This window comes from Oncorhynchus kisutch, linkage group LG13 (genome assembly GCF_002021735.2).
Source record: "Oncorhynchus kisutch isolate 150728-3 linkage group LG13, Okis_V2, whole genome shotgun sequence".
Lineage (NCBI taxonomy): Eukaryota > Metazoa > Chordata > Actinopteri > Salmoniformes > Salmonidae > Oncorhynchus > Oncorhynchus kisutch.
The window spans coordinates 51,265,793-51,334,995 of NC_034186.2; the positions used below are offsets into that span (position 1 = coordinate 51,265,793).

The 69,203-nt window shown below is 44.1% G+C and overlaps 1 protein-coding gene and 1 pseudogene across 2 annotated transcripts; one reads left to right on the forward strand and one right to left on the reverse strand.

The window, feature by feature from the left end:
* Positions 1 to 4,051: 4,051 nt before the first annotated feature.
* LOC109902921 (protein dopey-1) lies at positions 4,052 to 40,706 on the reverse strand. 2 transcript variants are annotated; one of them, XM_031786530.1, is made up of 39 exons: positions 40,312 to 40,706; positions 38,767 to 38,962; positions 38,376 to 38,557; positions 37,825 to 37,995; positions 37,454 to 37,643; positions 36,967 to 37,065; positions 36,571 to 36,670; positions 33,517 to 33,626; positions 32,613 to 32,727; positions 32,199 to 32,319; positions 31,980 to 32,099; positions 31,658 to 31,763; positions 31,092 to 31,121; positions 27,860 to 28,081; positions 25,587 to 26,085; positions 25,048 to 25,331; positions 23,049 to 23,201; positions 22,799 to 22,899; positions 19,725 to 19,999; positions 18,168 to 19,448; positions 17,177 to 18,080; positions 15,562 to 15,673; positions 14,296 to 14,478; positions 13,617 to 13,742; positions 13,356 to 13,490; positions 12,910 to 12,965; positions 12,440 to 12,544; positions 11,747 to 11,813; positions 11,221 to 11,365; positions 10,758 to 10,837; positions 10,320 to 10,429; positions 9,962 to 10,111; positions 9,780 to 9,841; positions 9,483 to 9,635; positions 9,169 to 9,305; positions 8,750 to 8,805; positions 8,201 to 8,365; positions 7,721 to 7,850; positions 4,052 to 4,698 (listed from the first exon to the last, which is right to left on the reverse strand). In XM_031786530.1, the coding sequence occupies exons 2-39, from the start codon at positions 38,902 to 38,904 to the stop codon at positions 4,390 to 4,392; spliced, it is 7,482 nt and encodes a 2,493-aa protein (XP_031642390.1). In that variant the 5' UTR covers positions 38,905 to 38,962; positions 40,312 to 40,706; the 3' UTR covers positions 4,052 to 4,389. The 2 variants fall into 2 exon arrangements, with proteins under 2 accessions (XP_031642390.1, XP_031642391.1); XM_031786531.1 differs by lacking the exon at positions 31,092 to 31,121 and having other exon boundaries at positions 40,312 to 40,705.
* A 21-nt stretch (positions 40,707 to 40,727) lies between these two features.
* Positions 40,728 to 53,225, forward strand: LOC109902213 (E3 ubiquitin-protein ligase E3D-like; annotated as a pseudogene).
* The last annotated feature ends 15,978 nt before the right edge of the window (positions 53,226 to 69,203 follow it).

Genomic DNA, 69,203 nt, shown 5'->3' on the forward strand with positions numbered 1-69,203 from the left:
AACTTCCCAATAAGAACAGAGAGCGGACAACCGTCAATGTGGATAACGTGAGAACAAATCTGAGATATCACAGAAACTAGTACTCGTGTTCCGGTAGGATAACTTTTCAGAATAAATCGGTAGGATAACTGGTCCCCTTGAGTACCAGTACCAATGCCAGCACAGTCAGTCCAGCCACAATTAGTAAGAAGGTTAGAGACCTCACAAGTCAAATTGCTATTGATAACAGTGACAGAGGAGTTAGTAGTCACTCAGATTGTGACAGATTGTAACACATGTAAGGGAATCTCCAGAACACTCTTTTGATGGTTAACACACATGCCACTAATACATACAACTGTCCATTCAGGAGGAAAGTTATTAGAAGTCATGAACCATGATCACACCACGTATGACTTGTTCAGTGCTTATAGAATACTAACGTCGTGAGGGTAGCTCCTCTGTGGATAACATAGATATGAAATAGACGCCGTCATACCTATCACCACTACAATGGTGTAAGACACATTAATGTGTAGTAAAACTACTACAGGTCCCCTTAACATATGTATTGAGGTCGACATCAATTCTTACTGACCTCCAGGCATTGACATGAAAATGATCTGATGACGTCAGACTCATTCTGAACAGGTTGCAGCCTGTCAGGATAATTGGTTTTCTTTCCCTTGGCATGTGTGCTTATGTAAGCATAAACGCACACGTACAACGGAACATTTAATGAGGATTTATGCTCGGATAACTTAAGGGTTCGAGCAAAATACCAGCCTCAGTAAAGTTGAAAATTTACTCGCAGGCCTTTGACTCTACAGCTACAGTACCCACCAGTTTCACCACAGAGGTCCATCCTGTAGACTGCCTGAAGCTGGTGCCTTACAGCTGTAGATGTATCATGTAGTTATCAACTTAGGATAGTGCCCGAAGCAACACACCGCTAATTAGGAACGCCCGAGATATGACATTAGAGACAATGCCATGGTCATTTTGCAAAGACCTTGGACGTATATAGAATACAGTCCAATTTCATGATTAAGGTATGATAACTATATTTTGTATATATTTTGTGCTTATATTCCTTTTAGCTTCATTTTCTGTAACACTTAGGAAGTGATAGTCATAAACAAGTCCCCCGTACAACTATCAGTTAGTGCCACAACGCCATTCATTTCTGTAGAAATCTGATTATATATTTTGTGAGTGTGTGTGCATTGTTAACATCTGCCCAGATCTACCAGCCTGAACGACCAGACGACGGGTCCGGAACGACGACCCCCATCCGGATATCCGCTGCTCATTCTGGTGGTGGACTGCTCCGTTGGCAGAAAGCCTACCAGGGTAAACCACAAGAGGGGGACCGCAACGGCAATCAACAAACAGGACATCCCCTGGTCATTCTTGTGGTGCTTTCAGAAAGCCTACCCGGGTCAACCACCAGAGTGGTACCGCAACAATTATCCACAACCATGACATCCAGTGGTCATTTTTATGTTGGTTTGCAACTTGCAGGACAATCACAATATTGAACCTACCAGAGGGGGGGTGTCATGGCTTTCCCTCCAGGGTGAGGATCAGAGAGAGTTCCCTCTCCCACCAGAGAGGAAGGGGGGAGTTGGCCAGTTTTATGACGTTCATAAATACCTTGCAGGAACTCTCTCCCACTCTGCAGAAATGGAAGTTAAAAATACCTTTGTTATACAACAGAGATATACTGTTACTGTAACATCAAAAGGTTGGACATAGAAATATTATTTCTAACGTAAATGATGTGGTAAATGGTTTGTGGGGCTCTAAACAATAATCATGTAAAATAAGTTGTTATTTTGTGATATCATTAAGGACAGTATAACCAAATAACGGTAACTCTACAAATGTATACGTCCCAGTTATCAGATTTACATCTAAATGCTGTGGAACTTAAATGATTAAATATGAAACTATTTGTGAGAAGATGAAATGTGATTTTAGCCTTCTAAATGAGCTGATACTGTAACATCAAAATACTTTTGCCAAGTCAGTAACCACGCTAACGTGAGCACAGACATTGTGGCAATGGGATGGAACCGCCCTCCAAGGCGAGTGCTTAAAAGGACTTGCTGAAGAATTAACATATTAGACCAGCGTGAATGACAGCGTGAGCTGAAAGGTACAACACAGAGAAAAAGAACATCTCTACCAGACCAGACAGCGTTAAGCGGTGACTACACGGCTGAGAAATGGTTAATCGCATTAATGGTACCAACGTCACAACACTGCCTTTCTAGGGAGTTTTTCCTTGCCACAGTGCTTCCACATCTGCATTGCTTGCTGTTTGGGGTTTTAGGCTGGGTTTCTGTATAGCACTTTGTGACATCGGCTGATGTAAAAAGGGCTTAATGAATACATTTGCTTGATTGATTGAAGCATGGTGGTTGTATCATCATGCTGCGGGTTTGTTTTTCAGCGGCAGGGACTGGGAGACTAGTCAGGATCGAGGCAAAGATGAATAGAGCAAAGTACAGAGATCCTTGATGAAAACCTCCTCCAGAGCACTCAGGACCTCAGACTGGGGTGAAGGTTCAGCTTCCAACAGGACAATGACCCTAAGCACACAGCCAAGACAACACAGGAGTGGCTTCAGGACAAGTCTCTGAATGTCCTGGAGTGGCCCAATCAGAGCCCGGACTTGAAGGAAGAATGGGAGAAACTCCCCGAATACAGGTGTGCCAAGCTTGTAGCGTCATTCCCAAGAAGACTCGATCCTGTAATCACTGCCAAATGTGATTTAACAAAGTACTGAGTAAAGGGTCTGAATAGTTAAGAAAATGTGATATTTCAGTTATCTTTAATAAATTAGCACAAAAAAAGATTAAAAGTTTTTGCTTTGTCATTATGGGGTATTGTGTGTAGATTGATGAGGGAAAAAACCTATTTAATCAATTTTAAAATAAGGCTGTAAGCTAACAAAATGTGGAAAAAGTGAAGGGGTCTGAATACCTTTCAAAGGCACTGTATATATATATATATATAAAGAACAGCCAGGCCTCAGAGGCAGCACAGGACCAGGCTAAGATTGTCCACGAGGATGACTATTGCGTTTGTAAGTCCATACATTAAAACCCTTTTAGTATATGGTTATGTTTAACTGTGTACATAAAATGAAACAAATATTTACAATATATTCTGCCAATCAAGAATGTTTCGGCCTTTAATGTACTTCCAATGCCTCAACATGGACAGTCATTACAGTAAATCTTAAAGTTGGGAGGAAAATTCATGTTCATGTCAACCCTCTCTCCTGCCTAGCACCGTTCGTACATATTGCCAGAAAATCCACCTCTCAACCACAGGAGAAACCATGCAAGCACTCCCTCTTTGTGAGGATGTTTTCATGCCTGAGGAAGACTTCCAAAAAAATCCTCCTGCTGCAAGACCTTGTAGAGGAATGTATTAGTCTTATTATACTAATGTTATTGTAGCTTGTCCTTTTTGAATCTATCTAATACCACAAATGTGGCAACATTCTAGTTATTCATTCTATCAGTCATGAAGCCAAAATAAGCACAAATTACAGCTTCTGTCCCCAACCCTATATATGAAATCACACATAAAAATGGCACAAATCAATCACACTATTTATGTACAATATAAAGAGAGAACATGTTAAAGGCCCAGTGCAGTAAAAAAATGATTTTCCTGTGTTTTATGTGTTTCCACACACTTTCAGCGTGACAGCGGTTTGAAAAGACTGAAATTTCAGCTGGTGGGATAGAGTTTTGGCCTGCCTGGTGAATAGACCAATAAGAAAGAGAGTTCCAAACCTCTGCAAATAACAGCTAGCTTTCAGTTTCTCTCTCCACTCAGATGACTTCCAGACAGTCCTAGCAAAAATCTTGCTTGAGAAATTGCTCTTTACCAAGAAGTTATTCTTTTTTGACAATTTTAATTGAAAACAATCACAGTAAGGTACTTAATTGCTAAACAGAAATGTGATATTGAGATAAAAACAGCTGCACTGGACCTTTAAGAGCTTTCCACTCTATGATGCTTGAAACATTTCAAATAACATGTCTGTCCATGGTGAGGGTGAGACCGAGACACACAGGGCATGTGGATCTCATGATGCCTTTAATTCAGTAAGTCACAACAATATAGAATTGCACAGCATCTTCACATTGTCCCAGAGGGCATACACAAACTGCCAAAGACAGTCTTCACAGCTGCCCTGTATATACAAATAATTAAAAGCCTTTGAAAAGTAAAATACAGTCATAAATACAAAAAGAGAAAAAAAATGTACAAACTTCATTCATTTTTAGTTCATGGTTTATGTCCCTAATATGTTCCATTATATACAAGATTAGTTTTATTAATATATATCGCTTGGGAAAATACATTTCCCTCTGTCCCTCATATTCACGTCTTGATAAGGCCCTCTAGAAAGTCTTTCTCCACCATCTCCTCAATGTTCTGCCGTGCCCGGCTCCAGAACACTTTCTGGCTCTCCAGCTTGCCCTCCTTGTTGGGGAAGGAGTTGCCAGAGTGGCTAGGGGCGGTGGTGTGGGTGGGGCCATTGCGGCTGCTGGCCTTAATGTTGAACACTTGACTGAGCAGGTTGAAGAAGGGGAGGAGCTGCTCCATGCTGCGGATCATGTAGAGTGTCAGGGTGAGGTGGCCCCGTTCCCAGGACAGAGTACGCAGGGAACAGTCCTCCTCTGGGTTCTTCTATGGACAAATGGATGGAAACAGATGACAGCAGAATGAGCAAAAAGTTGTGACTTTATACAGCTATGAATATACACTGCTCAAAAAATAAAGGGAACACTTAAACAACACAATGTAACTCCAAGTCAATTACACTTCTGTGAAATCAAACTGTTCACTTAGGAAGCAACACTGATTGACAATAAATTTCACATGCTGTTGTGCAAATGGAATAGACAACAGGTGGAAATTATAGGCAATTAGCAAGACACCCCCAATAAAGAAGTGGTTCTGCAGGTGGTGACCACAGACCACTTCTCAGTTCCTATGCTTCCTGGCTGATGTTTTGGTCACTTTTGAATGCATGCCCGTGCTTTCACTCTAGTGGTAGCATGAGACGCAGCTCATCCAGGATGGCACATCAATGCGAGCTGTGGCAAGAACCGTTTGCTGTGTCTGTCAGCGTAGTGTCCAGAGCATAGAGGCGCTACCAGGATACAGGCCAGTACATCGGGAGACCGTATGAGGGCAACAACTCAGCAGCAGGACCGCTACCTCTGCCTTTGTGCAAGGAGGAGCAGGAGGAGCACTGCCAGAGCCCTGCAAAATTACCTCCAGCAGGCCACAAATGTGCATGTGTCTGCTCAGAAACAGACTCCAAGAGGGTGGTATGAGGGCCCGAGGAGGACATTTGGCATTTGCCAGAGAACACCAAGATTGGCAAATTCGCCACTGGCGCCCTGTGCTCTTCACAGATGAAAGCAGGTTCCCACTGAGCACGTGACAGACGTGACAGTCTGGAGACGCCGTGGAGAACGTTCTGCTGCCTGCAACATCCTCCAGCATGACCGGTTTGGTGGTGGGTCAGTCATGGTGTGGGGTGGCATTTCTTTGGGAGGCCGCACAGCCCTCCATGTGCTCGCCAGAGGTAGCGTGACTGCCATTAGGTACCGAGATGAGATCCTCAGACCCCTTGTGAGACTATATGCTGGTGCGGTTGGCCCTGGGTTCCTCCTAATGCAAGACAATGCTAGACCTCATGTGGCTGGAGTGTGTCAGCAGTTCCTGCAAGAGGAAGGCATTGATGCTCTGGACTGACCTGCCCGTTCCCAGACATGAATCCAATTGAGCACATCTGGGACATCATGTCTCGCTCCCTCCACCAACGCCACATTGCACCACAGACTGTCCAAGAGTTGACGGATGCTTTAGTCCAGGTCTGGGAGGAGATCCCTCAGGAAACCATCCGCCACCTCATCAGGAGCATGCCCAGGCGTTGTAGGGAGGTCATACAGGCACGTGGAGGCCACACACACTACTGGAGCCTCATTTTGACTTGTTTTAAGGACATTACATCAAAGTTGGATCAGCCTGTAGTGTGGTTTTCCACTTTGATTTTGAGTGTGACTCCAAATCCAGACGTCCATGGGTTGATAAATTTGATTTCCATTAATAATTTTTGTGTGATTTTGTTGTCAGCACATTCAACTGTGTAAAGAAAAAGGTATTTAATAAGAATATTTCATTCATTCAGATCTAGGATGTGCTATTTTAGTGTTCCCTTAATTTTTTTGAGCAGTGTATTATATTTACACTACAGTTCAAAAGTTGGGGTCACTTAGAAATGTCCTTGATTTTGAAAGAAAAGCAAATATTTTTGGTCCATTAAAATACCAAATTGATCAGAAATACAGTGTAGACATTGTTAATGTTGTAAATCACTATTGTAGCTGGAAACTAAAAGGACAGCATCCCAGAGTCGCCTCTTCACTGTTGACGTTGAGAATAGTGTTTTGTGGGTACTATTTAATGAAGCTGCCAGTTAAGGACTTGTGAGGCGTCTGTTTCTCAAACTAGACACTAATGAACTTGTCCTCTTGCTCAGTTGTGCAGTGGGGCCTCCAACTCCTCTTTCTATTCTGGTTAAAGCCAGGTTGCGCTGTTCTGTGAAGGGAGTAGTACACAGCGTTGCGCGAGATCTTCAGTTCTTGCCAACTTCTCACATGGAATAGCCTTAATTTCTCAGAACAAGAATAGATTGATGAGTTTCAGAAGAAAGTTATATATTTCTTGCCATTTTGAGCCTGTAATTGAATCCACAAATGCTGATGCTCCAGATACTCAACTAGTCTAAAGAAGGACAGTTTTATTGCTTCTTTAAATCAGGACAACAGTTTTCAGCTGTGCTAACATAATTGCCAAAGGGTTTTCTTATGATCAATTAGATTTTTAAATTTAAAAAAACTTGGATTAGCTAACACAATGTGCCATTGGAACACAGGAGTGATGGTTGCTGATAATGGGCCTCTGTACGCCTTTGTACTGTAGATTTTCAATAATTTTTTATTTTAAATCTGCGGTTTCCAGCTACAATAGTCAAATACAAATCACTAACTATGTCTACACTGTATTTCTGATCAATTTGATGTTATTTTAATGGACAAAAAAAAAGTGCTTTTCTTTAAAAAACAAGGACATTTCTAAGTGACCCCAAACTTTTGAACGGTAGTGTATGTGCTTTGTTGGTATGCCATTATCTGACTGGATTGTCTGCCAGAATTTTTCTAACATATTCATTTTAAAAATATTTTTTTACACAAATTAAGTACAAAACCTGCTGGAACACACTGTTCAGGCTACAGCTGACATTTACATTTCTCAAGTTTCATTTTTGTTGTCACGTGGGGAAAGCGCCCTAGCGCTCTGATTGGCTCAAGGGTGTGAAGCTATTCCTGACGCTCCTCCAAGATTCTACATGTTGAATCGTGAAAGACTGCCATCACTCTCGACCACCTGGCAGGTGGCCCCTGGAACACACCGTGTGGGACTGCAGCTGATGTTCGCCCACTGATAGCCTTCAGAAAAGATTTTCAGCCTGCGGTGTCCAGGCTCTTACACTACTGGCCTGAGGGGTACAGTAAGTTGTCCCAAATGTCAGTAATAGCTCAAGTTAACATGGTCATTGGGATTGGTCACTTTTACTAATGTGGGTCTTTGTCCAGCCTTGCATTACGTTGCTCTGAAGGTAGACCAGAGCAGTTACCTTGGCTCGTTTCCTCAGCAGCTTGGCTAGTCGGACAACATAGGGTTTGAACTCTCGCTGGTGGGTCCCCTGTCGTCTCACCTCCAGGCCCGAGTCATCAGATGCCTCGGGGATAAAGGCCCAGCGGTACCTGGGAAAGAAAACAGCCAATGCCCAAACATTACACACACATAAACCTTTTCACACATCTGAGCAAAAAAACACACAATTTATGAGGGAAAGGACAAAGTGACAGGAAAATATATGAGCCATCACTGAATGATTTCGTTCAGTACGATAGTGCGAAAAGGCTTGAGGATCTCATTGGGTAAAAGTGTTGCAACATACTTTAATGCGTTGTGAAACACAATCTATGTGCTTGAGCCTTGTATACCTTCCAAAAAATATAAATGAAACAGTGCAGTGTGCACTACAGCCTTCAGATAAATGTACTGCATGGGAGTGTATGAACCCAGGCAGGAGTAGTGGGTTAGTACACACATCTGGAACTGGGGCAGGCTCTCTGAGGGCAGTGCCAGGGCCAGGTCCAGCAGTTTGCAGGCAGACAGGTAGAGGTTGAGCCAGCGCTGGCTGTTGTAGGAGGTGGAGAAACCGTTCCCTCCAGAGTAGGTGGTCTCCAGGCCAGCCACCGATGGACCTGACGTCCTACAGGTCAAACCCAGATGGAAACATGACCAATGCATACACACAGCATAGACTCAAGACAGTACGGAGCCGTTTCCTGGACACAGATGAAACCTAGCCCTGGACTCCATTGAACATGAGAATCTCCATTGAACATGATTTTACATTTCAGGTCTATTCTTAATCTGTGTCCAGGAAACCAGCCCTACAAAGTCACCCAGGTTGAAGATACACATTGGTAGTGGATGTTTCCCCCACCATACAATCTAAAGCACGTTGAGCACCTGAAAACTCGATAAATCCAATCCATCATCATCAAGTCACATTTCTATGGCAGGAAAAACACACACTCTCATTGTCATGTATTAATCAATGTCCACTCCCATTTGGTGGACTGACAGTTACCTTGACATGTCCTCGTCTGCAGTAAGCTCCTGCTCCATGAGTAAAAAGACCTGAACCTGAAAGGGACGAAACACATAGGTAAGTAAATAGGAGAAGGATTATATATAACAATCTATTATCTTGGTCGACGATCTATAGTACAGTAGTTTGAGACAAAGGGGATGACAACCACAACTCGGCAATCGAAAAGTATTGCAAGAATAACAGTGGAGCTTACTTATCCAATCAAGACACTCAATTCTTGATTTAAAACGCCTACATTATCTTGGAAATTTTATCGAAATATTTATAAACAGCAGGCGTAAGCCTTCATCCGGCTGTTCATCGGCAGTTGTCGCTTGTGTGTGTGTGTGTGTGTGAGACTAAGTGCGTAAATTTTTTTGTGGTGTATGTTTGTATCGTGCTCTAGTGTCTCTCACCAGTTCAGTGATCATGGTGGGCCACAGTGAGGTGAGGTGTTGAGGAGACATGCGCAGCAGTAGAACTCTGAAGAACAGGAACACCTGGGCATGGAGGATGGGCACCTGGGGCAGACGCAGACTCTCCACCAGCCGCTCTGATAGGGGAAACACACACACTCATAAGTCAATACTCCATCGCTGTGTGTGTGTGTGTAAATATTTGAAAACAGAAGGATGTGTGTTTATTTCTTAAAGGCGTGTGTGTGTTGGTAAGCAGGAGTATGTGTTTGTGTGCATGCCTGTCTGTATGCTGTCTGCATGTGCATGTTTACCCTGTATGTCAGGTAGGTATTTCTGGTACTGGTCCACCTCGCTGCTGTAGATGGTGAAGGCCAGGCGTTTGAGCAGCATTGCTCTCTGCTCCAGCTCTGCGTCTCGGTTAGAGAACAGATTCAGAGAGCTGCTCTGAGCCACCGCCACACGAGCTGCAGAAACACGCACGTTAACTACTATACTATAACAGTTCCAATATAATATCTACCTGTAGAGCTCACATACAACTATACACAGAAATTATATACACACAGAAATGCTCATTTAGAAGAATCAGGCTACTCAATTATACTTACTCATAAGATCTCTAAACGTGGTCTTGTCGTGGGTCATAAGATGATCAATGATGGCTCTCCAACTGGAAAATACAGGAGAGGACTTCAGATAGAATCCTATTATATGAAGCACATAACAAAACTACACGATCCCCGTGCCCCATCGTTCCCCTCCCCCACACACTCAACAATGCTCAACTCACTGGCTGACACAGGACGAATCCATCTGGAAAAAGGTGTGGTCCATGAAAAGGTCGAAGGCTTCTTTCTTCCAGGCCCGCCGGGTGTACTGGTACCCACTCAGGCTGCTCAGCAGCTGGATACACGCCCGGTAGCTGGGGGCGTTGTGGGCACTGCCAGGGAAGAGGCCACAGAGACACACTGCACATTAGAGATAGGACCCAGATATGACCTGACCAGGAAATACTAGGCCCTAGTTATACAGCTTGGGAGTGTTTCCTTGGCAGATCCCATGGGCATGTTATTTCATGTTAACTGAGGACCTGGGCGTGCTCTAGGCTCTAGTGAAGGAGTGTAGTGTATTGGCTGGTCCATCCTTACCTGTGGTTGCGGAGGTAGGGCACAACATAGTGCATAATGTTCACCAGTAGAGGGATCACCCTCTCCTTCTCGTCACTGTAGAACACCATGTCTAGGAGATGGGCCAGCACCTGACAACACACAATCACTACTCTCAATACTCTGCACTGTTCAGATAGTTTATAACACTAAAGCAAGAGAGGCACACTTAGAGCCTCCAGTTTCTATCTGGCTTCAGCAGCAACAGTGTTCAGGGAAGAATGTATCGCTTTGCTAATAATGATTGAGGTTGGGCCTGGGGGAGGGAGAGCTGATCGTAAATCAGCTGAGTGAGAGTAGACTGTGTGTGGGTCCTAATAGCAGAAGCAAGGCTGTTGGTAGCCGCGAGTGGAGAGGATGCACAGACGGATGGACACAGACCGACAGACAGACGGCCAGACAGTGCGCTGGGTGTTTTACCTCCGCTAGCAGTGTGAGGGCGTGAACGCTGTACACAGATGGAGTAAAACTGGACGCCTCCATCACTGTGAGCATTAGATCTGAAACACACACACCATTAGTGACAGATCATACCCAGCACACACACATGCAGACACATGCTGTTTGTGTGCACGATCAAATATCCACACTAACATAATGTACCCCTTTGAATGCATTCCCAAAACATTGGGTCATTCTAAGTGGTATGATAGTGTGGATATTGAAAACACAGCCATACATTCAGTCACACAAGAAACACCTCTAATCTGCACATTCCCGATTAAGGTTGTGTTCATTAGGGACCAAACGGAAAGAAAACGGACTGAAACAGGGAGAGACTACCCTGGACTTGTCCAATAAGAATCCGGTGCCCCAATGAACACAGAGCTGACGTATTGTACACAACTAGCACAGACAGCCAGGGTCCTCTCATCACTCCTACCCTCTACGTCTTGCTCCAGGCTAGTCCCGTCCACCATGATCTGTGGTGAGGCCTTGACCTCCAGGTTCCTCCTCAGCCAGGTGGTCTGCTCCAGAGAGGAGCCTGCGATGGTGCCGATGGCCTCCACCACCTTGTGGGTCACATCCTGCACACACACACACACACACACACACACACACACGGTGAATAATCATACTGGCTTCATTACAATAACCATACTACCATACCACTTAAATAAAATGCATGACCAATACACTGCTCCAATCTAATCGGTATGCTGGGATAAATAATGGAACGGAACTCTTGAATTTGATTTATTTGGGTAAAAACATATTCAGCAATAGGTACATTGTATTCCCAGGGGACAGCACTTAAAAGTATTATTCAAAATACTTGAATCCAAAGTGGTCCTCGATGGGGCTTTTACCTCGATTAATATGATCTTATCTACAAGATAAGAATTGTGAATTATGTCATCTTAAAGACAGAAGAATAGTGAATCCTTTTGCATGGGAATGAGGCTTACCTGCAGCTCCCGCTGGTCCTTTTTGCTCTCTAGGTTTGGGTTCTTGAGGATGAACTCATTCAGAACTCTGGGGAAGAGACAGATGGATAGGTTAGTCTGGTGGCTGCGTATGTAAAGGGTACATAAGGGGAAGAGAGTGATGGTGTAAGTAAGAGAGGGCAGTGTCTCAGAGAGCGTTGTAAAGCGCAGTTATACCAAAAACTACAAAGTAGTAAGGAATCGCAGAGCTCTCCTCCTTTGTGGGTGTAGCTTCCAAGCAACAGGCTCACAACATCACGTTGGATATTGGCATATACAGCACAGTGCCAAAGCTAGCTTGCAAGACTCTCCCTCCTCCGACTTGATTATTAGCTAATTATAAACTGTGTGGGTCGAGCCCTGAATGCTGACTGGCTGACAGCTGTGGTATATCAGCTGCTCTAATGACTTTGGTAAGCAGTTTATAATATCAATAAGGCACCTGGGGGTTTGTGGTATATGGCCAATATACCACGGCTAAGGGGTGTGTCCAGGCACTCCACGTTGTGCACAAGAACAGCCCTTAGCCGCAGTATATTGGCCATATACCCCACCTCCTTGGGCCTTATTGCTTAAATGTATATTTAACTAGGCAAGTCAGTTAAGAACAAATTCTTATTTACAATGACTGCCTACCCAGGCTGTCTGTCTCTGTGTCTGTGTGTGTGGTCTAACCCCAGTATGAGGAACTGTCCAGGAGCAGGCAGCCCCAGCTGTATAGAGTCCTTCAGCAGTGCCAGCAGAGATGGCCAACTGTCCACCAGACTGGACACAGGGATCCTACATAGACAGACAAGAAGGAAACAGTCACAAACAATGTTCTAATGATGGGTCAAGTACTCATTTAAGTAAGACACCTGTATAGACAGTTTAGTAACAATAATAGTAAAGCTACAGAACTCAATGAATTGGACTAACAAAATTCAGGGGTTTTATCTGAATTGAACTCGATTTTATTCTACATGCTCAGCACACTTGACATAACAAAAATGTCAAACTAAACATGACATCACATGAACTAAACTACCAAAGTGAGAAAACTCAGATGGTACACGTCTTCCAGGCATGGATCGTCTTATGATCACATATATTTGCTACTTATGCTTAACACACTTGACAGACAGGTGGAGGTCTGTTGGTCTCACCTCTGAACGTAGGCATAGAAGAACTGCAGCATGCACACCTCCAGAGACAGATGCTTCTACGGCGAGACGGGGAGAAAGAGGGAAGACGAGTGAGAGAGGGAGAGAGAGGGTTGAGGAAGAGGTAACACTGGACAGAACTACATTTAATTAGAAAATAATGAGGCCGTGGCAGGGAAGCTGACAATTTACTTTGAAATACTGTAACAATAAGATGGCATCTGTCCAATGTAATAGTAACAGAGGACCTGCATTAGAGTGAATTAGGACTAATGGAAGCAGGAGGCTAGGAGTCGTGCAGCTTTAAATATAGTCATAAACTGTAACAAGGTTAGAGTAGCACAGTGTGATCTAAGCGTATGTATTGGGAAACTAATTTGCTTTATTTTAATGGTAAAACAGAGCATGTCAGTTTAGATTCCAGGCTATTGGGAGACCGCAGCACCAACCTTCTCTTTGGCGATGGCCGGCGGCTGCTTCAGGACCTCTTTGACCGTCTGCATCACGGTCTCGGTACGCATGGCGCTGACCGACCGCACCAGCTCCACCAACAACAACTGCTCCTCACTGGCAGTGGGGATCACCTACACACACACACACACGTGCGCGAACATGGACACAGGCAGGGTAAGAGACCTCGGCGCACTGCCATTAACCACACTAATAACACAAAATGTAGGTGTTTAGTAATGTTGATTTCTGGAGCTTACCTTGTAAGCGGCAGTGGTCTTGACCTGCTTCCTCTCGTTCCACACGTAGGCGATAGCTGCCATGAAGTGGGCTCCGTGGTTCATGGAGATGGGGCCTAGCAGCTCCAGGATCTGCTGACGCAGGTTCTGAGGAGAAAGAGGAAAGATTGAGCGCTCTATGCAGTGCCAGAAATAAGACCAGGCCGACAGGAAGTGGACGGTCCATTCTCCTTGAACAATGTGCGAGTCCTGGGGAAACCCACATGTTGTGCAGGCTTTTGTTCCAGTCCAGCGCTAACGTATGCTTAGTCAAATCCTCAAATCAGGAGTACCGGGCTGAAACAAAAGTCTGCACACTCTGTAGGGTTCTTAGGAGCAATATAGTTAAGAGCTAGTAACATAAGCAGTTTGCTGCATCCACTATAACACATGCTAAACTAAGTACACTCCCCCCCCCCCCCAAAAAATATATATATTGACGAACACTGATCTAGGTATCAACTACAGGTACTCTTTTCACAGTATCGTGTCGACCTAGACTAAACTGATGGCTATTATTACATTGTCCATTTCAGCTCAGTTCTAGCAACTATGGATGGATGAGTGAGTAATCAGATCAGCTCAGTACAGCTTGGTTTAGCACGCCTTAGTTCGATTCAGTACTGTGAAAAGGCTTAGGGTCAGTGTGTAACCGCAGTACCTTGGTGGATCCCAGGTTGATGTTGGAAGTGGATGCAGCGGAGGCGGCAGCTGGCCGGTCTGTGTTGTCGGCCTGGTACAGGACGCTCCACAGCAGGGTGACAGAGGACATGATGGTGTGGAGGATGGACAGGATCCCTGAGCGAGCCTCCGCCAAGTGCTTCTGGTCCACACTCACCTGCAGCTGAGAGGAGACAGGGACATGGAGATACAGTCACTAGTGAATGTCTACACACCCCATTGCAGTCTTCGCGTTTATCTGCCTTAAAATTACATCCAATTTTTTTCCTCTACCAATATACTCAACCTACCCCACATTTTCAAAGTTAAAGAAAAATTATAGAAACATTAACAAATTAATACAAAAATGTAAAAGGAAGATGTATTGATTGTGTATGTCCTCACACCCCAGAGTTAACATTTGGTGGAAGCAACATTGGCAGCCAAATTTTCACAAAATTGCTCAAGCTCAATAAATGTGGTTGGGAGTCATTGTTGGATAGCAATATTCAAATCTTGACTCTACATTTTCAAGCAGATTTTCAAGTCAGGACTGAGACTGGACTATTTAGGAACACTCACCACCTCTTAGAAAGCCATTCTGGTGTGTCTTTGGCATTAAAGCTTGTGTAATTGTTACATTGAAAAATAAAACTCTATCCCAGGGTTTGGTTTTCAGAAGACTACGTTGGGTTTCCCGCTAACTTTTTACCTGGGCTTTGCTTCTTTCATATTTATTTTGATCATGACAAACTCCCAAGTCCCTACCGGTGACAAGCATACCCATAACTTGATGCTGCTACCACAATAGCCATGATAATAGCAATCACTGTTTGAATATTGCTGTCCATCAATGACTCCCAACCAAATGTACTGAGCTAGAGCAATTTTGTCAATAACAATGGATATATGTTGCCCTAAGTGCAAAGTTGGTAGAATCTTCTTCAAAATGATTTACAGATGTAATGGCTGCCAAAGGTGCTTCCATCAAGTATTAACTCTGGGGTGTGAAGACAAACGCAATCATGACATCTTAGTTTTTTATTTATTAATTTGGGAAAATGTCCAATCATTTTCTTTCACTTTGAAAATGGTGTAGTAGGTTGTGTAGATTTGTACAGAAAATGCCATCCTTCTTAGATACATGTGTGCAATATAAACAAAGGAGGTCTATCGATGTGTAAATGAGTGACGTCGGCATTAAATCAATGCAGATATGACATGTCTGTCTACTTGGCAGTGCAGTGCGGCTGACTAGCGCCCTCACCTGGTGGTACTGGGAGGATGGGTCCAGTAGACAGTAGTGGATGATAGCTGTCACTCCTTCCAGTACTGTTAGAATCAAATCTGGGGGGATGCACAGGGCCATCCACTGAGGTCTGGAAGAGGGATAGTGGGGAAAGTATAAATTAATTGTTATCATTTGGTATAAAAAACTATTTTGCCATAAACAATTAATGTTGTCATAGAATATACCATAACAATTTAGAATCCACAAAGGCATTAGTCAAAGGTGGGTAATTGAGGCAACTGCTGGTCAAGAGAGACATCTTGTGGCAGCATCACTCACCTAACTTCTTACAAACATTCCCTCTGCTACAAATCACCTGTAAATCTATTGCCTTGGATATGCACTTAAATTAACCAATTCATCCTCATACAAACATTTCACTTTACTCAGCTAGGTTCATCCAATTGGCGACAGATTTTCAGATGAATACTCAAAAATCTGCATAAAAGAATATGCGCATTTTCCCACCAAACTGACTTGTGAATAAAAAGCACTACGTGATGACGTAGAGAACATAAAAAGGTATATTTTTTTCTTCTTAAAGGGATGGTTTGAGATTTTGTGAATGAAGCCCTTTATCTACTTTCCCAGAGCCAGATGAACTTGTGGATACCATTTTTATGTCTCTGTTTGCAGTTTGAAGGAAGTTGCTAAGTAACATTAGCGCAATGACTGGAAGTCTATGGGAACAGCAAGCATGCTAGGTGTTCCTGTAGACTTGAAATCATTGCGCTAACGCTAGTTAGCATTGGCTCACGAAACTACCTCTAACTTCCTTCATACTGGATGCAGAGACAGACATAAAAATGGTATCCACAATTCCATCTGATTTTGGGGAAATAGATAAAGGGCTTCACTGCCAAAGTCGCCTAATAAACTGCATGTCGCAGTGGGAGGACCACACAAAATATAATCACATATAATGGCAGGTAGCCGCCCCATGTGCAACCGAAAGGTTGCCGAAAGGTTGCAAGATGGAATCCCCGAGCTGACAAGGTAAAAATCTGTTGTTCTGCCCCTGAACACTGTTCGTAAGCAGTCATTAAAAATGTAAATGTGTTCCTAACTGACTTGCCTAGTCATTTCTTGCATAATTAGCCAAATTTTACTGACACCATGTCGAATCAACAAATGATCCCCAGACATTTATGAAATTGTCCCAAAATGTCCTGTTTCCATTAGCCCGGTCGTGATTTTTTTTTTGCATCAGGTAATTAATGAAATGGTTGGATGGAAACCTGATTACTGACAATCTGCTTGCAGTTGCCTTCACACCAGATCCTGGAACAACAATTTTCCCAGTTTTACATTTAAGTTATTTAGCAGACACTTTTATTCAGAGTGACTTACAATCAATCAGCGCAATCAAATAAAGTAGGTAGACCTAAAACACACACATTAACATTGCATGTAAAAAACCTTCCAATATAGCCACTATCCCATTGTCCTGTGGACTACAAAGGAAGCAGTGGTGTGGTTTTACAATGGCTAACCAGGACTGATGGATAGATGGGTGGATATGGATGTCTCAGTACCGTTTCAAAATGCCTAGCCCATATGGGCTCATAAGAAACTATCCTATAGCAGTTACCTGGTGTCTGTGATGGCGGTCTCATAGCGGTACTGCTGAATGAGGTTGTCCAGGTTCCTACAGAGCTGCAGTGTGACTGAGGCCACCACCCTGCGCAGTACCTTGCCCATGTAGGGCAGCGTGGCCGTGATCAGGCCGATCCACTGCGGGTGCATCTTACACGCGTGGTGCTGGTGCAGCGCCCGGATCACCGCACACAGGAACATGCCCTGCGCCGTGATAGGCTGCCCGTGAAGATACTGCAGCGACGTCATTGGCTGCTGTGGGTTCATGTGCTCCACCTCACCTCCCAGCAGTTCGAAGCACGTCCCTGCCCCGCTACCCGTCCCTAATGTTACAACCCCTAATGTTACACCCCCCGGGACGACCACGGGCCCCCCGTCGCCGCCCTCCTCGGCGGGCACTAGGACCCTGTGCTCCAGCACCACCAGGCTCTGGAGAAGCCTCAGCAGCTGGGACTGAACGGCGCTGCAGCCGTCCATCTGATCTTCTGAGAGGTTGATTACGCTGTCCTCTGAGAGACCCTCCTCCTGGGAGGCCACGTTGACGCCGGCCGCCCGCTGCTCGTGCCACTTCTGGGCCGAGAAGATGGAGGAGAGCAGGCAGTGGAGCACCACCTTCTGGACCTTACACTTGGACAGCACGTCGCTGATGAAGCTGGTGAAGCCTTTGGCCGAGCCGCCGGTCACCTTGGACAGCTCACTGAAGAGAAGGGTGAGGACCTCCAAGCTGGTCAGTTGCATGGCCCGGTTGCCCGCCAGGTCGGTGGCGGCCGTGCCCACGTGGGCAGAGTAGTAGGAGCGCAGGAAGTAGAGGCAGAGGGAGATGATGATCTCTAGGAACATGGCGCTGCGGAACGAGTGGGAGTGGCTGTCCTGGGAGATGGGGCAGTAGAAGTCCTTACCTGGGAGGAGGTGGAGATAGAACATCGCATTATTTTATGTGGTCTTTATCTGTGTTTCTATGCATAAAAAAAATAAATGTGACTTGCCCATGACGGAGACGCGGTGGCGTGCCAGCAGGTTCTGCAGCAGTGACAGCTGGGGTGTGTAGGTGTTGTTGATGCTGGTGGTGGAGATGGCGTCCACGAAGTCCGATGGCGCCGCCCGCAGCATGGCGGCGATGGCCGAAAGGGCGTGCAGTGTGCGGGACGAGTCGTACAGCTGCAGGTAGAGCAGCACGTGCTGGTAGAGGGGGTGGATGTTGAACTGAGGCGGCGAGGCGGAAGCTCTACGCTCCACTCTCGCGTTGGGACCATTTCCCCCGCTCACCCCTCCGCCCCCACTCGGCGAGCTGGTGTCACTCTCGATCTCGGACACCTCACCTTCTCCGCAGCTGTACCAATTCTCCAGATCCAGGCTGTCTCCGAAGAAGATGCTGGGCGGCCGGAGCTTCTCGGCCTGCATGGCCTTTCTCAGCCTCTCCTCCTCCTTCCTCTTGCTCTTCTTCACCTTGGGCTTGGCGCCGGGGGACTTGTCTTGCAGACGCTCCATGATCTTCCCCTTGAGGCTGAGCTGGGTGCTGCTGTGGGAGCGCTTACGGGCCCGCAGGTCCACGACGTCCAAGCGGAGGTTCCGGTCGTGAGGGGAGGCCGGGCCCGAGCTGTCCGGCAGGGTCACGATGGAGGGGGACGAGCTGTGGCGAGTGATGCCCTCGCGGTGCCTCTCCCACTCCTCCCCTGTCTGGTCCGCTGGGGTGACATGGAAGAACCCCAGGGTGCCTCCCGCTAACATCTCGAGGCGGTGGGAGGGGGCGTGGGGGCCCGAATCGAGCCGAAGACCAGCCTGCGTGTCTGATGAGGAGCTATCTGAGTCCGTTTGCGCCCACGCTTCAGGGGGGGACGGCGTTTCAGGTGGCCCCTCATCCTCTCCCATACTCACCACCCTGTCTATCAACTCATTTAACACCGACAACACAACCTCTTCTAGTGAATCCTCCTCATCAGGAACCATACTGTTTGACTCTATAAGGACAGGGACATGGTCAGATCCTAATCCGTTCACTGTGCTGCAGGTGCCGTCTGGCTCCTCGAAGCTGCCATTGTCTATGGAGGAGGAGTGGGAGCCGCTGGACTCAGAGCCGTGGAGGTGGGGTTCCCCCTGCTGGTCAGGACGATGGTAGTCACTGCTCAGTGCCAGGTTCTCACTGCTCAGGCTGAGCAGGGACAGGCTGTCACTCAGAGGGTTGACTGTCAGGCAGAAGGGCTCCATGTCGCTCAACGGCAGCCCTCGGAGCCCTGACTTCAAAGAGTCCCCTGGCATCTGGTTGAAGTCTGAGAGAAGAGGATATGTGACATACTGTTTATGCAAATAAATTACAGAGTCTAAATGAACCTTGAACTAAATTCACTCCAAACCAATGTTCACCAAACTACATTGATCCTTTAGAGCTATAGACTTTTCTTCCAGCCCAACATTATACAATCATGAGATGAGTGTTGAATCTATTAGTGCTGGGCTGGAACAAAAGCCTGCAGTGCTCTGTATCTCTTCACGACCATGGCTGTCCTGTCTACCACCATTCTAACCCGTGTCTCCCCTATACTCACTGTCAGAGATTCCCGAGTCTCTCATGTAGATGGGTTCTGAGGGGTCCTGTTCGGCCTGGGGTTTGTGGTTAGGGAACGCCTGGGCCCAGTGGCGCTGGGCCTGGACGCGCTGGATGGACACACGGTGGGTCTTGGGGTGCAGCAGCAGCAGCAGGAGGGGCTCCAGGACCCGGGCGATGTCGTGCCTCTGGAGCACCTGGTTGAGCCAGGCCCGGCCCACTGCGCTGGCTGACGCATCCCAGTAACTTAGACTGTCCAGCATGATGAACAGAGACCTGAGAGAGAGAGAAAGCAAAGAGAGAGAGAGAGAGAGAGAGAGAGAGAAAGAAAGAGAGAGCAAAGAGAGAGAAAGAGAGAGAGAGAGCAAAGAGAGAGAGAGAGCAAAGAGAGAGAAAGAGAGAGAGAGAGAAAGAGAGAGAGAGAGCAAAGAGAGAGAGAGAGCAAAGAGAGAGAGAGAGCAAAGAGAGAGAGAGAGCAAAGAGAGAGAGAGAGCAAAGAGAGAGAGAGAGCAAAGAGAGAGAGAGAGCAAAGAGAGAGAGAGAGCAAAGAGAGAGAGAGAGCAAGAGAGAGAGAGAGAGCAAAGAGAGAGAGAGAGAGCAAAGAGAGAGAGAGAGCAAAGAGAGAGAGAGAGCAAAGAGAGAGAGAGAGAGCAAAAGAGAGAGAGAGAGCAAAAGAGAGAGAGAGAGCAAAGAGAGAGAGAGAGCAAAGAGAGAGAGAGAGCAAAGAGAGAGAGAGAGCAAAGAGAGAGAGAGAGCAAAGAGAGAGAGAGAGCAAAGAGAGAGAGAGAGCAAAGAGAGAGAGAGAGCAAAGAGAGAGAGAGAGCAAAGAGAGAGAGAGAGCAAAGAGAGAGAGAGAGCAAAGAGAGAGAGAGAGCAAAGAGAGAGAGAGAGCAAAGAGAGAGAGAGAGCAAAGAGAGAGAGAGAGCAAAGAGAGAGAGAGAGCAAAGAGAGAGCAAAGAGAGAACAAAGAGAGAGCAAAGAGAGAACAAAGAGAGAGCAAAGAGAGAACAAAGAGAGAGCAAAGAGAGAACAAAGAGAGAGCAAAGAGAGAGAGAGAGAAAGCAAAGAGAGAGCAAAGAGAGAGCAAAGAGAGAGCAAAGAGAGAGAGAGAGAAAGCAAAGAGAGAGCAAAGAGAGAGCAAAGAGAGAGAGAGAGAGCAAAGAGAGCGAGAGAGAGAGAGCAAAGAGAGAGAGAGAGAGAGAGCAAAGAGAGAGAGATCGACAGAAGCCACGCCGGCAGTCATGAGTCATGACCGCAGTCAAAATCCAAGTGACTGCTGAGTCACAGTAATCTCCTCCTATTCTCCGCTCTGTAGTTGATGCATTAGTACTACCCAACTCGCTAACGGCCTGGTAAGCGTATCTTAAAGCTTATACATACACTGAGTGTACAAAACATTAAGGACACCTCCTCTTTCCATGACAGACTGACCAAGTAAATCCAGGTGAAAGCTATAATCCTTTATTGTTGTCACTTGTTAAATCCACTTCAATCCATGTAGATTAAGGGGAGGCGACAGGTTAAAGAAGGATTTTTAAGCCTCAATATTATAGAGCCATGGATTGTGTATGTGTGCCATTCAGAAGGTGAATGGGCAAGACAAAAGATTTAAGTGGGGCGGCAGGGTAGCCTAGTGGTTAGAGCATTTGACTAGTAACCGAAAGGTTGCAAGTTCAAATCCCCGAGCTGACAAGGTACAAAATCTGTCGTTCTGCCCCTGAACAGGCAGTTAACCCAGTGTTCCTAGGCCGTCATTGAAAATAAGAATTTGTTCTTAACTGACTTGCCTAGTTAAATAAAGGTAAAATAAAAATAATAAATAAAATAAAAAGTGCCTTTGAACGGGGTATGGTAGTAGGTGCCAGGCGCATCGGTTTGTGTCAAGAACGGCAACACTGCTGGGGTTTTCACACTCAACAGCTTCCCGTATGGATAGAGAATGGTCCACCACCCAAAGGACATCCAGCAAACTTGACACAAATGTGGGAAGCATTGGAGTCAACATGGGCCAGCTTCCCTGTGGAACACTTTCAACACCTGGTAGAGTCCATACCCCGATGAATTGAGGCTGTTCTGAGGGCAAAGGGGGGGTGGGGGTTTACCATCGATGTTTCCGATTCACTTGGTTTTCGATGTTGTGGGCTACTGTCCGTTCCCAAATTAAGCACTGGGTAGCTTGCAGGGTTAGGGTGGAGTCTGGCATACATGGTTTGAGCTGGTTGATGCATGGAGTGAAGTAAGTTCTTATAAGCCCATACATTTCTATACGCAATCCCGCTGTAGCCGACCCAGCATGATTGAAAAAGGAAGCACGGGAAAGGGCATCCTCCATCCCCTATTAGAGTGCATATGGATTACTTGTCCCCCCCCATACCCCTGCATAGCTGACATTATAAACTGAAAAACAATCATTCACAGTTAAAGTTAGCTCTAAATCAAGTGCATAGGACCTCCATGTACGCACTCACTCAATAATCGTTTGGAGAAAATATCCTTTCTATATTATTCAACTAAGATCAATTGTATTCATACAACTCTAAAATGATATATTATAAAATAATGTTACGGGAATGAAGCATTTCTTGTCCGCTCAATGAACTAGTCTACAGCTTAGGCTACCATTGACATGGTGCATAGCCAGATCTATGCTATCCTGTTCCTCAAATATATTTAATACACATCATGTTTCTTAATGGATTTATTGTGATGATGTATATTAATAATCCGCAGAGCGTCAATCTGAGTTACATTTTAAAAATCCCTATCAAAACCGGTCAGTTTACGCTAGAGACATGTTTCTTTTGCACGGGCTGCATCTCAATCTGCGGAGGAAGGTGGCCGAGCTACAGCGGTGTTTGTCGGACCATGAGACATCCCCAAAATCGGTCTTCTCACAAGAAAGTCTGTAGCGTCCAAACGGTATGTGTGCGTGCGTGCGAGAGAGAGACCGACAGAAAAAGAGTATAAGATATGCATTACATTAATATATATTAGCAGCTGTTCTGTCCACCCTTGATAAAACAAGGGATAAAACCAAACTTTTGAGTGGAGTGTCAGTAGAGAGGGAAAGCCTACCTGTCAAAGGTGCGGTTGAAAGGGGAAGACTTGGTGATGTTCAAGTCTCTGGTAAGATGCCAAAGCACAGAGAACTTCACATGGGCCTCAAGACGGATTTTCTGAAAGAAAACAAAAAACACAGAAATCGTGTGTGGATGTGTGTGTGTTGGAGGGTATTCATTCAGGCATACAGAATTCTTACAAGCATACTGTGAAGCTGTGTGTGTGTTCCTATGGGTCTGACGGCATATGTACTGAGCTGACTAACCTTGTCTCTGTGCATGAGCTGCTGGCTGATGACGTCCTCACAGATGCTGGAGGAGGGCACCAGGTTGTGGAGCTGGTAGAAGAGCTCCACACTGCGCTGGTGGTGCTGAGGGGTCCCCTCCCCCAACTGTCCCCACAGGATAAGGGCCACACTCTGGAGGGGTGAGGGGGAGAGAGAGAGTGTGTTAGAGAGAGATATAGAGTGATTTATTAGCATAGCATTTATCATGCTGAAAAACAGATTTATCAACATATAGTAGCAGGCAACAGTTTGGACACACCTACCTACTCATTCAAGGGTTTTTCTTTATTTGTACTATTTTCTACGTTGTAAAATAATAGTGAAAACTTTGAAATAACAAATATGGAATCATGTAGTAACCAAAAAGAAAAAGTGATTTTATATTTGAGATTATTCAAAGTAGCCACCCTTTCCCTTGATGACAGCTTTGCACACCCTTGGCATTCTCTCAACCAGCTTCATGAGGTAGACACCTGGAATGCATTCCAATTAACAAGTTTGTCTTGTAAAAAGGTTAATTTGTGGAATTTCTTTCCTTCTTAATGTGTTTGAGCCAATCAGTTGTGTTGTGAAAAGGTAGGGGTGGTATACAGAAGATATCCCTATTTGGTAAAATACCAAGTCCATATTATGGCAAGAACAGCTCAAATAAGCAAAGAGAAATGACAGTCCATCATTACTTTAAGACATGGTCAGTTAATCCAGAAAATTAAGAACTTTGAATGCTTCTTCAAGTGCAGTTGCAAAAACCATCAAGCGCTTTGATGAAACTGGCTCTCATGAGGACTTCCACAGGAAAGGAAGACCCACAGTTACCTCTGCTGCAGAGGATAAGTTCATTAGAGTTACCAGCCTCAGAAGTTGCAACCCAAATAAATGCTTCAGAGTTCAAGTAGCAGACACATCCCAACATCAACTGTTCAGAGGAGACTGCGTGAAATCAGGCCTTCATGGTCAAATTGCTGCAAAGAAACCACTACCAAAGGACACCAATAATAAGAAGAGACTTGCTTGGGCCAAGAAACACAAGCAATGGACATTAGACCGGTCCAAATTTGAGATTTGTGGTTCAAACAGCTGTGTCTGTCAGACGCAGAGTAGGTGAACAGATGATCTCTGCATGTGTGGTTCCCACCTTGAAGCATGGAGGTGTGATAGTGTGGGGGTGCTTTGCTGGTGACACTGTCAGTGATTTATTTAGAATTCAAGGCACAATTAACCAGCATGGCTACCACAGCATTCTGCAGCGATACGCCATCCCATCTGGTTTGCGCTTAGTGGGACTATCATTTGTTTTTCAACAGGACAATGACCCAACACACCTACAGGCTGTGTAAGGACTATTTGACCAAGGAGGAGAGTGATGGAGTGCTACATCATATGACCTGGCCTCCACAATCACCCGACCTCAACCCAATTGAGATGGTTTGGGATGAGTTGGACCACAGAGTGAAGGAAAAGCAGCCAAAAAGTACTCAGCATGTGGGAACTCCTTCAAGACTGTTCAAAAAACATTCCAGGTGAAGCTGGTTGAGAATGCCAAGAGTGTGAAAAGCTGTCATCAAGGCAAAGGTTGGCAACTTTGAAGAAACTAAAATATTAAATATATTTAGATTTGTTTAACACTTTTTTGGTTACTACATAATTCCATATGGTGTTATTTCATAGTTTTGATGTCTTCGATATTATTCTACAATGTAGAAAATATTTTTTTTAAAATAAGAATTACCCTTAAATGAGTAGGTGTGTCCAAACTTTTGACTGGTACTGTAAGTTTGTACTATTCATCATGCTGCAAAACAGATTTATGAATATAAGTTTCTACCATTTATCATGGTGAGCAATGGCAAAGAGATCTCAAAAGTTTCTTCCATTTATCATACTGAGCTACATTCTGTGTTCTCTGTACAGAACCACTTCTAAACATCTCAACAATATCAGATCCAAATAAGCCACAAATCTCTTCCCTGTCACTTACCTTAAAGAAGTCGGTCTTCTCTGCGATGTACTTTAGGATTCCCTGTGTGAGTGGTGGCCTGATCACCACAGCAACACGGCCCTGGCTAGGGCTCATGGGCTGGGTGGAGTCTGGGTTACCACCAGCAATGCTGCCCTCGGCAGTGACCATGGCGACAGACTGGGTGAGGCCCACCAGGTCCATGACCAGGGAGATGGCCACGCCCTGGACGCTGAAGTCACTGGCCAGGCAGCAGGCGTCCATCAAGGTCTGCAACCACACGGCAGGACACACTTGCTCGCTGTCTGCAGGAGAGAATAGAAACAATACTATATTGAGAGAAGTGGAGAAGACATACAACAGTAAATAGCTGTAGTTCAGATGTGCTCATCTAACACAAAGGGGAGAGAAGAGACCATATGTTTGACATACGGAGAAGGGTATAGGATTATCATATCAAACTGAAATGTAATTAAACGCTTCTCCAGCCATAGTGAAGATCTGTTCATCTGAGCAGAGCCTGTTCTGTATCTCAAACGTGGTCAGTCAGTCTGTCTTACCAGTCTGCTCCTTAGGCGGGGGCGTGGACTTGAGGTTGCCCTCGGCGATGTAGACGGGGAAGCTAGAGCACTCCAGGAAGAGCTGGCAGGCGGCAGTAAAGGCCGCCAGACACTCCCTTTGCCCCGGCACCTCAACCACATCACGCCCGTTCTGCTGGGCGCCGCCCTCTGGTTCCGTTCGTACCACTTCGTTCCTCTCACCCCCAGATCCTTCTACCATCCCCGGGGTGATGTAAAGGGTGACCAGGCGGGAGAGGAAGTGCTGGAAATGCTCCAGGCAGCACTGCATGACAGGCTTGTCCTGCGGCTTGTTCTGGCAGGCTGGGAGGGAGCCGCTGCAGCCAGTCTTGAGGGAAGGCTGATTGGGTAGTGCTGGTTCCTCAGAGGCCTGGTACTGGACAAAATCGGTGAAGCCACTCTCGGAGGAGCGACTGCTTTTGGGGTTCTCCCCGTTCTCAAACACCTCGCTGCTGGGGAGCTCCAGAGTAGAAGGCAGGGACTTAGGAGAGAGAAAAGGAAGAAGAGAGGAGAAAGGAGAAGAGGTCAAACACAGACAGCATTCAATACATATCAGGAGTGGAAACAAAAGGTGTCCATGTTAAACCAGCTGGAAACCAAAAACTGGACCCTCCAGTGAACAAATTGACCGTGTAACAACAGCACAGTTCCTAATAATTCTAACATGGCCTGTTTTAGGATTGTCAGTGGGGAACAAAGTGCATCAGGTCAAGAGAAGAGCGCAGGTCTCTCAGGAGACAAGGAGGGAGAGGATTTCTAAGCACAGACACTCCCTGACAGACCCCCCCCCCACACACACACACACACCTTAGGCACCCACAGCGCAGACAGGGAAGTAGACAGCTGTTGCCCCAAACTGAATGGACTCCTTAACTACACCCTACATACAGCTCCCTCCCTGCATCATGCCAGCCAGCTTAGGACAGATCAACAGACAGCCCCACATTGCCATGCCACAAAACAGCCCCAGGGCTTTCCCAGCATGCAGTGCGCCAGGCTGAGGCTACACATTCTGGCGGCAGGACTCAGATGGCAAACTACGTCCTGTAAATGTCCCCAGGAGGGTAGCTGGAGAACAGGAGGAAGGGAGAGGGGGGAGGATGGATAGAGCTGAAGGGAGGGAAGGAAACCTTCCACTCCAATGGAGCAGACATACCCAAGGGGAAACCCTTCCTCTGAGAGAAAGAGGGGCTCAGCTGTTTGTTAGTTACCACTTGTGTGTGTCTCTATGTGCCCCCTCCCTTGCACCTCTCCCTGGCCTCTACCTCTAGCCTAGGAGTCGGTCAACTTTTAGTCAAGCCTTACTGAGCACTGAAACACTCTACCAGACCGCCAGGTAACAGACAGGGGGACAAAGATAGAAGCTGGGATCAGTCAACTAACACCTCTGTCTGGGGAAAGGGGAGGGACAGTTCTCCAGCTCCCCTCCAGTCCTGGAGCGGGGACCACCCAGACAAATTGAGGGGGTAGAGGGGTGGGGGCCAGCACTGGGACCAGGGTACACCATGAGGGACTTGGATGGTTGTTTATGTTTTTGAGGGCTAGGGAATCAGGCCAAACTGCTGTCGTCTCTGCTAGGTCAACAACAGAGAAGCCCTGCTCTGATGATTTTATTTGGCAGGAAGTGAAAGAAATGACATTTGTGTACTATCAAAGGTAGTCAGACATCAGCTAGGAACTGAAAATATTGACAAAGTTTTAATTTTCAAAGTGAGAATCAATGAATGTGGGCGTGTTAGGGGGTTTATGTTTGCCTTTGAACATCCGCTTGACAATGACAAAAGGCAAAACCGATTTAACACTGTTCAGAGATAAAAGGAACGGTGTTATTTTATGATCAACCAAATGCTCGGGGACAATTTGCTAAAGCAAACTGTGTAAAGGCAAGGTAGAACTCGGAAGACAACAGGATGCTTTCAGACTTGGCAGAGGTGATGACTGAAGCTCATTCATCATCACCAATGCTTTACGGGATCAAATGGAACTGGGTTAAAAGCGTAAATCAGGATAGACAAAGTCCAGTTGCGTTTTTCATGAAAAAGTAGCCTACAGATTATCCTTATTACCTGGGAAATGTCTGCACGAAATATTGATTCATCATACATCTACGCATTTATTTTACATACGCATACAATGATGAAAAAAACTCAAACATAAACAACAAAAGCTATAGAATATGCTCTGGCTGTAAAAACCAAGTTTAATCTAACTCATATACGTGTCCCGGGCTGGAGCACCATCTCAGTACTTCTTACCTGTTTCTCCTCCTTAGCAGAGACTGTGGAGGCGAGGGGGCCCGTGGGCAGGGACAGGGGGGACACCAGGGGGGGCTGCACCTTGCTGAGGATCTTAGAGCAGAGGCGCAGGCAGTGGGTGAGCTCCCCAAGGCCCAGGGCCGGGAGGTGAGAGGTCAGGGCAGAAACCATGCGCAGCAGAAGCTGGGGAAGGTGCTCCGTCTGGATCTCGATGTAGGTCTCCTGAAGGGAGGAGGAAGAGGAGGGTGAGAGGGCTCTGGAGAATAGGGTCGCCACTCGCCTGGGGATGGACATTAGATTCATCTGGTACAATGCATCACATTACCTGATTTGTGTTTTAACTGTAAATAGACCCTATCAAATAGACGTAATAAAATAAAAAGGCAGCATCAAGCATATCTGAGAAAGCTCTTTTTGGAGCTTGCTGTAATTCAAATCCAATTCCGAATCTATATAGTTATTTATTAGTATTAGTTATCAGTACAACGCTTGTGTTTAACCTCTCAATTCTTTAAAATAGGTCGACACATTAGAGAAACTGTATACCATTACCATGGCTTTTGTAGGCATTTCCAGAATAATCTGTGGTTGTTTTGGACCCAGAACCGCGTCCAACGATTTGGGGGGGGGGGGGGGGGGGGTACCCCCACCCCAAGGAGGTAAAGGGGGATAACCTGTCAGTTGTATAACTGAATGCAATAAACTAAAATGTGTCTGAATACTTACGTCAATGAGATATATTTCTGTATTTCATTTTCAATAAATTTGCAAAACGTTTCCACTTTGTCATTATGGGGTATTGTGTGTAAATGGGTGAGAGAAAAAAATATTAAACAGCTAAATGTGGAATAAGTCAAGGGGTATAAATACTTTCTGAAGGCACTGCATATCATTCCAGCAAGACAAAAAATGAAGGCATGGCACACGTTGCCCCCCCCACCCCCCAAAGAAAAAAAATGAACTAAAAAGATGTTGTTTTTTTGCCTGCTGCATCTCAGGCTCTGTAGTAGTCACACTGTTTTTCTTTATCAGAATCCAACAGTTCTTACCTTCCGAACTGTACTAAGCATGTGTTTGTAGGACTTACCGTTTTGAAACTTACAAATGTACAGTGCCTTCAGAAAGTATTCACACCCCTTTTTCCACATTTTGTTGTGTTACAGCCTGAATTGAGAATGTGTCACTGGCTAGGACTAGGGAGTTTTTTGGTTTGTTAATAAAAAAAAATATGGAATATAGCTAGGCACAGACAAAACCATAGAGGAAAGCCTGGCTCAGTCTGCTTTTAGAAATGTTTACAGGTCTAAAAGCAGACTGAACCAGAAAATGTCTTGAGTCAATAAGTATTCAACCCTTTTGTTACGGAAAGCTTAAATAAATGTAGGAGTATAAATCTGCTGAACAAGTCACATAAGTTGAATGGACTCACTGTGTGCAATAAGTGTTTAACATTATTTTTTAAACTATTACCTCATCTCTGTACCCTACACATACAATTATCTGCAAGGTCCCCCAGTCCAGCAGTGAATTTCAAGCACAGATTCAACCACGAAGACCAGGGAGGTTTTCCTATGGTTCGCAAAGAAAGGCACCTCAAGCTCACATTGAATATCCCTTTGAGAATAATTTTACACTTCGGATGGTGGTATCAATATACCCAGTCACTACAAAGACATAGGTGCTCTTCCCAAATCAGTTGCCGGAGAGGAAGGAAACCTCAGGGATTTCACCATGAGGCCAATGGTGATGTTAAAATAGTTACAGTTTAATGGCTGTGAGAGGAGATAACTGAGTGTGGCTCAACAACACTAACATAAATCCAAAATACTAAAGCTTGTACAAAACATAACTATTCCAAAGCATGCATCCTGTTTTCAATAAGGCACTACTAATACTGCAAGAAATGTGGCAAAGAAATTAACTTTCTGTCCTGAATACAAAGTGTTATGTTGGGGGCAAATCCAACAAAATGCATCATGTTATGGACTAGTGAGTTTCTTGGGGGATAGAAATAAACAGAATATAGCTAGGCACAGGGAAAGTCCTTGAGGAAAACTTGGTGCAGTCTGCTTTTCAACAGACACTGGAAGACAAATTCACCTTTCAGCAAGACAATAAGTTAAAACACAAGGCCATATCTACACTGGAGTTGCTGAACAAGACAACATTGAATGTTCCTGAGTGGCCGAGTTACAGTTGACTGAAATTGGCTTGAAAATCTATGGCAAGACTTGAAAATGGCTGTCTTGCAATGATCAACAAAGTTGACAGAGCTTGAAGAATTTTTTAAAGAATAAGATGCAGATATTGTACAATACAGATGTGCAAAGCTTACCCAGAAAGACACACCGCTATAATCGCTGCCAACAGTGATTCCAACATGTATTGACTCAGGGGGTTGAATACTTATCTAATCAAGATATATTCATGTTTTATTTTCCATTAAAAAAGATATTCCACTTTGACATGAGTATTTTGTGTAGATCGTTCACTTAAAATTACAACTAAATAAATTTGTATCACACTTTGTAAAAAAAAAATTACATTTGGGAAAAGTCAAGGGGTGTGAATACTTTCTGAAAGCATTGTATTTTATGAGGGTAGTACACAATACTATGTGTTGTTTAGAAAAAGCCATCAGAGGCCATCAAAGTTTAATAGGATAGACCCTTTGAAAAATACAACCCTACTAAAATATTTCATCATGAGCAGGCTTCCTCAAATCATTGTCATCTTACATTGTACCTTTTCCTTGAAAGTTGTAATGGACATTTTCTTTACAAATTACATGTTCAAAAATTATGCTAAAAGAAAACAGAACAATCGACAAATTAAGAATAAACAAAAGTGAAATATTCAAAAAGCCATAGGCTACTTCTTTAAATGTGAGCAATGGGAGCATATTATTCTGTGCATGCAGGATAATGACACACCAGGCTGAAATTTAATTTTCACAACATCCCCCACCAAACTATGAATATATATACAGTATATTACTACACAAAAATCCCAATTCTGTTGGACTAGGTAGACATTCCTCCCATATTCCCAATAATACAGGAACATTTTACTCACTCTGAAGTACAATAACCATATTCAAAGCCAGAAAAATAACCAACATTTAAAATTGGCTTTAGGAATGTTGCTGGGACGTTGCTAAAATGTTATCCAAGCACAGTAATGCAGGCAGGCAGGATGAAGGGTGAAGAAGCAGGAGACAGCAGTACTTTACCTGGCAGATTACCCTCATGCTTCTAGTAGGCTTCAAGGAAAGAGAGCAGATAGATTGAACAGACAGGAGCAAGCAGAGCATAGGCCAGAGGACACTTTGTATGCAAAACATACTCATGCAGAGAAACATCTGCACGCTCACACACACACACACACACACACACACACACACACACACACACACACGCAAACACACACACACGCAAACACCTGCACAAGCAATCACTCACACACACGCTGTGCACGCACACAGACAGTAATAAAGGTGTCAGGGGCTTTCCAACCATTTCAGATTGGAAATGAAGACAAGCATTCTCTCTACTAGAAGATGCAATGACACAGAATACAGGCAGTTCTAGAACCTGTTAATGCATTGCACACACACAGATAGAAAGACAGCACACACCATAAGGGATTGCCATGAGCACTCACATTCAGAAACTGCGACTTATAATTTGTAAATATTCTATTGTATGAGTACTGATATTTCAATGGCTGTTGTTCTGTAGAGGGACTATAGTATGAGTGAGAAAGGAAGGCAGGGAGAGAAGGGTGTGTATGTCTCACCAAGGACACAATGTCCAGTAGGAAGTCCACCAGCTGACAGAATTCCACCAATGAGAGCCCTGAGGACTCTGTGCTCCCAGCATTCCCTGGTCCATTCTTTGCCTTGCTGCAAGATGGACAGAGTGACCCATTTACAAACACAAAACAGGTGGGTGTTCATTCCGCAAAAAAAAATAATTGTCCAATAAGAAATGCCAAACTTTATTTTCTGTTGCGAAACATTTTGCATCATTCCAGCAAGACCTACTGAACACGACTCAGGCTCTATCTCGCTATCTTACCATGTCAGCATTAACACATGGAGCAGCGCATACACACAGACCTGCAGCAGTCCTCGAACCAGTGAGCGATATAGTCCCACATGTAGTACGGCTCAAAAGAGTTGAACAGGAGATTGGCCGTCTTGATAAGCTCTGCAGTTTTCTTGTTTTCTCGCAGTTTGCTGAGGGAAACAATCAATACGACCCTTAGCTTATAATGGTTATTATTAAAGCTTTGGCTTTTTTCATGTGTTTAGTGTTACACACACACGCTGGCCAACCTGCTGAGATGAGCATGGTCCTTGCTGAATTGGTTGTGGTTCTGCAGGTCCAACTCTGCTCGGCACTGTGTGTGTAATGTCCTGAAGACCTCGATCAAAACGTCCTCCAGGATGGCTGGTCCTGGAACACACAGGGTTACAAATGTATCTTGAACAGTCGAAGGGAAATAGGGTCATTAGGCACCAAATGGAAGGAAATGGACTGAAACGGGGACGGACTGCCTGGATTTGTCCAATAAGAAGCGCTCATTTTAATTGTCAGCTGTGAAACGTTTTGCTATGGTGTTCCCTTCTGAAAGCGGCCCAGTAGTGGGTCACTATGACCAAAATGCTGTGTGTGTTCTATTCGGTGTGTAAAAGTGACATGAATGATATGTGTTGCATTGATCTGATGGATGTAGTAATATACCGTACCGAGTTCAGGTTTGTCCAGCAGACTGATGAGAATGCGGAAAGGCTTGAGGTCATGCATCAGGATGCTCTCCTCCTCCCCGCCTCGGGCCTTCCCTTGCAGGATCCCCACCATTGCCTGCACACACACACGGTCAAAACTTCTAGATCAAACCGCATTCAAAAAATACAGAACGATCAAAGCAACTCCAGAGACAGGCGGCAGAACACGGACTCAGCTGGTTAGCTATCTAGTTTCTGGTTGGGATTACATTTTTGGGTTAGGGCCTGGGGACATTTTCCAAGGCAAGTCTTATTTTTGTCCTTCAGTGTGTGTGTGTGTGTGTGTGTGTGTGTGTTTCACGCCTCGTCTAACACAGAAGCGGATGGGTCCGGGGAACAGACGGTCCCTGCAGTAGCCCCGTTTCCCGGCATGAGGAGACCCAACAAGTGTCCATGAACAGATGGCAGATGAACAAATTAAAGCCCTGGTCTGTCTGTCCCAACCCCTGGAGTAACAGGACACATCACATGTAGGCCCCGCCATCATAAGGGCCAATGCTGTTGGAGCGTGACAGTGCATTACAAGGGGGAATAGTGTGTGATCATGGCCCAGGCACAGAGCAGTATTTCAGAGAGCTTCAAAGGGAAGGCCCCTGGGATTAGGAGGGGTGTGGAAGTAGGGGGCTACAGGCATTACAAGCAAACCCCTAAGGGTGTGTGTGTGTAGGTGGGGTGGGGTGGGGGGTAGTTTAGAGATTAAAAGGGGGCACAGAGGGGGAGCAGTAGGGGTCTGAATTTCACCTGCTGAAAAATGGCATTTACCTTGCTCCCTTTCAGACGAACAACTCAAACTTTGAGGTCTTTTATACTTTGAGGCCTTTTATAAAGGCCGTGTGTGTGTGTGGGGGGTGCATACAAGGCGTACCTGGACCAGCATGTCTTTGGAGTAGGTATTGAAATACTGGGTAGCATGGTCCTCAGGGTTGCTCTGTCGAGAGCTGCGAGGGCCTGTCCTCACACCATTGTTGTCAAAGCCTAGGAGCAGAGTACACACACACACACACACAATATGACGAAAGACAAGGGAGAAGAGGGTCGGGTGAGATTGAGTTACCAGTAATTTTGCAAACAAACAAGCTTTTCTGCGTGTAAAAATATGAGCCCTGCTTAACCAAGCAGACACTTACCAGCATTTAAAAAAAATCCACAGCGAGTAAGACGCAAATAAGACAAAACAAAGTAGGGAAATAAGCACTGGCATATGACTTGTTACAAGACATGTTACTGCACAAGACATTAATGACCAGATGATCATTCCAGCAGGCAAAGTCCAACAGCGCAACTATACTAAGTTGTACAGAACGCATGCAGTGGTATGTATTAGAGGTCGACCGATTATGATTTTTCAACACCGATACCGATTATTGGAGGACCAAAAAAGTCGATACCGATTAATCGGTCGATTAATTTTATTTTTAATAATGACAATTACAACAATACTGAATAAACACTTATTTTAACTTAATATAATACATCAATAAAATCAATTTAGCCTCAAATAAATAATGAAACATGTTCAATTTGGTTTAAATAATGCAAAAACAAAGTGTTAGAGAAGAAAGTAAAAGTGCAATATGTGCCATGTAAGAAAGCTAAAGTTGAAGTTCCTTGCTCAGAACATGAGAACATATGAAAGCTGGTGGTTCCTTTTAACATGAGTCTTCAATATTCCCACGTAAGAAGTTTTAGGTTGTAGTTATTATAGAAATTATAGGACTATTTCTTTCTTTACCATTTGTATTTCATTAACCTTTGACTATTGGATGTTCTTATAGGCACTTTAGTATTGCCAGTGTAACAGTATAGCTTCCGTCCCTCTCCTCACTCCTCCCTGGGCTCGAACCAGGAACACAATGACAACAGCCACCCTCGAAGCAGCGTTACCCATGCAGAGCAAGGGGAACAACTACTAGAAGGCTCAGAGCGAGTGAGGTTTGAAACGCTATTAGCGCGCACTAACTAGCTAGCCATTTCACTTCGGTTACACCAGCCTCATCTCGGGAGTTGATATGCTTGAAGTCATAAACAGCGCAATACTTGACGCACAACGAAGAGCTGCTGGCAAAACGCACGAAAGTGCTGTTTGAATGAATGTTTACGCACCTGCTTCTGCCTACCACCGCTCTGTAGGATACTTAGATACTTGTATGCTCAGTCAGATTATACGCAGCGCATGACACGCTAGATAATATCTAATAATATCATCAACCATGTGTAGTTAACCCACTGTTCCTAGGCCGTCATTGAAAATTAGAATGTGTTCTTAACTGACTTGCCTAGTTAAATAAAGGTGTAAAAATATGTGTCCAAAAATACCGATTTCCGATTGTTATGAAAACTTGAAATCGGCCATTCCGATTAATCTGTCGACCTCTAGTATGTATGTGTGCATGTGCTTGTTTGTGCCTGTATACCAGGGGTTTCCATTATGAAAATGAGGCGCCGGACATTTGACCAGCAGCACTTTAATTACCGGAAATATACCGAACCCATAACAGAAATCACATTTAGATTATGGTAATTCATATTAAAAGAACATGCAAGACGAGGAGGCAAGAAAGTTCTTACCAAATTCTGATGTGCACTTTGAAGATGTTAGAATAACTGTCCAGATTTACTTTTCCTCAGCCAACAAGACGAGGGAGTAATGAACAGCAAAATCACTAGCCTATGTCAACCTATCAACCTAACTATCCCCCATAGAAAAGTTGACCTATTCTATTGGTCATCTTGTCGTTCTGTGCAAGAAAGAAATAGCCTATTCCAAACAGACTCTGGGACAGTCGTGGCACGATAGATCCTAAATTCATACAACCTGTAGGTCTAGGCTACGTAAAAACATATCTATTTTTTTAAAGCAATGATTCTGATGCAACAGATCAGAACGTTTAGCTTAAAAATTTTGATAAACTATTATTTATTCGCATTATAAGCGCAGCAAAGCAGCACAAGGCAGTAGGTTAGGCATGAATGTTCGTTCCATAATGCAATTAGTGGGAAAACACAGTTGTCAAAAGCACACCCCACATTCTAGTGGTTTCATGTGACAGAGAGAGGGGAGATCTAATATGCAGCCACTAGCAAGGGTTGTTAATATGACTAGGATAGTGTCTTTGGCTACTGGACAATGAAAGAAAGTTGAGAACACCTGCTCTTTTCCATGGAAAGCCATGATACACTAACCAGGTGGATCCAGATGAAGGCTAAGATCCCTTATTGATGTCACTTGTTACATCCACTTCAAATCAGTGTAGGGGAGGAGACAGGTTAAAGAAGGATTTTAACGCCTTGAGACAATTGAGACATGGATTGTGTATGTGTGCCATTCAGAGGGTGAATGGGCAAGACAAAAAATTGGAGTGCCTTTGAATGGGGTATGGTGGTAGGTGCCAGGCGCACCGGTTTGTGTCAAGAACTGCAACGCTGCTGGGTTTCATGCTCAACAGTTTCTCGTGTGTATCAAGAATGGTCCACCAGCCAAAGAACATCCAGCCAACTTGAAAAAACTTGACACAACTAATTGCAAATTGGTGTGACGCGCTGATGAAGCCCGTTTTCGGTTGCCTAAGCCTTTGCTGTAGCAGCAGCTAGCGCGCTGTCCGACGGATTCTCTGCTAAAACGCTCTGTATGCTGTATGCATGTGATAAATAGGATACATAACAAATATACTGAACATGTACCAATTTAAATTCACTAAATTATGCTAATTATCTTATTGACTGATAAGCATGACCCGTCAAATGTATTTACATATACTGGTATTTCCATCAGTGAATAGGCTAAAAAGCATTATTTCACAATGGGATTTTTTTCTTCTTCTCCCAGACAATTTGCAGGTGCCAATTTTATTTTATTAGCCAGAACCCGGCTATTACCGGCTAAGGAAAACCATTGTATGTGCGTGAGTGTGTCTTTTACCCAGCAGCCAGGCGTACAGTCTGCGGTTGAGTGACATGTCCCTCCTCAGAACCACGTGCAACGCTGCAGAGAGGATCCGAATCATGTCTGGACGGGTGGCCTGGAACAGCAACACACACACAACAAAAGTAAGGAAATAATAGCTGAGGTCAGACGAGTTCTTAATTAGAAGGATGCCGTAATTTGGGCTGTTTGGTCTCTAAGGCACATTGTGCTTCGATGATTGAATGGTGAGGTGAACAGCCAAACAAGCATCCACTGTGAGTCACTGCATGCTCTCCCTCTAACTGGATGTTGGATAGCCTTATCATCAAGAATGGCCAGTTCCCAAAAGTGCTGTGACTGCTGTCTTGTGTGCTGAGCAGTGCTGACAGAGTGGTGCAGATCTGTCCTTACCTGACTCAAGTGAAATGGGAAGCAGAAAAGGATCAGGTCCAGGGTGCTCCTCTGGACCAGAACACTGGAGTCCTGTACTGACGTGCTGACTGCCTCCACCTGCAGGGTTCGACACCACACAAGGATAAATCAAGCCCCATTTACATCTATCTAATGTACTGCAAATACTTTTGTGAATATGTCGAATTTCAGAACAACCAGACTAGGTTGACTCCTATTGCATTTGTTGCTTGTTCTTCAGGAAAGAAGTAGGGCCCAAAGTTAAAGTTTTTATTTTATTAGGAAAAACTCCTGGACCTACTCAATACAAGTTCACAGGATTTAATATCTCAGTCTGCATCATGAATACACTACTAATGATTTCTAAATGTTCCCCAAACACAGGCACTACAAGCTCTACTTGGTGTGTGCATCTTGGGGGGGGGGGGGGGGTTGGGATAAAGGAAAGAGACAAGTGTCTCTGAAAATGATTCTTCTTTTTGTGTACCATGAGCTCGATGTCGCTGCCCATGACGTAGAGCTGGTCCTCCATGGAGAGTTTGCGGTTGAGGTGCAGCAGGACAAAGGTGACCCCGGGCAGGCGCACGGCGGGGCTGGTCAGGATGCTGCCCCACAGGGCGCTGTAGAAGGCCGACTGCTCCACCGCCGCAGCCACCTTCTCCAGCAACATGTTGGTCCTGGACAGGATTGCATTGAATTGAAATAACTGAATTTGGGTTGCAAATCAAACATACTGAATCCCAGATGATTGAATTGTTACTAAGGTTGATTCTGACTGAATATTTTTTTCCCTTCATAATTTGAAATTCACTTCATTCAATGAGATAATTTCTCTTTCTCCAGCCCTCCATCTCTTACCTATCATAGTATTCAGAGCCCTCCTCCAGGCCCGGTAGGACCCCAGTCAGCAGCCCCTGCAGGCCAGGTTTGAGGGTCTTTCCCAGGGGCAGGTAGTATGTCTCATACAGGCCCAGCAGCACCGGCTTCACAGACATAGCAGCATTTGAGAGTAGAGGAAACAGCCCAGAGCTGAAACAGAAAGCAGGGGGCAGGTGTTAGGTGGTGGGGTAATAGAGTAAAGGGGAAATTATAGGGCAGATAGGTCAACTGTAGAAAAATATGCCTTATTTTCATTCTCTTACTAGTTCAAAGGAGATGGATTGAGGGTAAGGCCCAGCGATAGACTAGCGTTCTGTCCAGGGGGTGTACTTCTACATCATGCTGCCTCACGCTACAGAAACAGGAGAAACAGGCTCCTGCCCTATGGACCATTCTGGCTTGGACAAGGCTTATTTACTTACTTTACTAGTTCAAATTCAGTTTATGACATGTTCTCCAGTTACAATAAAGCCACTGTACTTCTCCTACTGTCCTGAACAAGTGTTGACATCCAGTAGCCTAATCGATACCTGTAGAGGAAGAGGTCTTTGGCCAGCCTCTTCGGCCCTATGATCTTGAAGATGATCTCGTAGGTCTCCAGGGCCTTGCGGTGCACCCCGCTGGGCAGAGCTGGGTGGAGGCATTGAGCCAGACGCTTGCCTATCGTCAGCTTCTTGGGCACCACCTGGTACTTGGCATTGCTTTGCAAAACCTGAGAAACAGATTCAAACATCAGACGTGGAGTACCAGTGGCCAATCTACATCTTTCCGCAATAGTGTTGAGTTTGAAAAAAATATGCATTTAGCGCATTAGACTATGCAGATCTGGTTTTAATTGCTGATGTGGTCATTGTGTATCCATTCCAAACTAAAATGTACATATGTGAAATATCCAAACACGTAAATGTTTGTGGTCGTTACCTTGTTGAGTTTGCCCAGTGCAGAGATGAGGTCCGCCCATTCGCTAGAGTACTCAAAGTTCTTGAGGGCCTTGTCAACCGCCGCCACATAATTCCTGTACTTGGAGTCACTGAGCAGCTCCACTTCCTCTGCATTCATCCTCCTGGGTGGTTATTCTGCTACTTGTCAACACCAAGCTCACATACACACATCACACCTGGAGTGAATGAGTCAGGGGGGGGGGGGGGGGGATCATAACTCTGAGTCATAGTGAGTGATTAATCAGAACATTGCGTATGGAAGCTTCATTAGTCTCACACTACATATGTGTCCTTAATGTGCAGGCCAGTGCCAGTCAATCTGTCAGAATGAGAGCATTACAGAGGAGAAGTACATGGATTGATGATGGTGCACAGATGGAGCTGTTTATTGACCAGTCATATACAAATGACAAATGTTTATTAGGAACAAAGTCTGACAGGGTACAAGAAATTGACACGGTTAGTGTTGGTATGTGAAGAGTGCGTAATCATGAGTGTCTTCTTCCAGACGTCTTAGTGAAACAGATGCCTGTTTCACTAAGACATGGAAGAGGTAGATAGATGGGCGGGCTTCAACAGACGATACAGAAGCCAAGTGAACAGAGAGAGAAAGATGTGTGTGAGAGAGTTGGGTTCCAACTTCAATCAAATCAAATAACATTTTAATTGTCACATGCTTTGTAGACAACAAGGTGTAGACTAACAGTAAATGCTTACTTATGGGTCCATTTCCAACAGTGCAGAGTTACAGATAAATAAATAAAAAACATGGAAATAGTTGCACAGTGAATAGCAAATAAAAATCATGAGTAAAAAAAGAAAGAAAACATGGCTATGTATTGGGAGTTGAAAATAACATGGCTTGATACAGGGAGTACCAGTATCGAATACAATGTCAACCTAGGCAGAAACCTACATTCCTGCCGCCTGGTAATCAGGGAAGGGACAGACCTACGTGGTACGAGTACGTGCATCACATGACAGCCCTGCCCATTGCCTCACAATAAAATGTGTTATTGGTTGGGTGGGCGACACAGGAAACTAAATGACAGCCCTAGTCTTTGTACTTGCTGCAATATGGATCTGTAGTTAGTTGGCAAGAGAGCCTAATTTCATAATGACACCAACTAGATATTGACAAGAATTATATAATGATATGCTAATTATATAACGCAAGCTCAAACTAGCTAGCAAGTCACCTATTTAAAAAGATGGAGACAAGACAACAAGTGTTATTTCGAAGGCAGACGACGTTATACACTTTTCAAGGCAGTTAAAAATAACTCGCAACCAAACTTGAATGACATCACCTATCGTAATAAGTTAGCTAACTAACTCAGTCAAGGCATGGAACCAACACCCAGATGGTTACAATAGTACCATGTAACTTAGTTCGCTGTAACGTTACAGCCTGCAACGACTAGCTTTGGGACACATTCTCAGACAGACTAACTCCCGATGTTGTGTCCCAAAGCTAGCAACGACAATTATTTCTCGGCCGTGACAATCAACGATAAATGCTTACCGTTAGTAGGATATTTGAAAACCTCTATCACTAAATTATTTATCCAGCTTGACGAATGGAAGAAAAAAAATCAGTCTGGCGCTATTGGCACAGTGGGAAATGTATCCTTGCTAGCTAACGGTATGTGATAGCAATGCCCGTATTGATGTTGCTGCTGCCGGGCCCCGTCGACGACTCAGTTCAACCGTGGCACTTGTCAAGTAAGCACACAACGCTCACGGGTCAGATAATAACGTGTATCCTACATATTCTGAGATCGCGATGTCTTTACCTTTATTATTGAATAACAAACTACCATCAAAACCACACCTGCCCTACGTTCAGGTTCACAAAGCCCAAACAATCCCGTTTACAGCTGTCCCAGACTGCATTGCAGATTGTTGCACGTCTACTTCATTTGTCCGTCTGCAATCCATCCTAGCGATATACAAGTTCCGGCTCGTGTTGAGAGCTCGTCAAATATATGCCTTAGAAGTCTTCACCGTGTTTAATTGATAGGGTGATGATTTTTATTGCTACATTTACTTTAATTCACCATACTGACAATCAGATGTACACAGCCATTTCGTTATCTCTGTTAAAGCAAAAAGTAAACTGCACGTGTCTTTGTTATTAAATGTTAGCCATTGCGAGTACCAGAACATAGAAGTACATAGAAGAAAAAGACAGACACACCATGGGAGAAAATACCAAAGGAGCTCGGGACCCCAGTGGGGTGTTTATCGAACTAAGGAAGCGGTTGCAAAGTGGTCTTCTTTTTCTCCGGTAATTATTTGCGAAATAGTTAGCAAGCTCTAGCTAGGTAACGTTAGCTAGTCTTAGCTAATGTCAGCTAGTTGTGCTAACGTTCGCAGGACAGGACAGAGATGAGTTCGTGCCGTGCACAAATTCTCGCAGAACAAACGCAAAGAAAGGGATTCAACATCTCAAGCAAGGACCACACACTTATGGGATATTTATAACATCAACTCCGGGCCCTACATCACAGGAACTTAACCAGGACCTGGCTTTAGTCCCGATTGATTTTGGGTCAACCCCGAATCTTTTTCATCCAACGGTTATAATCAGGGGTGTAGTGTGGCTGGTGACACTTCTCAGAATAGTGATATTTCTCGCAAGATCACTTAATGATTCATTAGTATTCTACATAACACACCAACCATAATAGCATAGATAATGTCAGGCTACTGTTATACCAAAAACACCACGTAATTGTTTATGTCAATTTAGGATGATTGTGCTGAAGTGGTTGCATTTTTGTTCTCATGCTGTGGCTGTGTTTAACTCCATCTGCTAGAAAATTCGATTAGACAGTAGTTAGGCCGGTTACCCACCTTTACATCATTCAAGATTGAAATGGATATTGCCATGAAACTGATTGAATCAAATGGTTGGCAATGCATGCAGCATGTACGTTTCACATGTAAAACGTGAATAATTATCATTCACGATTGACAGTGATGACGGCCTAATTTATAATAAAGTAGGCATAATGTGGAGTTTTAGGATTAAAAAAATATAACATTTTCCTTGAGCTACTTACAGTATGTGTAGGCAATCGTGCAATTTGGATTATGCATTGTATGTATATTATAAAATGATCTTATACAATGTCGGTACACAACTTTCATTCAGAAATGATGACGTAATAATAATGCAAAATTGTGGTCCTGTGGGCAAGCAAAAAAAAATATCACTACACCGCTGGTTATAATAAATGTAACGCAATTGCCATGTGTGGTCAACTGATAATACCAGCACCGTTTTGATTGAGAACAGAGTCGTTGCGCTGTTTGGGAACTCATCTTGATAAATCAATCAATGTCCGATTTTTGTTTTCAGTGAATCTCCGTTTGGATATTTGGTTACATTTATGCTTGGAAATATTAGCTAAAATGAGGTGAGTGCACATGATCTTTAGTCTAGCAATTGAAAGCAATCCAGAACTATTCTACACACACATTAGGCCTATAGCCCAACTTTCCAATACTTTTCTGATGCATTTCAGTCACATAGCCTACTGATGCAAATACACGTGTACACTTTTCCCATAGGCTATTCAAGTCATTTGACATCTTTTCTTATTGGTTAAAAAGGTCATTAAGGCCTTCTATAAAAGTGTAGCTGAAACCACTATTGGCTTCATTGACTTTCTGAATTTATTATCTTGTGATAGGCTAGGCTACTTGCTGATATATCATTGTTACAGTAGGCCTACCTTCACAATAACCTCATAGGATTATTGACCACGATCAATTGAATTAATAAGAATAAGTGTTCATTATTTGGCCTTGAAGAATACAGCGCGCTGCAGGAAGGGGCGCTCGAAGTGCTGCAGTTAAATTGAAATGAATGTGCCAATTATGTAACTACTCCCGTCTCTACAGAAATAAAATACTACACCAGAGAGCATAATATAGCCATAGATGATCAATATCTCTCTTCTTTTTTTATGCTGTTGATTGTGTTTTGTCACATGAGCGCCAAGGCTGCAGTCCAGGCGCCAAATTTCAATCCGCCGACTGTTGTAGCTATCAATGAACAGCATTTAAAAAATATATATTTCAAAATAAAATTGCGGGAAAAATCTGTTTGGATAAGTGAGTGCCACCAGAAAGTTGGTGTACTTTAATTTCCTCATATTGTAGGCCTAAAATATGTGTATCCTCTCTTTTCACAGGCCTATGCTATTGGTAGCGTTTAAGACATGGGCAGTTCGTTTTATTGATCTAGGTAGGCCTATTTCAACATCAGAGTAACTTGCCATTTTGATCATTTGTGTGGTATAACAAATATGATTCATATCTCCAGTCATATAAAATCACGTAGAATTGCAGGAAGTTATATTAGAAAAGGGCCTCTTTTTCTCCTCTGACCTTACAACCCTCTCAGCCCCTGCTCTTCAGATATGACCCCTGAATGTTAGGAAACAGGTGATGGCCCTGCCCTTACATCACATATATTGGGCCAACATGTTCTCATGGATGTAATGCTATATTTTGACACCAGTTGTGGTTTTGAAGTAGGAAATGAACAGTTTCACATTGGGCTATTTTTTTGTTTCGTTGATATTATAAAATTAAATGGGCCATTCCAGCTGTGGCAGCTAGTCAGACTTAACATGGACTTGAGTCCATAAAACATGCTCTTAAGTCAAAATGTTTAGTTTTAATAGGGCCCTAATGCTGCATTTGGACTGTTAACAAAAACAGCGTTTAGGGCCCTATTCAGACTTGAGATAAGTTGACTTAAGATGGACTTAAAACAAAATATTTTGACTTAAATCCATGTTTTATGGACCTAAAGTCCATGTTAAGTCTGCTTATCTCAAATTTGAATCGGCCCCTAATGAATCTTTTCATCTCTGAGAATAAATGTATACTCTTCTCACTTAATGCTGCTTTTCGACTGTAACACCAGTGTTATACAAGTGTATACACCCTTCTGTGATACTTGGGAAATTGTGTTTCCACTGTTCCACAGGGCTGACAGTGAGGACTTGTGAAGAGCAGAATCAACAACCTCTGCATAGGTTATCAAAACAGTTGCTTTGTGAGAAGGTGTTAAAGTTCACAGTTAGCCATTGTTATGTAAACACAATCTGAAAAGTACCAGTGGCCTGGCTGTTGCCCTAAGTCGGAGCCATGGCCCATTGAGACACGGTAGATGGACACATAAAAGTCCCCTAAATGTGTTACAGTTTATTGGTGTGGGATTCTGTAGGTTAGGCCTATAGCCTTGTCGGTAGGTTAGGCCTATAGCCTTGTCGGTGCTTCGCTGCATAGCCTAATTGTTCTATAGTTGGATAATATCTTGTAAAAAAAGAGCAGGTTTTACTGGTTAGAGACCCTTGTTTTGCCAATCGCTTGTGTATTGTCTGGTGAGGCAGTAGTAGCCTAAATATCTAATTGTAGACAGAATCATTTAGAGCAAATCTGATGATGGTTCCTTCCAGTTGTTTGTTGTTGCTTCCTCCACTCGGTTGGAAGTGAGAAAATCCAATGCAGCTGACCCAAGTCTTTAAAGCTGTCTTCGCTGGGAAATATGTTTTTCTTCCTGGGGGACAGCAGTTGTGTCAAGCATGGACAGAGACACATTGCATGGCTAGTGAAAATAATTGCATCGAACCAAGAGATTGAGCAGAGGGCAACATATCATCCATGCATGAGTTCATCAGGGGTGTCGCTTCGAGGGGGGGTGGACTTTTTCTCTATTAGACAAACATTGTACATGTGCTTTCCCCTACCCACCACTCTTTATTTCTTCCTTCATTTCTCTTTCTTACACACACACACACATAATATAAATATCTTTATTTCTCTCTCCCTCTCTCCCTTCAGTTGGCCTACAGCTCGTTTCCCTTCTTCCTTCAGAGCAGTGAGTGCATCCTCTCTCTTTGCAAGTTTTCCTCTAACTTATTAGACTTCTACTTTGAGCTGAGATGGCAACAGGCAGGAGGTAAAGGGGGATAAGGACAGGTTGGAAGGTTATGATAAATGACTTCAGTACTGTCACACACAGGTCTACCATTCACTTGTTTATCATCCACTTGTCAAGGAACGTGGTCTCATTTGTCTCTTAGCCATTGTGCAGAAGTCTACCATTATGCTGAGTCATAAATCCAATTGTATATGTTTTGTTACCAGGTTTACCTGTGCTTAGAAAAATTAAGACACTCTCTGTCTGTCCCTCCCCCAGGAGAGATGTGGCTAAGAGCTATGCAGAGGTGAGCGTTACAGGAGGAGATTTGTCCCTCCACATCCGGACTCCTCGGGTCCTGCTAATCGTGGAGCTGCCAGCAGGGGTCAGCCTTGTGGAGGGCTCCTGCAGGGAGGCACCTGGAACAGGAGACGAGATACATTTCAGAATGCTAATGGTGAGGCTAGCTGTATGGACGACACTCAAAAATAAATGTGTGCATGTACGTACGCACACACACAGAAACAGAGAATTACCTCCATGTCAATGTATGTTTCTCACATAGCCTAATTACCATCTCCACTTCAGGCAAGATGGAACAGTATCAGCAGATAATTTGTTATTTATATAATTTATTCTCATCTGGCTTGAGTCGGTTAGTCTGTGGCTGTGAAGCCTTCCCTCAAACTGAAACAGTGGAGGAGTCCTCCTGTGTGCTCTCTGAAGCCTGATCAGCCCACACAGTACTGATCTATAAAGGAGTCATCGGCTCAGTAATTGGCCCGTCATGTCTGGTGCATAAAGCTACACACACTGATAGATATACAGACAATGTGAATATTTGACCTGAATCAGCTGTAACTTGATTTTCCTAATAGTCTGGGTAGCCATTTGATTAGATGCTCAGGAGTCTTATGGCTTGGGGGTAGAAGCTGTTTGGAAGTCTCTTGGACCTAGACGTGGCGCACCGGTACCGCTTGCCGTGCAGTAGCAGAGAGAACAGTCTATGACTAGGGTGGCTGTAGTCTTTTGACAATTTATAGGGCCTTCCTCTGACACCGCCTGGTATAGAGAGAGGTCCTGGATGGCAGGAAGCTTGGCCCCAGTGATGTACTGGGTCATACGCACTATCCACTGTAGTGCCTTGCGGTCGGAGGCCGAGCAGTTGCCATACCAGGCAGTGATGCAACATGCAGAACCTTTTGAGGATCTGAGGACCATGTCAAATATTCTCCTCAGGGGGAATAGGTATTGCCGTGCCCTCTTCACGACTGTCTTGGTGTGCTTGGCCCATGTTAGTTTGTTGGTGATGTGGACACCAAGTAACTTGAAGCTCTCAACCTGCTCTACTACAGCCCCATCGATGAGAATGGGGGCATGCTCGGTCCTCCTCTTCTTTTTTTTTTGTGTGTGAATTTGACCCCCTTTTCTCCCCAATTTCATGGTATCCAATTGTTAGTAGCTACTATCTTGTCTCATCGCTACAACTCCCTTACGGCCTCGGGAGTGACGAAGGTTGAGAGTCATGCGTCCTCCGATACACAACCCAACCAAGCCGCACTGCTTCTTAACACAGCGCGCATCCAACCCAGGAAGCCAGCCGCACCAATATGTCTGAGGAAACACCGTGCACCTGGCGACCTTGGTTAGCGCGCACTGCGCCCGGCCCGCCACGGGAGTCGCTGGTGCGCGATGAGACAAGGATATCCCTACCGGCCAAGCCCTCCCTAACCCGCACGACGCTAGGCCAATTGTGCGTCGGCCCACGGACCTCCTGGTCGCGGCCGGTTACGACAGAGCATGGGAGCGAAACCAGAGTCTCTGCTGGCTCTGCAGTACAGCGCCCTTAACCACTGCACCACCCGGGAGGCCCGGTCCTCCTTTTCTTGTAGTCTGCAATAATCTCCTTTGTCTTGATCACGTTGAGGGAGAGGTTGTTGTCCTGGCACCAGTCTGTTTTCTTCCGTTTGGTACACCCCAGGTTTACTTTGTCTCACTCATCAGATCTGGCTTATATTAACTGTAGTCATTGCAGCACTAACCTGGGAACCAGAGGAGATTGCTCCCATGTCTCTCTCCCTATCCATATACACAAAAAGTCTGATTTAGGGGGCAAAAGTCGATAAACACTGCGGTGGTGGCGGACTGGCGGTGGTGAAATCAGCTTGGCAGAAAGCTTGCAATTAATCTGTTTTTGACCACTCCTTCTCTGAAATGCTTTTTGGATATGGGCCCAGACCCCAGGCCTTCATCTCCCTGCCTTTGTTCCCTCTGTGTGTTTTATGGTGTGAGGGAGTAATTTAGCGCCCCACCCAACGGCTCAGCCGACACAACACAAGGACAGCTGGGGGGGGGGGGGGGGGGGGGGGATTCATTGACAAATCCAATCAAAAACAGATTGATTGGCAGCTTTCTTCCCAGCTTCTTTCACCACCGCCAGTCCGCCACCACCCCGGTGTTTATCGACTTTTGCTCCGTCTCTAGGTGAAGCTCTTTTCCGCCGATAGAGTTGTTTATGTTTTCTGTGGCTACTCTCTCCTGACAGGGGCCCTGGGGAGTGTGATGGAGAGGCTGCTGGTCCAAGAGAGTTATTGCTTCCACTGCCAGTCCTGTGGGACCAGGGTGCTGGAGGAGAGGTGAGACGACCACGGGAAGGAAGTTGGTTTGTTGGTTAATTTACGTCCTCCGTTCAGACACAGGAAGTGATGCCGCTCACAGTAGTGGAGAAGATGGGTTCAGTGAGGGAGATGGGTGGCTGTTTGAGCTAGAGGACAGTGCTGTGTTCTGTCTCAGCTAATCTCCCAAATGTCATGGAGACATTGGATAGGGGGATACATGCACACCTGCTTAGGGAATACATATGTTTGTGACATTATGTCATGGAAAATGGGTGGAACTGGAATATTGCCCTGCTTTCCCTGTTAATGCAAATATGTTTTTGATTGATTCATGCAAATAGGTTTTTGATTGATGTTATCGATTAATTTAATCACAGTACAAATAGTCTCCATTGTGTAACAATGTAATGTCATAAATTTTTCTCAGGGTGTTCAAGCGAGTGCTCCCTCTCCCCAACGGCAACTGGAACTGGTGTTGCCATCCGGACCCCTTTGCCAACCTGAAGCTGCTGCCCCGAGCGGAGGACTGTTTACTGGGCGACACTCACCTCCTTTGTGCCCCGGGATAGAGGCTGTGAGGAGACTCTCACCCAGGAGCTCAGCCCCAGGCCCATCACCAACAAAATGGCTGATGGTCAAAATCAGGACACACCGGTGAGAGGAGGCAAGGAAGGAAGGAACCTCTGAGGCAGAATATCAATGCTGTTTTAGCATTGCTCATCACTTTGATGTTCGTTAGATACATAATTTTGACGTTTCACCTCGCTCTCACTCCCTCCCCAATGTGCTGTATACCTACCAAAAAGTAAATCTACATTTTCAAAAGTTTTCCTCATGTTTGGAAAGTGTACTGTAGTTACATGAGCAGTGTATGTGCTTCAGGCTCATTGTTAGTGGGAGACTGTATCTGTATACCCCCCATCCCACTGGGCCCGAGACTGGCAGGAGGAGATGGACACATTCTACTTCACTACCAGCAGCAGCTAGCAGCACTCCCTTTTAGAGAGGAAACTTGGGGAGGCGGGCAGACAGGCAGCACATCAACACTTATCGTGAGCTACTTTAGCCCGAGCTTACAGCCAGGCCTCTCTCTCTCTCTCTCCATCACTATCTGGAGTGGGATTGATTTCCCTCTCCATCTATTAGTCACTATCTGTGGCTCAGCCTGGGCCTTTTAGTGTGGTTGTGGTTGAGTGGATGGGAAGTAGAAAGAGATGAGGAGAGGAATTCTGCCTGCCCATTGCTCTCTCCTCTTTTTAGGCTGTTTGATTGCAGTTATCGATTTCCGTTTTGGAGGAACTTAAATTAGAACTGTGTGTTCTTGTCTTTAGCTTTATTTAGTATTTTTCTGTTCTTTTTTGTAGAAACCCAACCGCAGGCGTACACTTGTCTCCTGTAAGAGTTGTACAGCCGGCCTGGGAGAGGCTGTGGCACCAGGTACATAAGTCATTATAGAATAGATACAGTATATTGTAAATTTTTTCAACGGGAATTTATTGATTGGATGTCATAATACCCAATGTCACACACACACATACACACAAACACACACTGGTTGGGAGCAGCACAGCATCTGCCTCAGAGCGGCACGACCAGAGCAATTTTAGTGCTTAAGTTCCTTGCTCACGGGCACAAAGGCAGTAAATGGCATGAGATCAGCAGCCCTTCGTTTGCCAGTTCAATTACCAACTTTTATCATCTACCCCGGGGCTTGAACCATAATGAAGTTACATTGCATTAGGAAAGATGCCCAGGCATTATTTTAGACACAGGAAGGTAGAATTCATAATGTTCCTGGAACAGACCATAGCTGCCAGACTGGTGGAGCTGTCCTCCTCCCAGAGCATGTTTCGTTTTTCTATCCCTACCCCAGATGGAAAAGCCTTCATATTGGTAAGAGGTGTGAACGTGCATACATATGTGTGAGCGAGAGCGCTTGAAATATGTGAGGTAGAGACGGCGTTTGCATTGGTGAAATGTGTGTGGCTTTAACAGAGCGGATGTGAAGTGTTCAAAGACTTCTTCTGATCCTCAGCTCTGGCTCCTGAACAGTGACTCCCTCATCGTCTCTTTCTCTGCCACTATGTGATCGGCTGTCAGAGGTGATGCTGTCACCTCTCCCGGCCACCGCCAGTGTTCTGAGCGTCAATCACCCACTAAGGCTGGCAGCGCCGTTAAAGCACTGGCAGCACACACCAAGAGTGAGATATAGCCTACATACCAATCTCCTGCTGAATGTCAGCCTGACAGCCTCTGCATTTCTGCTAGAGTATGTTTTTATTTATTCTAAAATTGTGTTTTGCAACTGAGAACAGAAATGAGTCACAGATAGATGTGGTGGCTGCTCCATGTTCCTTCATGCCGAGTTCCCCGCAGGAGGATTCTTCACTTCGGTTACGATTTCCTTCTTCACCTTAGAGAAGTCTGGTTTTGCTTTGTAGGATGTGACGGCCCCTCCAGCAGACTGGCAGCCGAGCTGTAATTAACAAACTGTAGATGAAAGGAGAGGACTCCACTCCTATCCGCACGGCACTACAGTACAGCGTAACTCAGTGCATCACATCGGTGCTGTTAACTGCATGTAGGATGGGAAATTGCCTGCTGTTTTAAGTATGACAGGAGGTATTCAGGGGTATTCAAATCTGTATTCAAATCTGGACCTCGAAGCCAGTTCCACTGCTGATTTTCATTCTTCCCATCTAAATCAGGGACTGGTTTAGACCTGGGACACCAGGTGGGTGGAATTAAATATCAGGTAAGAACAGAAAGCCTGCAATACTCTGGAAATCCAGGCTTGGATTTGAATACACGAACACCCTACGCCAAGGCTCTCCAACCCTGTTCCTGGAGAGCTACCATCCTGTAGGTTTTCGCTCCAACCTTAGCACGCAGGTTGATAATTAGTAGGTTGATAAGCTAAATCAGGTTAGATACAACTGGGGTTGGAGCGAAAACCTACAGGAGGTTAACTCTCCAGGAACAGGGTTGGAGAGCCCTGACCTACACTAGAGCTTAAAACGGATCACTCCTCCAACATTTCGGGAAGAAAACAGCGTGGCTATTGGCTGACACAGCTTATATGTGGGGAAGTGGTAGAGAAACATTTATCCCTGACCATGTTTTAATTCAGCCGTGTAAGTCACGGAGCACCATCTGTCTTGGTTGAACATACTGGAGGTGACGTGGTGTTTGTTGGGGATGCACGCCAGTAATGTGTCTATAATTGGTGGGAGAATCGGTGAGCCTCTGCTTAATTTAATTTTGGCTGTCACTGAGGGAAATGACTTGATTAGTGTAGAGTTGACGACTGCAGGGGTGTACTCATTAGTACTCATTAGTACAAACATTCGAAAAAATTTTTTTGCAATTAATACGAGGGTTTTTTATTGGACAAGTTCAGGTTAGTCCCTCCCTGTTTCAGCCATTTGCTTCTGTTTGAACAATGGCTCCTCAACACTGCACCCCAGGTGGACTTGCGTGACCTTTGAAGTGTTAAGACCAGCGCTGCATGTGTTATGCTTTTCTTTACTGTAAAAGCAGTTGTATTCACTGTATACTAAGTGAGTGTTACTTTCGATACTAAGGGCTTATCAGCATTTTAACTCCGTGGCTCTCACAGGGCTACTACTGCACAGATGGCCAAATGTAATGAAAAAACCTGGATCGCTTCCACAACCTGTGACAGGGAATCAATCTCTCCCTCACTTTCTCATTCCTCCATCCCTTTCAAACTCTCGCTGTTCAACATTACCCAGTGATATATTCAAATGATTTGATTAACATCATAACACTTCAAACTGGGATTTATGTCCCCTTGCCTAGAAGATGTGAACCTCTGCGAGATATTTGACGTATGTATTACTCTGATGCAGTGCTGTACAATTTCTCTTCGTGTCTTTCTCTCGGTCTCGTTATTTTTTTGTACATTTCTTTGTCTCTTTCTCTCGCTATCCCTTATCTTTGTGTGTCCAGTGTTGTAGACACCTGGGAGAAGGACATCGGTGTCCACCCCCTAGACCTGCCTCAGACCACGTGCCAGGAGCCGTTGTCGGTGCTGACAGCCAGTACTTCCTGTCGCCCTCTGTATTGGAGCACCGCCAATACTGTTGGGCAGTCTAACTTATTAGTGCACACAAAAACAGTCTCCTCTACAGTACAAAAGGGAGAGTTTTCTTGCACCAAGGCAAGACTTGGAGGTGTGAACTTTTGCTGACCTCACCAGGGACTCTCCAAAGACTTTCCAGACAGTTGCACAGTAATTACCAGCATTGTCTTATCCCTGCCTGTCACAGCAGCACTCACCTGAGAGCAAGACGTATAGTTGCAGAAGTTGAAGTAGCCTAACATCCACAAAACATATGAAACATAACAAACATTTGAGCTCCTGCATATTCAGTGTGGCTGTAAATAAGGCTTCAGGCTCCTGTCTCATTATATAGTTATCATGACTCTGGGTCCTTTGATTAAAATGCTTTCTACTTACTGTTCTCGCTTCCCACCACTACTACAGTGCCAAACCTCTACGAGACTGCTTATTATGTTTAAGAGCTCCCCTCCCTCTCTATCTCCCAGGCTCTGCAATCTCATATTTTGTGTTCCTTCCCTCTTTCACAAAACTCTTGTTACTTGCCCTCTGGGTCTGTACAGGGGAGGAGGAACTCAATTTTGACTCTGGAAGAAGCTATCAATCCCACTTAGAGGGAGGGGAGAGAGAAAATGGAAAAAGTAAGGAAAGAAGTTCTCTTCAGTTCATCGTATTTCAGTCTGATAGGCGTGCAGGGTGTTAAGAGTTAGTAATTCCGTACATTCCAGATGTCGCAATAAGTATTTTTAGTTTACATACATATTTTCCATAGAAACCATCAATTGTCTATAGTTGCAATGCCATACACACACACACTCCCCAAGTCCCGTTCATCACTCAGCTGGAAATGGAGGATATCAATGTCTTGTCCTGACCGTGAGTGATTATCCTGCTGCTGACGAGGGACTTGTTTTAGGACAGGAGAAGAGACAAGAGGGGACTGATGAAGAGTGTCTGATTTTAGTCACATAAATACCTCTACTCGAGAGATGGAGTCACTGCTCTGCTGTAGGCCTAGTAGTACCAGAGAGTAGTGCGATCACATAGTCAGACAGAGTTACAGCAGATGAGGACTGACAACTCCCAAATTGATAGTGTAGCCTTAAGTGTGTGTGTGTGTGTTTTTGTTTGTGTGCATGATGTGCGGGCATGTGAAATGGTGAGTGTGCCAGTCTATTGTGTTAGCCTTTCTAACCAGATCTAGCCTCTCATTTATTGAAGGAGGAATGGTGTGTTGTCTGGGATGTTGTGTTCCACCTCTGAGCTGTGCTGCGGTGTAATGGGGTGTAAAGCAGTTCCAGTGCAGAGTGCCACCCCTGCATCAGGGAACAGACAGGAACCCCCCCCCCCAGCTCATTAATCTCCCACGCAGAGAGGCACACTGGTAGATAAAACTGGACAGAAAAAGGTAAGGGGCAGAATGCAGGAAAAATTTGATCTATATCAAGTCTCACCCTAACGATGTCTTGAACACTAGTGTGGCGCATTGTTGAAATCAATTACCTCACTCAGATACACGCGCCTCGTTTCATTACTTCTATGCCAGGGGATGCATGAAAAAAGGGATTTTGGAATTCTCTGCTAACCCGCACTTTATTGTATTAGAATGAATGACTTGTGAAACTGTCAGTGTGGCTGGTCCCCATAATTTAGATTACTCAGTCAGTTGCTGTGGCTCTCAATCAGATTCGGAAACCTCCCTCAGTCAGTAGCCTATTTAAATTTTTTGCCTTTATTTAACTTGGCAAGTCAGATAAGAATAAATTCTTATTTACAATGACGGCCTACACCGGCCAAACGACGCTGGGGCAATTGTGCGGCGCCCTATGGGACTCCCAATCACGGCCGGTTGTGATACAGCCTGGATTCGAACCAGGGTGTCTGTAGTGGCGCCTCTAGCACTGAGATTAAGTGCCTTAGACCGCTGCGCCACTCGCCACTAGATCAAATAAACAAACAAATAAATATATATTTTTTAAAGAATATCCCTAGGACGTCAGGGGAGAATATAGACGTTAATAAAGGAGGCGGTCTAAAATTGTATTTCCATTATTCGAATTTGTAACTTGTGAGCTCACGACGAAGCTGGGATGAGAAACTGTTTCACCCCTGGTAAGAACATTAGCATATCACAACTATTCTTGGAATGCAGCAGGACCTTATGTCAATAATAATTCATTTAATTTGTAACGTGTGTTTCTCACACCCAAGGCGCCTTCTTTTTTTAAATGTATATAATAAAAACAATCCACAAAACAGAACATAGAAAGACAAGAAGCAAAGCTATATACAGGTATCATCAACTCTGGAGGTCATGAGAACAGAATTAGCTGAGGTCCTTGAAAGCTTTTCTGAACAGCACGGTCTTGAGCTGTACCTTAAAGGAGGACAGAGACACTGCACTAATAATGTCTGGAAGTGTGTTCCACAGCTGCGGAGCCACACAACTGAAAGCCCTGTCACCTGTCGTTTTTAGCCTGCTGCAGGGCTGCTGAAGGAAGACGGACCTGGAGGAGCGAAGGGTGCGTTTGAGGCAGGAGGATAGAACGAGGTCAAACAGGTACTTGGGTCCAGAGTTGTGGATAGCTCAGTAGGTGTGAACCAGGATTTTGTAGTCGATGCGTGAGCATATGGATTGATGTGCTCACGGGGGGAGGTGTGGGTGAGGACACTGAAGGGGAGGACCTTGACACCATCAATATTGAGGCTGTAGCTGCTGATTTAGTCAATGATGATGCGAGTGCCAATCAGAACGACCTCTGTCTTCACTGCAGGAAACAAAACTGCATCCATGCTTTGATGTCCTGCAGGCAGCTGACCAGGAGTGCAGTGGCATTGTCAGTGTTTGTGGAGACATACAGCTGAGTGTCGTCAGCATAGAAGTGAAAGCCCAGTCCGTGTTTCCTCAAGATGTTTCTCAGTGGCAACATGTAGATACAAAACAGTAGTGGCCCCAGAACCGAGCCTTGGGGGGGGGGACCCCCTGTCGGACCACAACTGTCTCACTACTAGGACCCATGCCTACAAACGTAGCGAGCAGTGGGATAGGACCGGAACCAGATAAGTGTCTGACAGGCCCAGGTGCTTCTCCATGCGGTCCAGCAGGATGGTGTGGCTGACCGTGTTGAGTATGAGGACGATGTCAGCCCCAGAGTTAGAGTTCATGAGGTCGTCATTGGTGACCCTTACCGGGGCAGTCTTGGTGCAGTGTCTAGCTCTGAAAACCAACTGGAGGTGCTCAAGTAGGTTGTGAGTGGCCAGGTGGTTTTGGAGTTGGTTAGAAACAGCACGTTTGAGGGAGGAGCTTACTCTGGAAGGGCAGATTGGAAGTAGGCCTGTAGTTCTGGAGGTTGTCGGGCTTTTTAAGTGCTGGTGTGACTGTGGACAGTTTGAGCTGAGGAGGGACACATCCGGTGATGAGGGACTTGTTGATACTTTCTGTGAAGAAAGGCTCCAGAGCAGGTAAGCAGGTCTTGACAAGGGAGGTGGGGATAGGGTGAAGTGAGCAAGTTGTTCTAACAAGCTTGGTTACATCAGCTGCAGTGACTGTTGTGAAGGTGGAGAACCTAGACTCAGGGAGTGTAGGACTGGTTAGACCAACTACAGGGGCTGGAAAGGATAGGATGGTGTTTTGGCGTTTTCAATTTTGCTTTGGAAGAAGCGCAGGTATTTGTTGCACTGTTCTGAGGAGGCTGAGGTAGCAGAATTGTTGACAGGTTGGAGGAGCTTGCTCACAATAGAGAACAGCACCCGGGAGTTGTTGATCAGCTGGGAGAAGTAGATTGTCCGAGCTGAATTTCTATTCTCTGTTTGTATTCTTGCTGATGTTGTTCAAAACATCTGCGCATGTACCGTTAGCCCAGTTTTCTTATACCGTCGTTCTAGACGACGGTCAGTTGCTTAAAGAGAGCGCAGCTCCTCAGTGTACCAGGGAGAATATTTGGAGAAAGACACCAGGTGGGTGTGGTGTTGAGCTAGTGCATATCTGTGAGGCAGCAAAAGTCTAGAACTCTGTCAGTGATGATGTCATTCAGTAGTTAGCCTTTGTTGCTTATGAATGTTGCATTTGAAAGCCTCAATTGAATTACTTTGGAAGTTGCCTGAGGGGAAACCTGCAGAACTGGCCAGTGTCTTTTATGATCCACATCCGGTGCACACAATAGATTTAAGTTGGTTCATTAGTCTCCTACCGCGACCGTCCTCCTTGCCATCTGCATTTCTTTCCGGAGGAACCCGTATTGCATAAGATTGTTCTCTCAGCTCCCTGCACAGGGTTGTTTTAATATGTTCGAAACATCTGAGGAAACCTTGTGTGTAGTGAGTGACAGTTGCTGCCATTTCTCAATCTTTTTTGTCCAGCCTTTGGTGCAGTAGATATGAGACAAGAAGAGATGAGATCTAAGGATCTGTGCTGGTATTTGAATCCAAATAATTAGCTTGGAGTCAAATATGTTAACTAATTTTAACACTGTTGAATAAAAAAGAAAAACTAGATGTGTTCAACACAACAAAAAAAGTTTCTAAAAGCAATGCACATGAGAAAAAAAAAAACTTATAACAAATCATTCAGAATAAGTTTGCAGGAGTAAACTACCACGTCTGCCATTAGGCGCCATTGCAACCATCTATCAATGACCGCAGCTGGTTCAAAGGTACATCCTTGAAAGCATTAACATTAGAGGTTGAGGTTCACTCTCTTCAGTCAAAGGGAATAAATAGTAGCTTGTTTCTTGCTTAGTTTTTCTTGTATTCTTTGGGGGCTTAGCTATTTTGTAGCACATTCACCTTTGGCCTTAACAAATTAGTCTGTGACAGCAAATTATCATTTGTCTTGATGCGGTGTACAGGCTGAGTCATGAGTTTCGGGAGGGAGCCTTGAGTGAAGCCAATGCCCTCATGCATCATCCCAATATAGCGGTCTCACTGGAGATACAGTCAGGCATAGCTGTGATCCTCTTCCAGGCAAACAACCAGGACTAGGAGATGGCTTTGAGTTGTGTATGTGCAAGACCTGTGTTTTTTGAATTATTCTTAATGTACTGTTGTGTCAGCCATCTGACCATGAAAAAGGACAGGACATGCCACGAGCCAACAAATACCCTCATTTTATCTGAGCACATTGTTTACCTAAATGTCACTGTTTTCACCATTGTTTTAAAACAATCCATACAGTATACTCATCATAAGTCAGTTTCCTTGTATGTAATGAAGATTATATTTTGCTGGCTATATATCTGAATGTACTTATTGTTACACTTTAGAGATCTAACCCTATCTGAATTCTCTACAGGTGGCGTACATGAGACTGTAATGTCAGAGGTCAAGAGCCATGGATCCACTCATCTTTCCTAGAGGGAGGACCAGCAGAAGAAGCACTGGAACACTAGAGTACAGTGACTTATGTCTTAGGCTGTGTTCAAGAGGCACGTAATGGAAAACCAAGTTTCGAGCATTTTCCAAAAAGAACGCTCATTCCGTTATACGTTTTGAATAGGTTTATTCATTTTGGTCCTACTGAACATGACCCTGATAGCTGCTGTAATGCAGACCATGTAAAAAGACTTGTATCATTCCATTCCATTGGAATGTCTGAGTTATTGATGACCTGCCCAGATTAAATAGTGAATCTGACTGTCCAAAATGACACACTACATTATTTACCATTTCTATTGGGCACAAAATCATCTGAAACACAACCAAAACAAACAGCAAATGCACCCAACAAATGTGTAGTCACAAGCTTGATGTAGTCATTGCATGCTATAAATATGGGACCAAATACTTAACTTTTTACTACTTTAATACACATAAGTGAATTTGTCCCAATACTTTTGCTCCCCTAAAATGGGGGACTATGTACAACAACAAAAAACGGTTCACCCAATATGGATGAAAATACCCTCAAAATGAAGCTGACAGTCTGCACTTTAACCTCAGTCATTGTTTGTTTTCTAATCCAAACTGTTGAAGTATAAAGCCAAAATAGGAAGAAAAAAATGCTTCACTGTCCCAATAATTAGAGGGCTCTATGTAACCTCTGTGACAGGCTTTTCATTTTACCTCTACCCAATTTTCAAAGCCACACTACCTGCTCCTGTGTGAGAGGAAAATCAACTGACAGCATCATTATAATAACTCAGCTATAATGACTTTTTCGCTAGAGATTTTTTTATTACCAGAGAGCTAGTAATTATGTGGTTGCTTATGAGATCGAACGCTCCAGAGTTTTCTGAATGTCAGCTAGTCAAGCTTTAATTACAAATACTTCCTTAGATGAATGTGCAATAGAAACTCAGCCAGCTTTAAAAGTACATGACAACATATGGTCGATGCAGAATATGATTATATATTATGCAGAGTATTGTTCTATAACTCCATTAGACTCAAGGAAAGCCAGTGTGATCCAGTTTCATTTTGAGGATTTGGATGTTCTCTTCTTACACTGGGTCTATAAACAAGGCATAACTGATAATAGGACACAAATATTGTGCATCCCCATAGGCTATAAGGAGGTCATTGTTGGTAGCAACTGTAAACAGAATAGCAATGAAGTGGAACAGGGTCTGCACTATTTAGAATAAGGGAATAGTTATATTCAGTATCACTTAATGTCTATAGTGAGCAAGCTAAAAAGTCATGGTTTGAGTACCAGGAGCAGAGCTTCATGACAAACTAAGTTAACCAAATGTACAGATTTTTTTTTAAATAGCTCTATTTTGGGGCTTTTCAGACCCATCTTGTCTATCATGGTTTTGTGAACCAATATTAGGACATAACTATAGTGAATCCCAACACAGGTACAATATAAGGGGGTCATTGTTGGTAGCTGTATAACAGCAAGTAACATAGATGCAGAGTTTGACCAGCTTGTAACGGTCTATAGTAAGATAAAAAGGTAGATCATAACAGTACTGTATAACGGGGGGGGAACTAAGCTTCGCCAACACGGATCCAACAGAAAGAACAAATGTATCAAGCTCTAGGCTCTATTCCTCAAAAAAAAATTGCTGTCTGTTTTGGAGCTATTCCGGCCTACCCCTCCATTGTTTTGTGAATAAGACAAGCTATCTGTGTAGGTTATGTAGCAGACAATGAGAGACGATTCAGCATTGTGTCTCTGCCAACATAAGGTCTCTAATGTTATTTTTAGATGTAGATTCCTCTGGTTTTCCTCCCTGGATCTGCCATGTGCTGATGCGGCAACTGACAATTACTTTGATACAATACAAAGGCACATTGTGCTCACTGAGGTGGAAAAGCAGAGAGGGAATTGGCTAATTAAATATATCCTGTGTTGAACGGTCAAGAGGGTCTCGGCTCTCTTTCCAGCCCTTGTCACACGAGAGTCAATTAAGCGAGCTCTATATAAACCATCAGTATGAACCGAAGCAGACTGAGTGGGAAGAGGTACTGGAAGAGTTGCCCTCGTTCTGAAGACACACACAAACACGACAGATACATTAACAGTGTTTATTGTTCGGAATCGCTGCATTTGGTAGCCTTGAGGAGATGCTGTCTTTCATTCCTCTCGTCTTTGATCAAAGAAAACGGTGTAATTTTTTAAGGATCCTCCAAGGTGATGTTGGGCTGCCCCATGTTGTCATTGTACTGCTCATTAGTCTCCTCACCTAGTTATCGCTAGAGAAATGCACAACTGCAAAAAAAAAATCATAATAATTTTCTTCCTATTTGGACCTATGATTTGGACGTAGCTTAACGGGTTTTTTTTCATCTCAGAGGATGCCTTAGAAAAGGTAGAAGGTAGAAAAGGAAGGGATCGAAACCTACCTTGAGAGAATAAAAGGTTGGAACTCTCAAATGTGATTACGGCCTTACATTTGTATCTAATCTAAGGGGTGAACACTGGCTAAGTGTGCGACTGTGTGTGAGTGTGTTTGTCAATCAGGGAGCTCGTATGTGATCGCAAGATTGAAAATGTGTTGCGTGTGAGATTAGACACACACTATTTCTGGAGAGCACACACACACCAATTTAAGAAAGGGGACCCATTCAAACTCATTCAGATTTCATAGACATTTCTGCCCATCCTCACTGACTCTCTGGAGTTCTCAGTGCACCCAAAACTGACACAGTAGGCCGGTTTCCCGGACACAGATTAAGCCCAATCCGAGACTAGGACACATTTTCAATGGAGACTGATTTTGTAATTTATTTTACATTTGTGTCTTGGAAACCAGCCCAGTGAGTATAAGACATTGATACCCTGTTTGACTCTCCAACCCCTGCAAACGTTTTCAGTTTTCTCCCAGCTCCCATTGTAGATAGTTCATTATTAGATAACATCACATACGTGCAGACAGACCCATTCAGAGCTCTCCGATATCAATTTCAGATTGGATGTTCCGGGCATGTGCCTAAAGGGCATGTGCCTAAATTAAATCGTTCTGTATTATTTTTTAGATTAACTGGGACGGGTGGTGTGTGTGAGATTACCTGACCTGTGTAAAGGGTTCCTGCTGCAGTCAACCAGCCCTAATGTTGTCTCTGCCTAAGTGCATCTTCAAGCTCATTCCCCCTACGAATGATTCCTGAACCTTTGATGATCGCTCTTTGTAAATCAGTGTCATTACTGGGGTTAAAATAAATGGGTAAAAAAAAAATGATATTGATAGCAGGTGGAATTAATATGATCGCTTTCTTTGCTGTAAGGGCACTCAAAGATAATATTGGTATATTTTTATTTCTCTCTTTCCTCCCCTCTTTGAGCATGCTTATTACTCCACACATCTTTCTATAATTCCGCTCATTCTCTCATTTTCTCGTCTGATACATTTCTCTTCTTGCTCTTACGACTACATTGTCAGCTTCCTCTCATCCTATCCTAACCCCTCCCTCATCCCCCCTCTCTGTCCCTCTCCAAACCTTCAGCTACTTCCTCTACTGCCCTCCTATGCTCCTCCCTCTCTCACTCCTCTCCTCTGCTCTTCCCTTCCTCCCTCTCTCTTCCTACCGCTCACTAATATGGCATCGGGGTGTATCTGAGTGTCCCCTGTGACTCATTAGTTTGCCCATTGGCCTGGGTGCCACCCCCGGACAAGAACCCGTGAAAATGCCATGCCCGCAGTGAAATGTTTGAGCATACAGTAGTGCCAACCCTCCCCTGGGCAAGGATGGTACCACCACATCAGTAGGCATGAGATGCTCAAGAATAAATCTTGCTCTGGATTCTGTGCTACTGTTCTCCCAAAAATAAAAAGCCATAGCATAGCAGACACACATTACAATGTAAAACACACTACTTGTATGTTACATGTTAATTAACTGTTAATTGGTGACATGTACTCCCACAGATGTCCACTAAGACTTATGATAGTACAAGATGGTGTGATGGCATGCTGTCAGTCAACTTTAACATTCTAATGGAAACAATCTGAATCAGCATCTGTGTGCTCAGTATCTATATTTTATGATATATACAAGCCATTAGGAACACCTGGTCTTTGCATGGTATAGACTGACCCGGTGAATCCGGGTGAAAGCTTTGATCCCTTATTGACGTCACTTAAATCCTCTTCAATCAGTGTAGATGAGTTAAAGGTTAAAGAAGACATGGATTGTGTGTGTGTGCCATTCAGAGGGTGAATGGGCAAGACAAAATATTTAAGTGCCTTTGAACAGGGTATGGTAGTAGGTTCCAGGTGCACCAGTTTGAGTATGTCAATAGCTGCAATGCTACTGGGTGGTCTACCACCTAAAAGGACATCCAAATTGGCACAACTGTGTGACGCATTGGAGTCAACATGGGCTTGTGGAGTCTATGCCCTGATGAATTCAGGCTGTTCTGAGGTCAAAAGGGGGTGCAACTCAATATTAGGAAGGTGTTCCTAATGTTTAATACACTCTCTATATCTGTCTATAAACAGGTAACTGCCAAAATAAAGGAAACACTTGAGTAAATGAGGGATACAAAGTATATTGAAAGCAAGTGCTTCCACAGGTGTGGTCCCTGAGTTAATTAAGCAATTAAAACATCCCATCATGCTTAGGGTCATGTATACAAATGCCCAGTTGCCCATTATTGTGGCTACCGTGTCTCAAAGAGGAGATCTCAATGAATTTGAAAGAGGGGTCTCAAACAAGCATAGGGGGTTTAAAGGGTGTGTTTGTCTCAATCACCAGATCTCAACCCAGTTGAACACTTATGGGAGATTCTGGAGCAGAGCCCGAGACAGCGTTTTCCACCACCATCAACAAAACATCAAATTATGGGAATTTCTCATGGAAGGCAGGTGTCCATCCCTCCATTAGAGTTCCAGACACTTGTAGAATCTATGCAAAGGTGCATTGAAGCTGTTCTGGCAGCCGACGCCCTATTAAGACACTGTGTTTCCTTCTTTTTTTTTTTGCAGTTACCTGTGTATCTTCACTATATAAGACAAACATTTGAACAGCAATTTGTTGTGGTTTCTGTATCTTAAAAAAAAAAACTTTTCCTTAAAGGCAGCCTGGATTTCTCAGTAGGTTGATGGAGTGTCTGAGGGGTAGGCCTGACAGTCAGGAGAATAGACCTTCCAGTGACAGTTGACAGGAGCGATTGGAGCGTTGGTAATGATGAGACCAGGGTGTACAGCGCCTGTATGGTGTAGCAGTAGATATTTTATTACCTTTCAAGAGGAACAGAACAGCTGCTCCGTCTTTTAGAGTGAGATATAAACATCACTGCCAGAGGTCAACTGCATAGGGGCAGTTAGATACACGGAGTATACCAAACATCTTGTGTCTTGCCCATTCACCCTCTGAATGGCACATATACACAATTAATCTCTAAATTGTCCCAAGGCTTAGAAATCCTTCTTTAACCCCTCCTCTCCTTCATCTACTCTGATTGGTGGAATTTACAAGTGACATCTATAATGGATCATAGCTTTCACCTGGTCAGTCTGTTTTTAATGTTTTGTATACTCCGTGTATATTACGGTCATTATGTACACATAGTATAAATATGGAAAAGTTCCATGATGTGGTAACCATAGAATAAGGTGGGGATCAACCTTGGTCATAAAGACCTACAGGATATGCAGGCTTTGGTTGCGGCCCAGCAATAATACACCTGAGATGACTAGGTGATTAGTAGAATCATATGTTTTAGTGTAGGGCTGGAACAAAAATGCACACTGGGTAGTAGCTTAGTATAGTTGGTGAGCAGACCGCTGAAGTAAATACATGAAAAAGGAATGGTTTCTATAATGAAGATAGCAATCTACACTAAACAAAAATACAAACGCAACATGTAAAGTGTTGGTCTCAGAAATGTTCCATCCGCACAAAAAGCTTATTTCTCTCAAATGTTGTGCACAAATTTGTTTACATCCCTGTTGGTGAGCCTTTCTCCTTTGCCAAGATAATCTGTCCACCTGACAGGTGTGGTATATCAAGAAACTGATTAAACAACATGATAGTGGGGCGGCAGGTATCCTAGTGGTTAGAGCTTTGGACTAGTAACCGAAAGGTTGCAAGATCGAATGCCCGAGCTGACAAGGTACAAATCTGTCGTTCTGCCCCTGAACAAGGCAGTTAACCCACTGTTCCTAAGCAGTCATTGAAAATAAGAATTTGTTCTTAACTGACTTGCCTGATAAAGGACTTGTTAAATAAAAGGTAAACCATTTTTATTTTATTTTTTTATAAATAAGGGACTGAGGAGTATTTATGTCTGTAATAAAGCTCTTTTGTGGGGAAAAACTCATTCTGATTGGCTGGGCTGCCCAGTCATGTGAAATCCATAGATTAGGGCCAAATCAGTCAATTGAAATAAATGTATTTCCTTATATGAACTGCAACTTAGTAAAATCTTTGAAATTGTTGCATGTTGCGTTTTATATTTTTTGTTCAGTATATTTTAGCATGGTCTTTGTGGCTGTATGAGTTGTGGTACCTGAGTTTGACTAGTTAGACCAGGTGAGGTCCCCATGACAAAAGACAGTTAGTTGGGATGATAACCACTTACACCCAACACAGGGATGAATCTCTCACCAAGTCCCAAATGACATGTCAGTAAAATGAACTTCTGAGCTGACTTGACCTCTCTAGGTGAGTGCTACATGAGAGGTGAATAGACACATGGATGGATGGAGGTTATGGACAGGGCAATCTGTTAGCTTCTAAAGCCAAGATGAATGGCCCTATTAGAGCAGGCCAATGTGTCTTCTGTTTGCCTCATGTCATCCCTCCCTGCAGCAGCTGTGTCCTGAGCCTACATTACCCATGTAGGAGCATCAGCACAGAGGGAAAGATGTTATGTCACCTCAAACTTCCAGGTCATAGCAAGATCAGAAAATTGGGGCTGTAGAGAGAAATGTATTTCTCTCGCCTTCACTCTCGCTCTCTCTCTCCCACTCCTACTCTGTCTCTGTTTTCAGTTATCATGGTCTTGGTGAGAGGGGCTGCTGTTTGTGTGGGAGATGAAGCCTCAGGACACGGGAGCCATATCCCACTCATGTGATTAGCTCAAGAGAGCTGTAAACCAAATTAAATCATGTCCAGCAGATAATCCTGCTGGCCAGTATCCAGAATGTGTGTCTGTGTATGGCTAAAGGTTGTTCTACTTCTGTTAAGTTCTGCAGAAGAAGTCTCATGCACATTTCCCTGGATTCATCCGAGTTTGGTGGCATACTTGAAAGTCATTGTGACCAAAACCTTTCTTTGGCTTGCTAAATGAGGCATGCACTTTCCACATTATTCTGAGGTGCTTTGTGATCTGTGAGTTCTGTCTCGCAAAGCAGTCTCAGGTGATTGTAGTTCACCCCAAACAAAGGTCTCGGAGGCAGCTTCCTCTATCCGATCCCAGACTTTATTCTGGGATGGAGATATTACCGTGTCTTCTGACAGACGAAAGACCTACACTCAACCAAATGGGGTGAGGAGGAAGAGAGTGGGGGAGGCGGAGGGACTCACCCTAACAAACAGAGCACGTCATACATTTAGTTCTTGGTCTCGCTCGTCAAAGCGCCCCCCCTGACACCCTATTTCATCATAATGCCTCGTCGCCCATGGAAAAAAGGGGAAGATGTACTTTCCACTATTTTTCTTTTAAGGGGATTTCTTTGGATACAATGTCTGTGCTGCTGTGTTGCTGCTTTTAAAAGATTTTTTTTGCCATATTTATTTCATCAGTCAGTTAGCTGCCATTTTGATTTTATGTGCAAATGATCTGACAGTCACATTGCAGCTTCTCATCAAGAGTTAGGAGACATTTCAAGTTATTGTGTAGTGTATTGTAACTGGAGAAAATGTGGCTTTTTAACACAGGAACACATTTTTATCTTTGTGTCACATGGCATATCCTTGCTAATTTACACACACACACAAAACATTTGCTATATGCCCTCGCACTTTACAGTAGCTTTTGGCTGTCATAGTGTACTGTTGGCTATCGTTTATCCCTAGCCTCCATCTGACGTCTCACAAGCCTATCCCTCTCTCTCTTTCTCTTCTCAAATGCCTGTCTCTGCCATGCAATCACAGGGCACTCTGTTCAGATGAGCGGGCCGGAGGATTGGTTTGTGGAGTTGACTGGGTTCCATATTATTGGAATGGAGTTTACTGCTGTAAAGCGCAGTGAGGAGTGGAGTCTAAACTCACTGTCTCACATCAGAACACTATAGGCCATTAGTTTGTGCATGTGTACACTCCAACTACATATGTTCATATGCATATACGCAAGTAAAACAAATCAAATAAAGATCTGTATGCATGCACATTCTGTATAAGCATATTTTTATTATGTTGTATTATGTTTGAGTGCCATTATGATGTAGGTAAAAAGAGTTTAATACTTACCCCAGGGCCAGAACTACTCCTTTGTGACATAATATCTCCAGAATGTAGGTGCCCGCGGTCATGTCCCTGACACACACCCATCTCAGCCCTCACTCGGAGTTCATTTTGTGGCTCAGCGTTGATGAGCCATTGCCTAAATGAACCACATAGAGGAAACAGTCGTTTAACACAGCAGATGTCAGCTTGACTCTGTCCTTACAACCCCCCAATCCCCTTTTTATTCCATTCTGCTGATTCTTCTTCCCCCCCCCCCCCCCCTCTCTCTCTCTCTCTCTCACAGAAAACATGTTGTCTCTTCTATCCGTCTTTCTTACTCTATCCCTCTAATTACTGCCGGAGCCTCACCTGATGTCTTGCCAGGCTGAATGAGCTTGTAGCGTAGCCCTTTGTTTTCAGTCTTCAATGCACTTGAATATTCTCACTGCATGGTAAAACTGAGCTAAACAAGGGGGACTCGAGCTGAATACAAATGCAGAATGAAAGAGATTTGAATTGAATGGTCTGCCTGTTGTTGCTCTGATCATCATATATCCTCTCTAATCACAGAGATATTTACAGAATAGCTCCCAGCATGCAGTGGGGTGTATAGTGTTCCTTCTTCATGCACTTGGAAGGAACAGTGCCCTGCAGCCATTGTTTTGGAAGATTTCCTCTCCAGATCTTGGCATATTTGTTTTTTGTGATGTGATTAAAATGATTCATCTGAATTCAGCATTATTCAAGTTGCTCTAGGGAAAGAGAGAAGTAGGGGGGCAGAAAGTATTTGAGGGAAGTAAGTAGAGTAGAGTATCGGAGATAGACAAGTGTAAATTCAATTTCATTGGCAGAGAGCATACAACGCAGATAATTGGTGTAACGTATTCCTGATTCTTATAGCTGTACAGTATCCACAATATACAGTACAAGTCAAAGGTTTGGACACACCTACTCATTCAAGGGTTTTTCTTTATTTGTACTATTTTCTACATTGTAGAATAATAGTGAAGACATCTCCCCCCCCCCCCCCCCCCCCCCCCACACATAGTTAAGGGGATTTGTTGGAGAGCACCAGAGATGAATCCTCTCCACAGCTCTGCTCTACTCCAGCGCATTTCAGGAATTTGCTTTTGTCAGGACAAATTGGATTTCCATTTTGAAATCACGAGTCGTGAGTACAACGGTCAAACCGGGCAACTGGAGAGCACTTATGTCAGTGTTTGAAACAACAATGTACCTGGGTGTGGTCTGTGGTTGGACATGGGCTGGCACAAGGGAGATAGGCAAGTCCCTACAAACCTAAATGATATTTTATTCTTGTCATCTCCTCTGACCTCAGACTTTTATTTTGTATTTATTTACTTAACTCTTATTTAACCAGGTAAGTTGACTGACAACACATTCTCATTTACAGCAACGACCTGGGGAATAGTTAAAGGGGAAAGGAGGGGGGATGAATGAGCCAATTGGAAGGGGGTAGTAAGTGGAGGGGCACAATTGCACAAAACTTTGGATTGTAGACGATAGCGGGAAGTCTAGTCAAGTGCCACATAATTGATCTGATATCTACATATAATACTCAGATTACACATCACTTTAAGAATATCTCATTACATCTGTCGGGACTCGGGAGGCGGTTTGTGGCTGTGTCTCACTGTCTCAGGCCTATTTCATTATTCCCCGTGTCGAATGCCAGTAAGCTTCCCTGGTGAGGCGACTCGTCTCATTTCATAAAGAGAATGGAAAATGACAAGATTTGAGATCAGGCGGGCGGAACGACAATGCAGTTGACAACAGGGAGCTCATATTGTAACCAGAGAAATGTAATATGGGAGTGTTTCCACTAGCACTCAGGTTCGATGGATGGACTCTGGGGTTGTCATGAATGTGTGCAAGTGCATAATGTATACACACACACATGTATACACCACACACAAAGACACACACTCACACACGTGGTGAATGGCATGGTATGTTCATGTCGTTTCAGACAGAACACTCCACACCTCTCAGACCCAGGTGGGAACTCGTTTGCACCTAAATAGGGAATAAGAACAGTGTTAATATATTCAACCAGGCTTACAATAATGAGTCATAACACCTTTGAGCGAAGTGCATTTGAGTTGAATCAATGAGCACACCATCTGTGTAGGACCCGTGTGTAACCCTGTAAAACAGTGTATCTCGTTGGATTCTGGGGTAAACTTTTAACATTGTAATACTCAGAGTATAGGAACATTAGTTACAAAGGAGACATGAGGGGTGCCATAATGAAGCTTGGGAGGGGCTGAGTGCAGGGGAAACATGTGACAGTACTGATAAGGGGAGAAACCGTTGAAGGCTCATATCACTTAGTTCCCTGCTTGGCAAGAATGATGCAATGTTTAGAGATAAGGAGGAGACTCCACCCAAAGTGGGGTATGATTACCACCACGGGGGAAGCCATGTCTTAGTCTGAATTACAGCTGTAATGACCCTTTGGGAAGAATTAAACTTGGTTACGCTTTTCTAGTGTCCGTGACTTATTAACTCTGAAAAATTAGAACCTAACAATCTAAAATAGAATATCTCAGAGCCAAATTTCCTTAACCGGTCTCCAACATTCAGGCAGACAGATCAATGGCAGGGACACTATTTTTCTTTATTTTTCAAATATGGTTGCCTCCATCAGGCGTTGGTAGCGGCTGTGCTTTGATGTGAAGCGTGGTAGACCTTCCTCCCTCTGACACTCTAGCCTCCACCGCCATGCCTCTGTGGTGGTGAGGTCATTATTCACTGTGAGGTGCACTGATTTGCATCATATTTTTTACCAGAAGTTTAATAACCTTTACTGGTTGAATCAACATTGTTTCAACGTAATTTGTCAATGTATTGTAATGTGGAATCAACGTGGAAAATACATTGGGTTTTCATCTCATTTCAACCAACGTTGTAAACATTGAAATTAGGGTAAAACTTAAACTTAAAAACATTCACTTAAACTGACTAACAAATTGTTAGCGCAATCTAATTTCAACATAATCATTAAAATGATGTACAGTATGTTGAAATTGCATTGAAAATTCCACATAAAATCATCCTATGTTGGGTGGTTGAAATTATGTAGAATTTCATATTTGATAAGACATTTTATTGGACTTTGTTTCAATGTTGATGGTAAAATGGTATGTTTGAATCAACATCATTGTTTCAACGTCATGCTACAGTATCATCCTAAATAAAGAGGTACATTGAAATAATGTAATTCCACAGTCCCAAGATTTCTGGCTGAACAGTTACTTTTATTGTTATATGAGGGGTAATGCACTTCAGTGAGAACAAGTCTATCATCCTGATACCTACCTCTTTGTACTCTGCTTAGCTTTAAAAAATAAAACCCCAAAAAACAACTGCTATTTCCATGACATAGATTGACCAGGTAAAAGCTATGATCCCTTATTGATGTCACCTGTTAAATCCACTTAAATCAGTGTAGATGAAGGGGAGGAGAGGGGTTAAAGAAGGATTTTTAAGCCTTGACACATGGATTGTGTATGTGTGCCATTCAGTGGTGGAATGGGCAAGACAAAATATTTAAGTGCCTTTGAACGGTGTATGGTTGGTAGTAGGTGCGGTCCAGTTTGCAGCCCAACATGCAGCATAGAGAAGACCAGCAAGGGGGCCATCATCAGCATTATACAGGCATGCCCTCGCTGTGAGCATTCCAATGAATTCCAATGAATGGAAAAGTCAGCCACATTTTGGCAAGTATCCAGCCAGCAACCTTCACTTCATATAATTGATTAACCAATTATGAAACTATTTATGTAATCTGACATTTGCTTGCTTATTTTAGATGCAAAATGGCACCGATAGACATTTTTGTGTGTTATTTCTTACATTATTAGTTCAGAAAGTTTTTTGCGTTATTATATACAGACGGAAATTACTTTTTGATATCAGAGTGGCAGTAATTCATCAGCATTCTGACCAGAAATACGACTTATACAAATTGG

What these genes read in the sequence shown, in the direction of transcription:
- LOC109902921 (XM_031786530.1), bottom strand. Translation starts at nt 38,904, where the DNA reads ATGAATGCAGAGGAAGTGGAGCTGCTCAGTGACTCCAAGTACAGGAAT. An exon ending in CCAAAGACATGCTGGTCCAG is followed by an intron (nt 32,728 to 33,516) that starts GTACGCCTTGTA and finishes GTGTGTGTGCAG; the next exon opens with GCAATGGTGGGGATCCTGCA. An exon ending in ATACCTACCTGACATACAGG is followed by an intron (nt 9,306 to 9,482) that starts GTAAACATGCAC and finishes TTCCCCTATCAG; the next exon opens with AGCGGCTGGTGGAGAGTCTG.